The sequence below is a fragment of the Macaca fascicularis genome, chromosome 16 (assembly GCF_037993035.2).
Source record: "Macaca fascicularis isolate 582-1 chromosome 16, T2T-MFA8v1.1".
Classification (NCBI taxonomy): domain Eukaryota; kingdom Metazoa; phylum Chordata; class Mammalia; order Primates; family Cercopithecidae; genus Macaca; species Macaca fascicularis.
Genome location: NC_088390.1, coordinates 80,575,103 through 80,629,514, shown reverse-complemented (window position 1 = coordinate 80,629,514; position 54,412 = coordinate 80,575,103). Strand labels below are relative to the sequence as shown.

The following is a 54,412-nucleotide window of genomic DNA, read 5'->3' as shown; positions in this document are numbered from 1 at the left end:
CGCTCGGTCTCCAGCTGATCCCGACGCTTTGTTTTCCTCTCATCAGTTCTTTTGGGTGTGTGTGTGTGTGTGTGTGTGTGTGTGTGTGTGTGTGTGTGTTTTTAATAACTCAAAAAAAAGAAAAGACTTCGAGGAAGAAAAAAAAAACCCAAAAAATAGTTGAGAATGTCTGAGTTTTTTGTTAACCATTTAAAAATATAAAAACTATTTTATACTCACAGGCCTTCCAGGGCAGCTTGGCCAAGCTGGGCTCACCGGCTCTAGTTATTGGCTCCTGTGTTAAGCAATCAATCCATCATTTATTTATTTATGTATTTGTTTTTTGAAACAGGGTCTCACTGTCACCCAGACTGGAGTGTGGTGGTGCGATCTCGGCTCACTGCAACCTCCACCTCCTAGGCTCAAGTGATTCTCCTGTCTCAGCCTCCCAAGTAGCTGGGATTACAGGCGTGCGCCGCTACCACCCGGCTAATTTTTATATTTTTAGTAGAGATGGGGGTTTCACCATGTTGGCCAGGTTGGTCTCGAACTCCTGACCTCAAACAATCCAACCGTCTCAGCCTCCCAAAGTGCTGGGATTACAGGCATGAGCCACTGCGCCCTGCAGTATTTATTTTAAAAGATGGGGTCTCACTATATCACCCAGGCTGGCCTTGAACTCCTGGGTTCAAGAGATCTTCCCGCCTTTGACCCCCACCTTGGACCCCCAAAGTGCTGAGATTACACGAGCCAGCACGCCTGGTGGCAATCCATTTTTAAATGAATGAAAAGGAGAAGAAAGGAAGGTAAATTTTCCGTATGGGTGTATCCGTCACCAGACACACCAGGCTTCCTGACTGATCTGCAATGTGCGGAGTTAAGAGACTGTGGAAACACCCCAGCTGCTCCTAAATTTAAGACTGTGCCGCTTTGGAGGGGCAGAAAGCTCGCTGGGAGATGAATTAGCTTTGGAGAAGAAACCACTCTGTTGGCTGCTCCCTGTGGGTAAGTTGTGGGCTCCAAATGACAGCCTGGGACACTCGCCTGTTCCTGGCAAAAGCTCCGCCCGCTGTTCTCAGCAAAAGGGGTCTGGTGGAGTTTGCTGCTGTCTCTTTCCAGGAGCAGGTTAAGCTCCAGTCCTTCCTCCTAAGCTGGCTGTTCTGGGTCTGCAGTCAGGTTGCTGTTCAGAGGATGTTTAGAAGGGTAAAGGTGGGCCTGCCTGCAGGCTGGCAGGCAAAACCGGGGCCCAGGACCCACTTCCCCACCCCACTCCTTTACCTTGTGGGAGAGACTAATGTAGCTGAGATGGGAAAGGCAGATGACACGCAGAGTGATCAGACCACACTTGGGCTTGTGCATTCCCAAGGCTTCCTTTCTAGTTCATGCAGGGCCGGCCTACAAGTCAGGTCCCACTCCAGCTCCGAGACAATGGAGGCCCCCAAAACCAATCTCATTTGGGTACTGAGATGCAGTTACCAGCTGAGTGAGGTGGCTCATGCCTGTAATCCCAGCACTTTGGGAGGCCGAGGCAGGCGGATCAGCTGAGGTCGAGTTCGAGATCAGCCTGGCCAATATGGTGAAACCCCGTCTCTACTAAAAATACAACAATGAGCCGGGTGTGGTGGTGCGCACCTGTAATCCCAGCTCCTCAGGAGGCTGAGGCAGGAGAATTGCTTGAACCCCAAAGGTGGAGGTTGCAGTGAGCCGAGATGGCGCCATTGCACTTCAGCCTGGGAGACAAAGCGAGACTCCGTCTCAAAAAAACAACAACAACAACAACAACAACAAGAAAAAACAGTGACCCTTAGGGGGAGTTCTGGAGAAAGATCAGGACAGAAATAAGTCCTGTCCCTGGTCCTGTAAGAGCAGCTGGAAGCCACGCGAGAGCCCCATGACATTCGTTCAAGCTCCTCTTTCAGTCCTGGCACGGAAATTGCGACTGGAATCTGCTTCTAAGCGTCCCACCACATGACCCTGCTGGAGGGGACCGCTCCATCTTTCAATACCCTCGTTATTCCCTGCAGCTGAGGAAGTCGGAGACGGAACGCACATTTTAGTACAAGTGGTTTATTTCTCTTCCAGGTGAGGCCGCACATATATAAGCAAAGGTTCGCCCGCCTGGTTCCTTCAGGAAGTCCCCGAGGAATCTGTTTAGTTTCCATGCATTAAAAACAACCCTCTAGTTGCCAATAATGAAACTTTAAGAAGCAACACTTTGACGTCGCAGAGTTCCTCTCTGCATGTGACGCGGACATACCAAAGTGAGTTTATGGCATACAGTATGCATGGGTTAATGCAGGTGAGACAGGGAGTCCCGGCTGCCCTGTGGCCCCATTCCGTTGTGGAGGCTTCGCTGGGAGCTGAGAACACCCTGCTGTCCGTGTTGTGATGACAGGTGGTTCTTCCAAAACAGAAACACCAAGTCACCCCACGCCCCTGCTTCAGTGTGCGAGGCCGTGGGGCTCTGGTGTTGTGAACTCCAGGTTGGCAGGAGGTTGGAAGCACCAAAGACCCCAACTCTGGTCCCTCAACAGGCAGGATTGGGGGACATTATTCCCTCCTGGCCAATAAGCTCCTGTGGCCTGGCAGGCCAGGGGCCCAGGACACTGGGTGGGGACAGGTGGCGGGGGGAGTGGGGCAGGGCAGGGCAGAGGCCTATCCTCCCATAAAGACACAGTTGTATCACTTTGCTAAAACCTTTTCTGGCAAACTTACTTGGAGACAACAAGGAGGGGACAGCTGCTGTGGGTATTCGGCGAGTGCCCTAGAACAGGGAACTCTGACTTTCCCTCTTGGCTTTTTTCTCCTCTTAAAGATCCTCCCTCCGTGGGTGAGATGAACCCAGATCCCCATCAAACAGCAGCTCGGGCAGCATGTCTCACTGATCCTTATTTAAGAATCGGGTCCTTCCCCTCTCCTCCAGATCTGTAGGACTGGCCAGTGCCAGCAAAATCTGCAAAAGTAGTGACCTAACCAGGGTGAAGAATGAGCCGCAAATCTACGGTAAAAACTGGATGTGCTAGGAGTTTCAATTCTTTGGATAATCAACATGTTTAAAACACTGGAGAAAAGAAAGACTTAAAGTCGTTTCAAAGTGTCCGTTCATACCTGAGACCGCGCCTATCTGCAGCGAACATATCTGCAGCATTGATTCTGGAACAGAGGTGAGGCAATGGAGCTTAGGGAGACAGGCAGAACGTGGCAGGCTTTCGCCTCTGTTCCCACCGGGGTCCACCAGGCTGGGATCCCCGAGCCCCGGAGCCACCAGCCCCCCACTGCAGAGCTCTCCTGACGCCTCCCCTCTGTGGCCCAGGAAGAGCATGTTTGGCCCTGGGAACTCTGATTTGGGCTGTTCTGGTGTCATCAAGGGTGTGACCTTCTTAAAGAGCATCTCCTCATCAGCCCTTCTCATGTTACCTGCAGGGAACGGAGGACAAGGTGACTCCGACAGGGGTCGTCTGGGCTCCTGGCCAGGCTGACAAGAGGCAGAGTCATGGTTGTGGGACCAGAGAGAACACACAGCACCTGACCTGGCCCCCTCCTCACTGCCACTCCCCTCCTGGCGAGGGCGAGGCATAGGGGTGAGCAGGGCCAGGCAGCCGGCTCAGGGATGGTACCTCTGAGGCAGCCAAGCACCTGGGGGCATTTCTGGTGTGGAGAGCAGGGCGGAAAGAGAGAGGCTGGCCCACGTGGTGAGTCTTCTGCCCCCCTGGGGCTTTGGTTGGGAATCCCAGCTGCTCCTCTGCCACAGTAGGAGGCCTCTCGGGCTCCAGATGCCTTTGGTTTCTATTAAAGAAACGCAGCTTGTATTTGTACTAATTAAAAACCAAAATGGAAAAAGGAGGCAGGAACCCCCGAAAGTCTGTTAGGCTGGAAACTGATTCCCGTAGTGCCTCAGGTGCTCATCCGCCACGGACAGGTAGGTGGCTCTCATGCTGGGAGAATACTGCCGAGAGAGAAGAGAGGGGATGGTCAGAGCTGGGTCAGCCAGGCACTACACCAGCAAAGGTGCCGGGGACTTCTCAGAGTGGAACTGGGCCGGGTGTCTTAGGGAATGAGGGAAACCCGGCCGTGCCGGGCCATCATCTGGCTCTCAGCCTCAGATAAAAAATACACACACAGACCAGCTGTCCTCCAATGTCCACTCTGCCCCAGCACCCAACCTGTCCCCTCACACTGAGGGCGCCATCAGGGTCCACCAACTCATGGAGGAGCAGTCAGCAGCCAGCAGGCTGGGGGGCAGAGGCCCAGAGACTCAGAAAAGCAGGTTCAAATCCCAGTTGTGCATCTTACCCCCTGACCTTGGCTTAGGTTCTCCAGCCTTTTCTAACCTCAGTTTCCCTACCTGCAAAATGGACATAAGAGCACCCAGCTCTTACATGGAAAGGGTGAAATTATGAGGCCGGGCGCGGTGGCTCACGCCCGTAATCCCAGCACTTTGGGAGGCCGAGGCAGGCGGATCACGAGGTCAGGAGATCAAGACCATCCTGGCTAACACGGTGAAACCCCGTCTCCACTAAAAATACAAAAAATTAGCTGGGCATGGTGGCGGGCGCCTGTAGTCCCAGCTACTTGCAAGGCTGAGGCAGGAGAATGGCGTGAACCTGGGAGGCGGAGTTTGCAGTGAGCCAAGATTGCGCCACTGCACTCCAGCCTGGGCTATAGAGTGAGACTCTGTCTCAAAAAAAAAAGAAAGGGTGAAATGATATGGAGCAGGGAAGAGCCTTAACACAGCTGCTCTCAAACCGGGCTGCTCGCCAGAAACACCTGGGAAGCCTAAAAACATCCCGATGCCCAGGCCACACCTGCTAGTATATAGATATGTATATTTTTGTTGATGCAAAATGCACATAACGGTGGTGACTCATACCTGTAATCCCAGCACTTTAGAAGACAGAGGCAGGAGGATCGTTTGAGCCCAGGAGTTCGAGACCAGCTTGGGCAACATGGCAAAATCCTGTCTCTATCAAAAATACAAAAAATGAACTGGACACGGTGGCATGCACCTGTAGTCCCAACCACTCAGGAGGCTGAGGCAGGAGGAGAAGGTACTTGAGCCCAGGAGGTGGAGGTTGCAGCAAGCTAAGATCACACCACTGCACTTCATCCCGGGCAATGGAGCGAGACCCTGTCTCTTAAAAAAAAAAACATGCACATAACATAAAACTAAGCATTTTAAAGAGCTATCAGTGTTTTTAGAGCTCTTTAGGCAACTCCAGTGTGCATTCAGGTTGGAGAAGCAGTGACCCAGTACAGAGGAGGTGCTCGACAGACCTTTAGTTACTCGTCCTTGGCAGTGGAGAGGGCCTTTCACTCTATACCCTGTACACAGGCTACCTGGGGATCTTGTCCACAGGACCTGAGATTCTGTACTTCTAACAAGCTTCCAGAAGCTGCCACTCTCCTGATACAGGGAAGTTTCAGGGGTTCAGGCCATTCACATCAGAGAGAATGAAATGCTTCCACTTGGGCTGGGGTCGGGAAGGAGGGAGCATGAGGCTCTTCGACCCAGTGGGTCTCAACCAGGGGTGTTTTTGCCACCCAGGGGCATTAGGCAATGTCTGGAGACATTCTGGTTGTCACAACTGGGGACTGGGATGCCACTGGCATGTAGCAAGTAGAGGCCAGGGATGCTGCTAGACATCCTACAATGCACAGGAACCATCCACCAAGAATGACCCTGCCCATCAATAGCACTGAGGTTGAAGAAGCCCGCCTCAGAGCAGTGGTTCTCCAAGCACGATTTCCAGGGCAGCAGCAACAGCTTTACCTAGGAATATGTCAGACATGCACATCTCTGGCCAGGCGCGGTGGCTCACGCCTATAATCCCAGCACTTTGGGAGGCGGAGGCAGGTGGATCACCTAAGGTCAGGAGTTCGAGACCAGCCATGCCAACATAGTGAAACCCTGTCTCTACTAAAAATACAAAAAAATCAGTGGGGGCCTGTAATCTCAGCTACTCGGGAGGTTGAGGCAGGAGAACCGCTTGATCTTGGGGGGAGGTTGCAGTGAGCTGAGATCATGCCACTGCACTCCAGCCTGGGCAACAAGAGCGAAACTCAGTCTCAAAAAAACAAAAAAAGGCACATCTCCAGGCTCTAACTCAGATTTTCTGAATCAGAAACAGGGTGAGTCCCTCAGGTGATTCTGATGCATATGCAAGTATGAGACCCTCCTTCTTTTTTATTTTCTTTGAGACAGAAACTCACTCTGTCACCCAGGCTGGAGTGCTGTGTTGCACTCTTGGCTCACTACAACCTCTGCCTCCTGGGTTCAAGTGATTCTCCTGCCTCAGCCTCCCGAGTAGGTGGGATTACAGGCACCCATCACCACGCCCAGCTAATTTTTGTATTTTTAGTAGAGATGGGGTTTCACCATGTTGACCAGGCTGGTCTCGAGCTCCTGGCCTCAAGTGATCCACCTGCCTTGACCTCCCAAAGTGCTGAGATTACAGGCATGAGCCACTGTGCTGGCCAAGACCCTCCTTCTTAAAGCAGTATTTCCCAACTTGAATGATAATAAGTTCGCTAAACTTAGAATCTCCCAGGCTCTTTCCCCAAGATATTCTGTTTCTATAAGTGTGAAGAGAAGTCTCAGTGTCAGTATTGTTAACTGCCCTGGGTCATTTTTGTTCACTCAATTTTAATTGCCCTGGGTCATTTTTGTTCATCAAGTCCAGGAAACAGTGCCTAAAAAGATAGGAGACATTATTCCTTGAAGGCAGAGCTGGGCGAAGAAACATTTCCAGCAAGGGACAGGCTGTATATCCTGATCACCAGGCGTGACATCACCCACCCAGTGAGATCCCCGGACTGTCCCAGAGAGGGCGCTCGGCAGAGGGAGGAGTTTATCCACTTCTCGAACTTGCTCAATCCTAAGGAGTGTTTAGAGCAGGCACCCCGGGGAGGGTGGGGTGCAGCCAGCTGTGCTGTCTTTACTGGGGCAGACCCCCACATCCTCCACGCTGTGGGGTTCCTTGGTCTGCAGCATCATTAGATGTCTCTCTAGGTCCCTTACCAGGCATGGAGGTGGAAGGGTCTTCCCAGGGCAGGCTGAGCTAGGTAGGACTGGGCAGTCAACTTGGCCAAAGCAATAAGTGTTTCTGGGCAGGTCTTAAATCTAGGGAGGAAGGGTTTTCTGTCCTTGAGCCTTGCAAATAAGGTCAGTTGCTGATTATCTCTGCTAACGGCAGGACGAGTGGCCTGGATCTTTCAAACAGAAGGTAATCCGAAAATCATTTTTATTTGGCACCACAATGCACAGAGTAATTCTTTTTTCACAGCAGATTCCCCCTAATTACGTTGTGCTTAGATTAATATTAAAGCCAATCTGCATTCCTGGGGCCATAGCAGCTGGTGGTTGGAAAAAGGAACCCGGGAGGCTTCCGATTAGTGAGAGAAGCTAGGCTGGGATTTAAAAGGTGCTGACTTCTAGGCGGGGCATGGTGGCTCATGCCTGTAACCCCAGCACTTTGGGAGGCCGAGGCAGGTGGATCACTTGAGGCCAGGAGTTTGAGACTAGCCTGGTCAGCATGGCAAAATCCCATCTCTACTAAAAATGCAAAGATTAGCCGGGCGTGGTAGCACATGCCTGCAGTCCCAGGTACTTGGGAGGCTGAGGCATGAGAATTGCTTGAACCCAGGAGGTGGAGGATGCAGTGAGCTGAGATTGCGCCACTGTACTCCAGCCTAGGTGACAGAGTGATACTCTGTCTAAAAAAAATAAGAATAAATAATAAATGGTGCTGACTTTGAATACAGGTTCAACCAGCCCACTTCCGAGGACTCCAGGAAGAAGAACAACATGAGGCCGGGGCTTGTGTTGGTAAAGCTGCGGGCACAGCAGGTGAGGTGCTCCAGGCAAAAGCACCGAGGTGGTGGCACAGGAGTGAATGGCAGGGGGATTGGTTTCAGCAGGCTTGCTAGTGGGTCGAGGCCAGGGACGCTGCTAAACATCCCACATGCAGAGGACAGGCCCCAAAACCTATGGACATTTGGGGCTGCACCAGGCTTTGTGGTGGGGGCTCCACCCACTAATGTCAATAGCATCCAGTCTCCCTCCCCAGCCTCCAAGTGTGGTAATGAAAATGCCTCCAGACATTGCCAAATGTCCTCGGGGGGAAAACTGCCCCTGAGTGAGCCCCTGCTCTACACTGTGGCTCAAATGCCAACTATTAAATAGAACTTTCTGGAATTCCCTAGAGCAGCAGCAAAGACAGCTCCTTCTTTCTGGTCCCAAAGTACCTTGTAGCACTTTCTACAGGCAGCCTTCTTGTGTGCCCCTTCTATAGACTGGGACTTCCTGAAGACAGGGACTGGGTCCCACTTGCTCTTTTCTTGGGTCTGATGGTATGATTTTCACCAAGCGCCATGACTAGGAAGCTGACTCCCTGGGTGCCTGTGCGTGCACTTCCTGGGTCCTCAGGGCCCAGGTCTATCACGCTGGTCCCAGGTACTCGGGCTCCAGTGCTTCTGCTTTCCTGTTGGATGTTCCCTTCCAAACTACCTGGGCGGGGGCAGTGAAGTGCCTCGCCCAGCCAAATGAAGGGAGACGCCTGGCTCCAGAACCCTTCTGCCCACCCCGTGGCAGACTTCTGGCCTTTGATTGCCTTTGTCCTTTCTTATAAATGCCACAGCTCTGGCCGGGTGCGGTGGCTCACGCCTGTAATCCCAGCACTTTGGGAGGCCAAGGAGGGTGAATCACCTGAGGTCAGGAGTTCGAGACCAGCCTGGTGAAACCCTGTCTCTGCTAAAAATACAAAAATTAGCCAGGTGTGGTGGTGCATGCTTGTATATCCCAGCTAGTAGGGAGGCTGAGGCAGGAGAATCGCTTGAACCCGGGAGGTGTTGTAGTGAGCTGAGATCACACCACTGCACTCCACCCTGGGCAGAAGAGTGAGACTCCGTCTCATAAAAAGTAAAAGAATAAAATAAAATTAATAAATGCCACAGCTCTGTGGAGGTGGGGTGGAAGAAAATCACAAATAACAGCTCCTTGTCCTACGGCACTCACTGGATGCTTCACACGTACGCTCTGGTAACAATCAATTTCCCCAATGCACACACCACTGAGAAGGAACGTGCTAGTATTCCCATACCCATTCTATAGATGGGGAAACTGAGGCACAGAGCAGCAAAGTGCTTGTCCAAAGTCACAGAGGCCACAAGCGACGAGCTGGGATGTGAACCCAGGCATTTGGCACTGGGGTCTGTGTCCCTGAACCTCGGTGGTCACTTCCCTGTCGGTTTGCAGCTCTTTGTCTCAGCCAGTGTTTCTGAGTCCTCTGGATACTTCTCTGGGATGAGACAGCACGGTCTTTGCTTCTCAACCTCCCACCCTGAGCTACTCCCCTGAGGCTGCATCTCAGGTACCCTGGCTGGAGGTGGTGGGGTGGACAAGAGGCACAGACCCCACTCGGGCACAGTCCTAGGGACACGGGGAGCTGAGACGGATTGAGGAAGGCTGTGTTCGGGTTCAGCCCTCCCAGACCCGCCACCACAGCCCACCCTCCTTCCAGCCCAAGAAAGACCAAAGATTAAGGTAAACAGAAATCTACAAAGAAAAACACTTCCTTAATTTTCTCTGGTGCACAAAGGGAATGAGGCCCCCTCTCTTCTTGCATTATTTCCTTTAGAAAACGTATCATTGTAAATAATTTCTGTCTTTTGAGATGTCTGCAAACCTTCTTAAAGGCTGAATATGGCCCTTGCCAGTGTTACAATCCAGGGATGGGTTCTCACGGTCTGGGAGCCATCTCTTGGAAGTACCAACATCAGGAAGACAGCACCTCATCTCCTTCTCAGTGACAGTTCACTTAGGGACCTGGCTCCAAGTTGTAACTATCTGATTGTTACGGAAATAGGAGTTTTATTTTTCCTCTGGATAAAGGCAATTAGCTGGCCAGTTGCGGTGGCTCATGCCTATAATCCCAGCACTTTGGGACGTCGAGGCAGGCGGATCACCTGAGGTCAGAAGTTCGAGACCAGCCTGGCCAACATGGTGAAACCCCATCTCTACTAAAAATACAAAAATTAGCCAGGTGTTGCGGCACGCACCTGTAATCCCACCTACTTGGGAGGCTGAGGCCGGATAATTGCTTGAAACCTGGGTTGCAGCAAGCCGATATTGTGCTACTGACTGCACTCCAGCCTCGGCAACAGAGTGAGACTCCATCTCAAAATAAATAAATAAAACAAATAAATAAAGGCAATTACTTAACCAGGACGGCCACCCCAATCAGCAAGTGGATTAAGGTGGACTACTGTGACAAACAGTGCCGTCAAGTCCTCTTGCTGGATGACAGGTATGCAGTGGGCTGTGTCTTATTCCTGCCTGGTTAGAGGAAGGAGTGAGATTTCTCGCGTCTTTGCAATCTCCTTAGCGGACTGCCTGGGATACCCGCGACGGTCTGGTTTAGAGTGTATTCAATTACAGAACTGTTTCATTCTTTTCTGCCTTTGTGGACAGGATTCACTGGGTTGGCAGGAGGTTTTGTCTTTACGTATTACCCCGACAAGGAAGGGCCAGAGCTCTAATTACCGTAGGCGGAGGGGAGGCTCTCCCGATGAGCGGCACGTTCTCGTAGCGTGGGTTCCTACCAAAGAGCATGGCTTGGTTCCTGCGGGGATGAGAGGAGAGCTCAGGAGGGGATGGTATGGAAGTGGAGGTATGTGCAGATTTCTACAGGAGGGTCCCATGGGTGAGCACATGGGAGGCAGGGGATGGACCCGAACCACAGCTAGAGTGGAGGAGGTGCGGTGGGCAGATATGGAGAAGAGCACCTTGGGAAGCCTGGGGACAAGTGGCTGATGGGCAACGAAGGCTGAGAGCAGCATGGCCTGGAGAAATGCAGCTTCTCGGGCCTGGGACCTGTCCCATCAGCTTGTGGCAGAGGCTGCTGATATCAGTGGGTTCTTCCCCCAGCACATGTGGGTGTGAGGGGTGACCAGATGCTCCCGGGGGGCCTTCTCTCCAGGCACCCCGTGGCTGTAGTGGACACCACGGGTGGCCTTGGATGCCTTCCTTCCCCCACCTGGTGCTGTAGACCCCACCCAACATGCTGTCCAGGCAGTGCTACCCAGCCTGGGTGTGTGAGCAGGCCGTACATGTACTCGGAGACAGGCGCGTTGGAGATGGTCTGAGCAGGGGGCTGCAGGCTGGTCTGACTGCCCAGGCCACTGCTGTAGCTGCAGAAGCTGTGAAGCTGCCCCCTCGGGGGATTGTGGGCCGCCATGCGCCAGGCTTGGGGGTTAAAGGGGTCATCATCATCAATGTCGTCGTAGTCTCTGTTTCTAGAACAACGGGTAGAAGATGGCCGGCTGTGAAGGGTGAAGGAGGCACCGAGGCAGCCAGGTCCTGTCCTGCTTCCCTGCCTTTCCTGCCAGGACTCTCTGGCCATGTCTCTGGCCTTGAGACTCCTTTAAAACACGGTCCCTGGCCTGCCTCCTGCAGATCACTCTGGCCCATTCCCAGCTTCACGACCAGCTCTTCCAGGCTCCCCACCATGCTGACCGTGCGCACGTGGGTCCTCCCTACCCTGCGTCCTCTTGCCTAACCTGCTCATGAGGTGCCTATACACCTTCTGTCCCTTCCCATCTCCTCAAGAGGGCTGCAGGCTCCCTGAAAACAGTGACCCCATGTATCCTTCTTGGTATTCCCGGGGCACCCCTCCCAGCACCGGGAACTCTCCTCATTCCAGATCGCAAAGTCCTGGTGAGAAGAGAGGAGAAGGGAGGCCAGGCTGTGGCCTGAGGGCTGTCACCACCCTGGGCCCCAGCTCCTGCTCTGGGCCCCACCGAACTCCTTTGGAGGGTCTGTCTGGACTCTTGGGGAAGCTTCTGTAGAAGCCAGCCAGCCTGTTGGGCTGAATGCCCAGGCCCTCTGCTGCCCTCCTCAGTCCTGGGTTATCAGCTAAATCGTAGAGCAGAGGCCCCTGTCTGCTGCTCTCCCAGGAGACCCCCAGGCCGTGGGAGGCTCCCCTCCTTACTAGGCAGCCCACCTGGTGGTGAAGTGCTTCCAGGCCCTTGGCCCCGCACAGATCATGGTGGAGAAGGCAAGGGCGGCCAGGAAGGAGAAGAGGCCAAGGTACAGCAAGCCCTGGAGGCCGTTGTAGCAGGTGCCAGCAAGGGCGTCCAGATAGTCCTGGAGGAAGAGGAGGGACATGCAGCTAGTGAAGGAGCGGGGGCAAAGCCTGGGGGCCAGGCTCTCCTCTGGAAGCCCCTCTCCCCCGAGACTGAACCCGGGGTCTCCTGGCTGCTCCCCATCCTGAGCACCTTGTAGCACCATTAAGGATCCACACTCTGGAGCCTAACACAATGGGGCTTCTTGGGTTCACTCTGCAAACATTTGCTGAGCACCTAATGTGCGCTAGGCACTAAGAAGCTGGCTCTGAACAGGGCAGATGAGGTTGCAGGGTGGGGAACCAGAGACGGGGGCACTGAAGCTGAGGCCAGGATGGCAAGAAGCAGCACACTTTGAGAAGAGGGGGCAAAGGGGACAGGCTTGGCCTGTTCAGGAAAGAGAGAGAACACAGGCCAGCAGGAGATGGGGTTGGAGGGGCCAGGTCATGCTGGGCCTTGCAGCGCAGGAGAGGAGTACGGACTTTTATAAGGGGTCAGAAAGACATCGGAGCGTGTGGGAATGGAAGGGATGTGATCCAATCTAGTTTGCAAAAGGACTGCTCTGGCAGAATGTATGAAAGCTCATGGGTGGTGAGGGGGCAAGAGAAAGTGGGAGGAGGCCACTGTCTGCTGGAGGAGCAGGACTGGGTCATGGTGGAAGCCGTGGAGAGAAAGAGAAATGGATGGACTCAGGGTACAGCTGAGAGGAGAGCTGCCAAGACTTGCTGGGGATTAGTGTAGAACGGGAAGGAGAGAGGAGACAGGGGTGACTGCCATGTTCTTAGCTCTGACGTCAGACGACCAGGATCAAAACCCAAGCCCCTGATGTGTCAAGTCAGGACTCTTCAGTAGGCCACTTTACACACACACACCCCCCACACACACACCACACGCACCCCCCACATACACACACACGCACACATACACACACACATGCACACACACACCACACACACCCCCCACATGCACACACATATGCACACATGCACACACACCACACACATGTGCGCACATGTGTGCACAACACACATGCACACACACCACACGCACCCCCCACACACATGCGCACACACATGCACACACACACCACACACGTGCGCACACACGTGTGAACACACATGCACACACACCACATGCACACACCACACACATGCACACATCACACCCCCCACATTCATACAGGCACATGCACACACACATGCACCACACACACGTGCATACCACACATGTGCACACACACGCACATACCACACACACATTTGTGCACACACACAACCACACAGACACACACCACACACATGCACACAGACATACACATCACACAAGTGCACACACATGCACGTGCACACAGATATAGCTATATCTATGCGTCTATCCATACACACACGCGTGCACACACATACGCACGTACACACACGCACACACGTAGGTATATCTATGCGTCTATCCATACACACGCACACACACACACGCACGTGCGCACACACATAGATATATCGGTGCATCTATCCATACACACACACGCACGTGCACACACACATAGCTATATCTATGCATCTATCCATACACACACACGTACACACAGACACACACGCCCGTGCGCACACACATATCCATGCGTCTATCCATACACACTTGTGCGCAAAAACACACACACGTGCACACACACATAGCTATATCTATGCGTCTATCCATACACACACACACGCATGCCAATTTCCTAGGAAATAACATGTGTCTCACAATATAACTGTGAGAACTGGATGACATACTAGATATAAAATGCACGGAACAGGGCCAAGCATGGAGCTGACAGCTATGATGATGACAAAGACCGTCTGCACTAAATCCACCTGGGATGTGAAAGCTGTCACCATACACTGGCTCACTGCTTGGGGGTGGGAGGCTCTCATGTGCTCGCCATGTGTTCCCTGCATCATTGTGTCTGTCTGATAGTCCAAGTTCCTGGAAGACTCTGGCAGTGGGATTGGGACATCCATTTGCAACCCAGGGAGATGGATGTGTTGACCACATGGCCAGGAGTCTGGACAACGGGGAATAGCCTCCCTTGTATTGGTCAGGGTCCCCCAGTGACCCAGAGCCAACCGGATACAACCCTCCCATCCCTGACCCCTGGTCCCTTGTACTGAGTCTCCCTGTCTCAGCCCTTGGAGAAAGGCCAGGCACCCCCTCCCTTCCCACTGTCTGGCTTCAGCTCCATTCCTGGGCCTGAAGGGGGCCCAGGCCACCACTCTCCTCAGCCTCTACCGGCTTTTCTCTGGAAGGTGTGGCCTGCTGGGTGCCCTCACACTCTCCACGTGCCCCCAGGGCCCCCATGCACCTTGTGGAGCCCTCGGCAGTCCACCATGGCGGTGAGTTGGTGAAGGCTGGACTCCGAGGAGTTCAGCAGGAGCTGGATTGCAAGCAGGTCTTCCTGAAGCAGGAAGAGAGACAGAGACACCGAGGGGCTGTAGAGGAGAGCTGGCGGAGAAAACCACCACGGCAGCTGTGCTCAGGGGCCTCTAGAGCCAAGGGTGGGAGCCGAGTCACGGGGGTGGGAGCGCAGAGAGCCAGCAGCAAGCTGTGCACAGCCTGGCCCTGGGGCTGGGGTAGGGGAAAGGGCTGTCAGGGTTCATCTGGGGCTCCCCTCTTCCTGCACAGCTGCCTTACCTCTGCGGTGGAGAAGAGGGGCACGGCAAACTGCAGCAGCCCCGCGACCTGGATCTGCATGGTGGTGAGCGCGCGCTGGAAGGTGGTCAGGGTCTGGGCCAGGAGAGACACAGCCCCACCGTGAGGCTCCATCTCCCAGGAGCCCCACAGCGGCCGAGGGGCCTATGCTCCTGCCCCTCCCACCTGGCTGCAGCTGCACAGGCCTTCCACTTGCAGGAAGTCTCCCCCTGCTCCTCTGGCTTCTTGAAAGCTACACAGTCTTCTCCCTGCTTGCAGCTCAGATGTGGTCTTTGGACCAGCAGCCCTGGCCTCACCTGGGGGCTTGTGAGACGTGCAGCATCTCGGCCCCACCCCAGGGCGGCTGCACAGCATCTACATGGAACCAGCTCCCCACTGAGCTGCACACACGTTAACCACCCATCTAGAACCCGTGACCAAAAGCAAGCTTCCCCCACCGCCCCCACAGAAGCAGCTAAGGAGAAGACCACGGTGAGGCAAGGAAGGCCCTGCCACCTCCGCCATCCTGGTCAGTGGTGGGGCTTAGGGTCAAGGGGGAGTGGCTGTGGGCAGGGTGCGGGCAGGCCTCGGGGGGCCGTACCTGCTGGAAGGGGCTGCTTCCACTCTGGCTGCAATACAGGTAGTAGCGAGTCACCTCTGCAGGGCAACAGCGTGGCGTTAGGCAGCTCACAAATGACCAGATGAGATCTCTATCATCCTTGGTGGCCAAGCCAGACCTCCCGCCCCGTCCCTGAGCTCCCAAGGGAGGCAGTTTCTAGGAAATGGCCTAGAGCAAGAGCTGGACCTCAAGTTCAGGGTTGAGGAGGGGTTGGATGGCTGCAGGGCTGAAAGAGGTACGTAGGGGCACACAGTCTGGCCACCCATGCATCTACAGCAGCGGCCTGAGAGCGTGTTACCTGTGCTGATCTGGCCCTCCGTGATGTTCAGGATGAAGGTGTCAGGAGCCACACAGAAGTCACTGGTGGCCTGAGTGAGGGAGAGAGGGACGGGGTGGAGGAAAGTCAGATACCAGGACGTCGGGGTCCTGGGAGGAGCCAGGAGCCCATCACCCCAGCCCCTTCAGCTCCCTCCCAGGTGGCAAAGGACAGAGTCTGGAGCCAGCCTCCTGGGTTCAAACCTGGCTCTGCCCCTTCCTAGCACTGTTACCTTGGACAAGTTACTTATTCTTCCTGTGCCCCGGTTGCCTCATCTATGACATGGAGATGATAATGCTATTCACCCACTGCATGTAAAGTGCTCGGAAAAGTGACTGGGGTGGAGAGCATGCTGTTACTCTTATTCCCAAATGCCTCTTCTGGGACAGACCCTTGGGGGCCACCATCCTGGGCCCCAGGGCAGCTGCAGGCTGTGTGTGGGAGTTCATTACACCATGGCCTCATCTGCTCATGTCTGTTTTACATTTTGTCTTGCTGTGATCAAGTCCTACAGGGACGGGTGGACAATCTATGAAGGCTTCCCCGAACTTTTTCTAAAGAAGGAGGTTGGTGCTGAAGCATCTGTGAGCCTGGGGGGGCAGGTCCTCACCTGCCAAGACACAGGGTGGGAAGGGCATGGAGCTGAGAGGCGGCTGCCACTTACGAGCTGGAGGGCCTGGCCCCACAGCATGGCCTGGCTAGGTGATTGCTAAGGCCCATGCAGCAGGGTGGGAGCAGACACAGGCCCCAGGAGAGGCGTCAGCAAGTACATGGCCTCTAAGCCAGGTGTACCCCAGATCTGGCCTGGGGTGCTCTGGGGACTGGAAAAACGGGGGGCCTCTGCCTTCTAGAGTAGCCAGGGAGAGCTCAAGTCCTCTGGCCTGTTCTTAGGGGCATCCCCCTCCTCTGGCGCATGCTCCTTGGGCAGGGGACCCCTCTGAGTGCCCTGCTCTGCCGGTGGCCCTGTCCTCCTTCAGGAACCACTGCCTCAGGGGTCACAATAGAGCATCACTCACTAACTTGTTAAGTTGATAGACATTTATGGAGTACTTCCTCGGTGCCGTGCAGGGTTCTAGCAACTACAGGTTAGTGCATCACAGCACTTATGGTCTAGGAAATGTGTGTCTAGCGAGGGTGGGGAATAACATGCCCCTCTAGATACAGAGCTTCCTGAGAGCCCCATGTGCACACGCACACACACATGCATGCACGCATGCACTTAAGACCCTGGGAGAAATGCTTTATACACAAACCACTAGCATTCATAATACATCAACCTGGCCTATTATTACCTATCAGAGCTGTGGCGCCAGCAGGCCTGGTGGTGTGCCCCCGCCCCCTGGATGGAGTGGCAGAGAGTGCAGCCAGGCCCAAGTGGAGGATGGGGAAGCCTTGGGAAAATAAAGAGCGAGGCCACTATCTCAGTTTGGGTCACCCCTGAGAAGTTTGGGAACCAAGAAAGGAGAGGGACAGAGGCCCCAGTCCAAGGCTCCACAGTGACATGGTCCTCCTGCCTCCCTCCTCCCCCTCCCAGGCCAGGCCTGCTCTTCACACCCCCTGGCCACCCTGGAGCCTCCATCTCCTGGGATAGGTGCATAGGATGGTTTGGGGTGTGGGACTCAGTGAGGAGTCAACTCCCCTATTAATGAAGACAAACACCTGTGTGCATGTGCATGTACGTGTGTGATGCATATGCACTTGTGTGTATACGTGTTGATATGGTTTGGCTGTGTCCCCACCCAAATCTCATCTTGAATCCCCATGTGTTACGGGAGGGACTAGGTGGGAGGTAACTGAGTCATGGGGGCAAGTCTTTCTCACGCTGTTCTCGTGATAATGAGTAAGTCTCACAAGACCTGATTTTTTTTTTTTTTTTTTTTTTTTTGAGACACAGTCGTGCTCTGTTGCCCAGGCTGGAGTGCAGTGGCGTGATCTCAGCTTGCTGCAACCTCCGCCTCCTGGGTTCAAGCAATCCTCCTGCCTCAGTCTCCCGAATAGCTGAGATTACAGGCATGCACCACTATGCCTGGCTAATTTTGTATTTTTACTAGAGATAGGGTTCTGGCATGTTGGTCAGGCTGGTTGTGAACTCCCGACCTCAGGTGATCCACCCGCCTTGGCCTCCCAAAGTGCTGGGATTACAGGTGTGAGCCACCGCACCCGGCAGATCTGATGGTTTTAAAAATGGGAGTTTCCCTGCATAAGGCCTCTTTGCCTGCTGCCATCCATGTAGGACGTGACTTGCTCCTCCTTGCCTTCCACTATGATTATGAGGCTTCCCCAGCCATGTGGAACTGTGAGTCCAATTAAACCTCTTTCTTTTGTAAATTGCCTGGTCTTGGGTATGTCTTTATCAGCAGCGTGAAAATGGACTAATACACGTGTGCATTACTCATGCCATGGTGATGGGGATGGCAGGAGAGGGGACAGGAAGGAGGGCACTGAGCACAGTTGGGGCAGGTGGGAGAGGCTGCCCATTAACCAGCCCAGGCGATGGCTAAGCCTGCAGGCAGCTCCTAAGAATGGAGGTGTGGGTCTGAACGGCCGCCCCGTGACCCTAGCATGATGATGATGAATGCACAGGAAGCCAGTGGTGGCCACTGTTTATTGGACATGTTCTGTGTGCCTCCCAGGATTAACCCACTCATCTTTCCCTAGCAACAGCCCTTTGAGGTAAGTCCTGTTATTCTCCGTGTTCACCTGGGAGGAAACTGAGGCACAGAGAACTTCAGGAACCTTCCTGGGTTTCCACTGCTGGGAAGGGTTGAAGGGGGGGATGTGAGCCCAGACAGAGTGGCTGCAGAGGCCACACTCCCACTCTCTGACTCAGGGGCAGGCCTGGCTGCCCCTTGGCTGGAGGAATTCCCTGGAGCGCTCTGTCCCCGGGCTCGGTGGCCAAAGCACTTGTGACAGCCCTTGCCTCCCTCCCTCACAGCTGAACCCACTTCCTCCCCCTTCCTTCTTCCAGGGCTTCCCAGCCTCTCTGCCTGCTCTAGTCCCTCACCCTAGACACCTCCTGACTCGCAGTGCTGACCACAAGGGGTAGCCCCAGGGCCTGGAGGCTCAGAGTTTGGCTGCTCAAGTCCTGCTGGCCCTCCTCTCCCGCCTCACCCGGAGCAGATCTCCAGGGCAGCCCTCTGTCCTCATGGAGTCCTTTTTAGGGACAGAGAGGGGTGGGGTGGGGGGCGGAGAGGGGAGGGTTTGTCAGTCCTCTGGCCCCATGGCTGTCAAAACAGGCCTCAGAGAGCAGGGTGGCATTGGGAGGCCACACAAAAGCTCTCCACAATAACCCCGGGACAGCCGGCCACCCTCCCCGCCCTCCTGGCTCCTCCTCACCCGGCTTCCTATTAAAATGCAGCAGCATCTCCAGCCCGTCAAAAGCCCATTCAGCTCCACCGCCTGCTCCCCCTCTCACACACAAGGGCCTGACTAGAGGAATTAGGGAAATGGCCTTTCTCCCCAGCTCCCTGCATTCCAGGGTGCCCCGCTGGGAGATTAAATGGCCTCTGGTTTTTGTGAACACTGAAGCCTGGTGAGAGGGAGGAGCCCCCCTGGGAGGGGTGTGGCCACCACAGGGCAGCTCACAGCGGCAAGCTGGAAGCCACTGCTGCCTCCAGAAGGCAGAGGCTGCCCAGAAAGCGGGATGAGGCCCTGGAGGAGCTCGCCGTGCGCTCCCTGTGGCTTCCCTGTGCGTGCCCCTGGCCCCAGAGGAGAGGCTGCAGGCCAGGCAGCAGTGTCCCAGCTCCCGCATGCTTTCAAACGTGACTTGGGCCTTTTCTCTGCCAGTCATTGGTCCGTGGTCACTGCACTGAGGTGGTGGGGAGCAAAGACAGGACATGCCCTCTCTTCTCCCTTCTGCATAAGCCTCTGCCTGAGGTGCTAAGTCAGTGCCAGAGTCCCTGAGGGCACTGTGTCCACACCCAGAGCTAGTGGCCAACCCCCAAGTCACTGGACAAGGTGTGAGTGTATTTAGGGAGCTTCTGGTACAAGCCACTCCCATCTTATCCCTATCAAGCCCCAGGTCACTAGGGCAGAACAGATGCATGTCCCAGGGTTAGTCTGCGGCCTTTGAATCAGGGAGGGGTTCCTTAATGCCCCTGGTAAACTGTGTTCTCTTCTATCACATGCACGTGCATGAACACACACACGCACAAACATACACAAACATACACATACAAACACACACGCAAACACACAAATACACACACGCAAACACAAACGCACACGCGCGCGCGCGCACACACACACACACACACACACTGCACCTCCACTGTATCACAGTTATCTGCCTACAAGTCTTGCTTCCAAAGGCTGGAACTTTGTCAACAGCAACCATCACGTCCTCTTGGCTTCCGCATCCCCAGGCATCTTGTACCATCGAGTGCCACCCAGCAAACAATCAGCTGAGTGAATGAACAGCCTCATGCACACAGCTTAGCGCCAGTGTTAGGTCCATTAAAGATCATGTGGACCTGCATAGGAAACCCCCACCTTTTTCTTTTTTAAACCATTTTGAGGCATCACATCCAGAAACATACAGCACGTGTGCTTCAGACCGCGGGAGTCCTGGGACATTGGAACGGAAGGCAAGTCAGACACCACATTCTACAGTCCCAGGGCCTGGGGAGCTGGCAAAGTAGCGGCTTCTGATACGGGAGGGACTCCCTGGTCTGAGGCTCGGATGCCTACTCATTCTCAGGAGACCCGGTCAGTTCTTCACACCTAGAGAGAAGCCCCTGGTCACCCAGGCACACCTAAGCCTAAGCATGTGTAAGCCTAAGCACGCCTGGGCAGCTGAGGGCTTCTCTCTGGGTCTGAAGCATGAGTGTCTTATCCTGGCTCTGACCCTGGGCAGGCCCCTTCCTTTCTCTGGGCCTGTTTCCCCATCTGTAACGAGAGGGGCCGGTTCAGATGACGCAAGTCCCTTTGGTTCTGAGATTCTAGGTTAGGAGCTGGGACCGGAAGCTGGCCCTGCTTGGAGACACACTGGAGTATCCTGGCAGACCACCTACCACCCACCCCGTCCCCCAACTCACCACTGCCGCAGCGGCATCAGCGGCCAGGGATGCCCAGCTGAGAAGCAGGCTCAGTGCTCCGCAGCACAGCATCCTAGGAGAGAGGCAGGCGACAAGGTTGGTAGGCGGGCTCCCCTTCCTCTCAGCCATCACCCTGCCCACCCTGCCCCCAAAACCCTTGCAGTGGATCCAAAGGCAGCCTCAGTCCCTGCCCTGATGTGGGCCCTGCTCACTACTAGGAAAGAGCCACGGAGCCCAGGTCCTTGGGGCTAAAGAGACCCAGGCGTGAGAGCACAGGCCTCCTTTGCAGCGTTGGCTAAGATGGCCGGAGGCTTTCATGCGTGGGCCCACGTTTCTTAGCCGCTCAACAGTCAGGCCCAGAGAAGGAGGAAAGCCTAGTGCTTGCTCGTTGGGTGACCAGATGGCGAGTTGGTGGCTGCTGTCTGTCTCCTCTGCTGAGTGCTAAGAACGGGGCAGAAGGTGGCCTCAGGCAGCCTGGCTGTTTTCCCCACACTCCGGAGCTGGCCAGGCCCTCGTCTCTCTCTGATGATGGCATCCTGCCCAGCTCTTTGTCCCAGGTCCATGGGTAGGGATACTCACGAGGCCAGGAGACACTTGGAGCGCTTGGCCAGTCCCAGGCAGGCCATGAGGCAGATGACTAGGTCCAGGATAAAGAGCAGGAGGTAGGAGAGCCACCTGGGTAGACGGGCAGGGATGGTCAGGAGCAACAGGGTGGACCTCCTGACCTGCTGGCCACCTGGGAGGCCTGCGCAGCAGCCCCAGGACCCACTAGACCCTTTACTACGACACACTGCCCAGAGCCCCCGAGCACCCAGCATGCGTGGGCTGAAGGCTCGGGAGCTCCACCCCCACTGCTGCCCGGACAAAGCTGTCACTTCCCACTCCCTGCCTTCACCTCCAGGCTGAGTGTCAAAACCAGCACTGTGCACCAGAACTTTCCCCAGTGGAGGAACTGTTCGAAATCCCTGCTGTGCAGCCTCCTTTGCCACAACCCACAGGTGGCTACCGAGAACTTGAAACATGGCTTGTGCAACTGAAGAAATACATTTTAAACTTTACTTAATTTTAATTAATTAAAATAGCCACACACGGCTGGGGCTACCACCCTGGACAGCACAGCTCTGACCTGTCTTTCTGCAGCCTCCCAGCAGGCATCTCCTAGGACCCTGCTTCCCTTTGCTTCTAGAACTCTCAGACAGCATCAGACCAGCCAAGGCCTGATGTTTATAACCACAGATCTAACACAGCCCCTAACGTGCCTCTCTGACAAACACCCAGTCTGGCCCCCCAAGGCCTCCCATCTTGCCCCCTTGCTGGATGGGATCCATCACTTAAGACTTTTAGGTTCAGGCCAGGCGCAGTGGCTCAGCCTGTAACCCCAGCACTTTGGGAGGCCAAGATGGGTGGATCACTTGAGGCCAGGAGTTCAAGACCAGCCTGGCCAACATGGTGAAACCCCATCTCTACAAAATATACAAAAATTAGCCAGGTGTGGTGGTGGGCGCCTGTAGCCCCAGCTACTCGGGAGGCTGCAGCAGGAGAATCACTTGAAACCAGGAGGCAGAGGTTGCAGTGAGCTGAGATCACGCCATTGCACTCCAGCCTGGGCAACAGAGTGAGATTCCATCTCAAAAATAACAACAAAAGATTTTATATTTAGGTTCCTTTTTTTTTTTTTTTTGAGACGGAGTCTCGCTCTGTCACCCAGGCTGGAGTGCAGTGGCCGGATCTCAGCTCACTGCAAGCTCCGCCTCCCAGGTTTACGCCATTCTCCTGCCTCAGCCTCCCAAGTAGCTGGGACTACAGGTGCCTGCCACCTCGCCCGGCTACTTTTTTGTATTTTTTTTTAGTAGAGACGGGGTTTCACCGTGTTAGCCAGGATGGTCTCGATCTCCTGACCTCGTGATCCACCAGTCTCGGCCTCCGAAAGTGCTGGGATTACAGGCTTGAGCCACCGTGCCCGGCCTTTAGGTTCATTTTTAAGCAACATTTGTGCCAGGGACTGAGCTTGGCACCAGGGATACCCAGGTGAGTGGGCTCATTTCTGACTATCAGAGAGCTCAGTGTGGAACCCAGGAGTCTGGGTCAGGGTACTGACAGCCCTGCAGACCTCTAGGCTCCTCCAAGCCCTTCATTCCTCTGGCCTTTTTGCCCCCAAGGCTGGGCTGATGGGGAAAGGCAGTTACACCCCAGCTGGGAGAGCTTGGTAAGCTACTTCACCCCTTGGGACCTTGGTTTCCATATCTGTAAAGGGAGCTGGAACGCCTCATCTCACAGGGCCAGAGTAAGGATTAGGTGCTTGCTAAATATAAAGGTTGACGGGGCAAGGCAGTCCAGGACTTCAAAGGCCCTGCCCTCCTGCTTCTCCAGAGAACAGGCTGAAGAATCAAAGTACCTTAAGCCCAAGGGCACCGAGAAGACCCCAAAGTGCCCTTGTTCCTTTCGCTTCCACACAGGTCCCCAAGGTGGTCCTCACGAGGCCAGTGGTCTCCCCTGGCAGCCATGCCCCTTGCCCTGTGCTGGGCACCAGCAGGAGAGTGGACAGAGGAGGGAGGGTGCAGAGACAGGGCCTTCCCAGTCCCCAAAGAGGGAAGTATTTGGATCATTATTTCTCTTGCTGCGAGAGCCAAGTCAAGTTGCTGACTTCTCCTCTCCAGCAATGGTTTTCTGCTTCACTGACATCATAAAGGGGAAGAAGGAGTTTGGAGCATGGGCAGGGAGTGCCCTGGAGCTAGCGGAAAGTGGCAAAGAGGCTCTAAGGGAGAGAGGGGAGGGAGCAAGCTGGAGGCCCCAGCAGCCAAGGGAGGTTCTTTCTGACCCCCAAATGGAGGCTTACTGCCAAGAGAAGGGGACTAATCAAAGTCCTTGTTTCTGCACAGAGCAGGGGGCAATGCACACTAGGTCTCTGGGAGTTCCAGGAATGGAGCTGGGGGATTTGCAGAGTGGGCAGAGTCTGCTGCCACCAAGAAGCCAGTTTCCTTAGACTCAGCTCAGAGCTGGAAGGAACGTCGCAAACCATCTAGTGTTTGGATCACATTCTTATTTTCACACACGCACACGCGCACACACACACGTATTATAAAGACTGGGTCTCTCTGTGTTGTCCAGGCTGGTCTCAAACTCCTGGACTCAAGAGATCCTCCTGCCTCAGCCTCCCAAAGTGCTGGGATCATAGGTGTGAGCTGGATCCCATTCTACAGATTGGAGAGCCAAGGCCCCAAGGTGGGGAGAGCCTGGCCCAGGAATTCCACGTTGTCTCCATCAAGCTTCCTGCAAGGGACACAGCCAGCCACAGGGCACCTCTCCAAATACCCAGTTCACGTTTCAAACTTAAAGATTTCTTCTCACCTCTTGCCTCCGCTCTGTAGAGCAGAAGGAAATCCAGTTAGGGGTGCTTCTAACCCACCCTCTGTGGCTGTGATTCAGTGTATTTTCCCTGCCTCCACGCCTCCTGTTGTCAGGGGTTCCTGGAAACATCTCCTCTAGGCGGATGTGTTTTCCCAGAGGAGCCGGGCGAGGACTGGGGGATGTATTCCTAACCCAGAACTCGGCTGTCTGCCAGAGCCACTCCCACCCTGGCTCCCTCCTCCCTCAACCGTAGCCTCTCAAAGAGAGGAGCCCCTCGGCTTTTTATCTCCTCCCATACTTCGCCAGGCCTTGTATAAAAATGCTAGGAAATATTTGCTTCGCTGCATGGTCATGCTCAAGGACTACCCCAAAAGCAAAGACGGGGGCCCTTCAGGGGAGGGCTTGTGTTCCAGAGCAGCTCAGGTAAGAGGAGGAGCCACAGATGGAAGCAAAGACATCATTGATGTTTAGGAGCCACAGGTGCCAACCTTGGACTAGACCTCTGCTTTTTTTTTTTTTTTTTTTTTGAGACAGAGTCTCACTCTATTGCCCTGGCTGGAGGGCAATGGCACAATCTTGGCTCACTGCAGCCTCCGCTTCCTGGGTTCAAGCGATTCTCCTGCCTCAGCCTCCCAAGTAGCTGGGACTACAGGCATGTGCCACCACGTCCAGCTAATTTTTGTATTTTTAGTAGAGATGAGGTTTCTCCATGTTGTCCAGGCTGGTCTCGAATTACTGGCCTCAGGTGATCTGCCTGCCTTGGCCTCGCAAAGTGCTGGGATTACAGCATGAGCCACCGTGCTCAGCCAAACCTCTTCTGCCTCAACCTGAATAAGGAGTGGGGAGTGGGGGATGGGCTCACAGGGGGTCCTGTCAATCACCCATGCCAAAATAGCTGATGTGCAGTTGGCACCATCCTTCCACTATTTTAATAAAATCGCCTTAACAATAAGCCCCCTTTGATATGTAAATTCTGACTTAATTCCATCCGTGTCATTATCAAAATGCCCACATGAAGCTCTTAAACATACACAGTCCTCTGCTAGGTGTGCTCAGAGAAGAGTGAGGTCAAAATGGATACCTTTGTACCCCTGCCCCTGCCTGACATAAGATTTCGAAGGCTCAGGCAATGAATGGCCCACGCATCAGGAGACTCATCAGATACCCCTGTTTTGGGGCCACAGGAGCAGGAAGTCACAGACAGTCCTTAGAGCTGGCAGTTTCCTTCTGTCCCCTGGGAGGGGGGCACTCTGCTGGGGAGCAGGACCAAGGTCCCTTCAATCCAGAGAATCCAGGACATGGCGGAGACGCAGGGGCTGGACGGGCTGGGGAGGCAAGGTGTGGGGAGGACCCCCAGAGCTGGGGACTTCATAAGCTCCCTCTGCTGAGGGATCTGCCACCTCCTATTTTTGGGAAGGGGAGAGGCCCCGGGACTCAGTCCAGCAGTGACCTCCTGGCATGGGGCTTTATGACACAAGGGAACACAAATCCAGAAAACAGGAGTAAGTTGTGCAACCCTGAGCTAAAGGCTCTGAATTTCCTCAATGGCTTGAAGAGGAGCCAACACATGGAGGGAGCCGGGAGGGATCCAAAGAACTGACACTCGCTCCTCATGACTCATTCTTCCACTCCCCGCGTGCCTCCTCCAGGCTAGGCCTGGGGCCCTGGGAGCACAAGCCCAGGCCACCATTCAGCCGGGAGCCCTCCAAAGGCTGGGGCTGCTGCCTCCTTCCTGCGCTCTCCCCAGAGCAACCTTCGCTGGACCCTGCACCTGGAGAGAGGCAGCAGGTCCCTGCTCTGCCGACTGTGTCCAGTGCCTCTGCCTGGGCTGGGGTTTGGCGAATGGGGAGGCAGGGGAGATGTAAACAAAGCTCCAGAGGTCAGATGACACGGCCGTGAGTTTGTACACCTAAGTGAGGGTGGTGCCCCTCAGCCCCCATCACTCATAAGTGAGGCTGGTCTGGGCACGGTGGCTCACGCCTGTAATCCCAGCACTTTGGGAGGCCGAGGCGGGCGGATCACTTGAGGCCAGGAGCTCGAGAGACCAGCTCCTGGCCAACATGGTGAAACTCTGTCTCTACTAAAAATACAAAAATTAGTCTGGCATGGTGGCACACACCTGTAGTCCCAGCTACTTGGGAGGGAGGCTGAGGCAAGAGAATCGCTTGAACCCGGGAGGTAGAGGTTGTAGTGAGCTGAGATTGCACCACTTCACTCCAGCCTGGGTGACAGAGCAAGACTCTGTCTAAAAAAAAAAAAAAAGACTTTCCGGTGGCCCTTCTCCAGCTGGAGCTCAGCATGCAGGTTTGGATGGATGAAGCGGATGTAGCCCCTGCTGCCCCTCCCTCTGCCTCCCACCGGCCCCTCACCTGTAGTACTCTATGTAGCCAGTCTGGTCGGATAGCTTGGTCAGCTCCATGGTGACTTCCCTCCACGTGGGCAGTCCTGAGAGCTGAACAACAACGCTGCCCGCCATCTGCTGTATGAACTTCAGGGTCTGCATGTAATCGCCCCGGGCAGCAAAGATCTCACTAAGCCGGGCCAGGTGCTGCTCTAGGTCCACCTTCATCTTCTGGGTAGTTCCGGAAACCTAGGGAGGAGCAGGGGGCAAAAGCCAGGGAGGTAAAGCTTCTGATTCTCATCCCGGAAGAGGTCTTTGCAGGCGGCAGAAGGTGGCCTGGCCAGGTGCGATAATTACGCTCACGCCTGTCATCCCAGCACTTTGGGAGGCTGAGGCAGGTGGATTGCTTGAACCCGGGAGTTTGAGACCAGCCTGGGCAACATAGTGAGACCCTGTTTCTACAAAAAAAACCATAAAAATTAGCCAGGTGTGGTGGCATGTACCTGTAGTCCTAGCTACTTGGGAGGCTGAGGCAGGACGATCGCTCGGACCTGGGAGGCGGAGTCTGCAATGAGCCAAGATTGCACCATTGTACTCCAGCTTGGGCAACAAGAGTGAGACTCTGTCTCCAAAAAAAAAAAGGTGACCTGGCCTGCTCAGGCACGAATGAACACACCATGTTGCCCCAGCCCTGAAGATCTCCAGCCTGTGCCCCTGGAGGAAGGACTGAAGACAGAGGCTGCCACTACCCACCCAGCCCTCATGTTCCTCAAACCAGGGGGCAGTCCCTGAACTGGCCTTAACCAGGATGTGGGCTCCAAGTGACAGAATACTGGTGCCAGAGGAGCACACCACTGTGTGCTGGAGGCTGCGGCCAGGTCTAGCCTCTGGCGCTGGGAGTGCAGGCACATCCCTGCACTCTGGAGTCTCTGTTGCTGTCTACTAAGCAGCCTATCCTGTATGCTCACCACGTGGCCCCTGCTGTAAAGGGCTGGAATAAACGTATGCATTCATTACTATACCTTACTATATTTAGAGAGACACCCACATGGAGAAACCAACAAAATAATCCATTATTCTTTGAAGATTCTCTTAAAACTTTCAACACTTAGGCTTACGAATTCTCTTCTAGAGAAACAGACTCTATGTTGCTACCTTGACCTTGTATCCCCACAACAGGATTGCTAATTGTTCTATCAGAGAAAGGCTTTGTTGTGGCGCTAGCAGCAGCACACCGCGTCCTGAACGCTGAGTGAAGGCAGGACAATGGGACTTTGCAAAAACAAAAACAGCTGCGATCCCCTCTCTGACGAGCCTGGACATGAGGCAGGAGGAGGAAACCCGCGCCTTCTCCCTGTATTCACATCCTCCCCTGGACGTGTGTCCCGCTGGGTGGGCAGACAGGCTCCTGTCCCTTGGCTGAGCCCTAAGGGCCTGGGGTTGAGTGGACCCTAAAGGAAACATCTGCCAATGCAAAGACAGAAATAGAAAGTTGATGGCTGGCCATCCAGTTGAAAACATTATTTATTTATTTTTAAAGGTGCTGCTCCTTGCAGAGCAGGGCTACCCTATAGGCAGTGTTCCAGAGTAGCCTGCCCATCCATTTCTTCCTTTCTTTCTTTCGTTCCTTCCTTCCTTCCTTTGTTTGTCTTTTGAGATGGAGTATCACTCTGTCTCACCCAGGCTGGAGTGCAGTGGTGCGATCTCGGCTCACTGCATCCTCTGCCTCTTGGGTTCAAGCGATTCTCCTGCCTCAGCCTCCCTTCCAAGTAGCTAGGACTACAGGCGCGCACCACCATGTGCGGCTAACTTTTGTATTTTTAGTGGAGACAGAGTTTCACCATGTTGGCCAGGCTGGTCTCTTGAACTCCTGGCCTCAAGTAATCCACCCACCTCAGCCTCCCAAAGTGCTGGGATTACAGGTATGAGCCACCACGCCCGGCCGTGTCCCTCCATTTCTAATGGTCCAAGTGGTCGACCCTTACTGGCTTTTGAAGAGCACAGGCAGGGCTCGTACTGGTTAGCTGGGCTTTCCCACAGCCCAGACCCAGGGTGCCTGCAGAGCCCCGGGGCGCAGCTCGGCAGCCTGAAGCACTTGCTGGCAGCGAGGGGAGAAAGGGCTTTGTTGTTCTGAAACTGTCACACTAAACCAAGAAGCACAACGGGCCGGGACAAGGGCAGTGTGCACTAATCCACATTCGGCAGCCTTCAGCTCCCACAGGTCTGGGAGATAAAAACATAGAAGAAGAGGCAGAAACTTCCCACAGTGAGATCAGCGAGGCTGATGAGATTCCACTCTTGGAGGCAAACGGTGTTCTCTGTGTTACTGGGACTTCACATCAGCTGTGTGGCCTTTTACATCTGCGCTACGCTGGGAGTTCCTGGTTCCAGAAAAGAGAATGGCTCTCTTTGTTTCATTTTGTTTTCTTTTTTCAGTGTCAGCGGCTTGTTCCGTTTTCTGGCTTATGCTTGGTTCTTACGAGCTGGTTAAGGACTAAGAGATACCAGTGTACAGAGACACTCTACCCTGTACAGATTCAACAGCCCGTAGCACAGGGGAAAAAGACCTCATACCACGTAAAAGTACATTCAGTAACTAAATGTCATGCTAGTACACTTGGCTGTTCAATTTAATAAGATAAATGTACAACCACTTTGGAACCACTGATAACAAATGGCACTATTGTCAAAGAATAGTGCCATTCTGAACAAACCCAGTAATAGGTGACATTTCTATATTTCTATATTATATCAAACAAACTTCAGAGCAAAGAGCTGTTAAAAATTATCTATAAACTTTTTCTGTAAGGCCACTTGTTTTCTCCTTCACAGTTCTACATTTTTAACTTCTCCATTTCTTAAACTCCTCCTCGGGGGGACGGGGGAAGAAGGCAATATTTGTATTTGTCATGCCTTCTCTTTTTTCCTGATATTTTCCCACAGGAAACAACACTAAAAAATTGTTTTTTTGAGATGGGGTCTCGCTATGGTGCCCAGGCTGTTCTTGAACTCCTAGGCTCAAAAGATCCTAAAATTTTAAAAAATAAGAATAACAGCAGTGACCGACTTACAACTCCCCACCACTTCTCCATACCATCCCCAATTCCTTAAAGGTTCAGGACATAGCACTCCCCCCAGGCACAGGTGGGATGACCCAGAGATCGAATCAGGCTCTCTCTCATGGGAAGCTCTGGGAACAGGAGGGACAGGCCAGCTTTCCAGGCTGGGCAGAGTTAGGGACAAGCTACAGGTGGCGGAGACCATGGTCTAGAGGAAAGAGCAGTTCTCAAGTGTGGTCCTGGGACCAGGGGCATAAGATGCACCCCCTGAGAACTCCTTCACAAACGCAAAAGCACTCAGCCCTGCCCCAGGCCCACTGAATCAGAACCTCCGGGCATGGGGCCCTGCAATCAGTGTTTACCAACCCTTCCAGGTGATTCTGATGCAAGCTCAAGTATGAAAACCTCTGGGAGGGAGGACTCTCCCGCACTCAGTGAGCTTATCAGGAAAGGTGGATGGGCCAGGTCAGTGGAGGTAAGGGGCTAAGACCAGAAGGCCTGGGTTCTGGCTTCTGCTCTGAAACATACATATTTTCAATCTCGGGCCAGCAATGCAACCTCCCTGTGCCTCAGTTTCTTCACCTGAGGGCTGCCCATCAGCCCGCTGCGGGCTCACATGAGGGAGCCTGGAGGGGCCATGCTGGCTACCAGGTACAGGAAGTTTTGGTATCCTGAAATGACTCCTCTCTACTCCCCCAGACTGGGGTGTGCAACCCTCCCAGGACCGCCTGATCCCTGGACCACCGCCCCTACCCACCAAGGCACAGGTGTCCCTATAGTTGGACACGCATAGGTGTGGGGCTTCCAGTCTAGGAAAGGGGGACTTGGAGCAGGGCCCAACCCACTCTGTGGGTGCATCCCTAGAAGGCCTCTTGTTGGCCACTCACCTGCATGATCTGGGCTCTGGCAAGGCCCAGGTTCAGGTCCTGCCTGACTTGCCCACGAGTCCCCCACCTGCCTCTGCCGCCCACAGCGTCCCAGATTCCAGCCTCCCGTTGACCCCAAGGTGATTACAGTAATTACTCTAATAGCACTCAGAATCACAGTCATACAGTTGAGCGTACTTGATAGTCTACCGGCACTTTCACTGACATTATTTCACTAATGTCATTTACCTGATATCTGGACTTCCCCCTTGGATCTGGGAAGTCTTTTAGATCTGCTGCCTCCCCTGGAGCCCTGAGGACTAGTGTGCTGGGTGTCTACCCTGAGGACCAAACCAGCCTCACAGGTCCTAGCAAGGACCCAGGTGCTGCCTTTCCACCTGGAGGCAGCAGCTATATCTGGGCCCTAGGGGTTCATGCCAGAGGGGGAGGTGGCCACCCGCAGGCTGAAGGCAGCTATGGGCTGGCTGGACCAGTGTGAAGCCCCGGGACTCCTGGCCTCACTTCTCGGTAACAATGGCGAGGATGAGGGGCTGATCTCCAGAGATACAGAACCTGTCCCTTTGGGGACACGGGGGATTTCAGAGAGTGGGGCTTGCTGTGAAATGTCCAAACCTGGCCCCGGAGCACCATCAGGCCGTGGCGTGGAAGGCCCCAGCATGGGGGCTCGTTCCCAGCTCCCCTCCCTGGCGGCTCTCATCCTGCGGGACAGGGACTTCTAGGACTTGACATTTTCCCATAAGGGAGTTCGGGAGTTTCTCTAAACCCGTGAAGGTCATGGCCCTGGGGCCTTCCTGGGCAGGGCAGGGCAGGGCAGGGGATTTTCCGCTCGTGGCTAGGTTGTTCCTCTAGCGATCCTGGTGCTGGTGGGTGAAGAGGAGGCAGGCAGCAGGATGGCAGGGAGGGGCAGAGAGAGCCTAGAGGGCAGTGACCATGGGACCCTTCCCCCGCAGGGCCTGGGGCAAGGGTGGGTGCCCAGAGGGACAGTTCTCCCCAGCCAGGCCAGGTGACACCTCTGCCTCCCAGGCCGGAGCTGGCTGTCACTCAGTTCCTCCATCCCAGCCGCCCCAGCTCACCACGCAAGGCTGTTCCAGACTAGCATCTACACACCGGGAATCAGCCCTCAGCTATGGGGACGGGTTCCAGTGGACACGGGTGGCCGAATGAACTCTGCAAAGGACCAGGGCCCCTGGTCTGGTAGCCACCCTCAGCCCCTTTCTGGAAGCCAGGGCCTCCTCCCACAATTGACTTGGGCACGGAGGAGCAGCACGGCTGTCTCTTTAAGGTGACACCCCCGATCCCCCTTGTTGACTGAGGGATTAAAGCCTTAGAGGAGCTTAAGGGAGCAGGAGGGGGGCAAATGGGGTCCAATCCTCTTCTGGAGGATGCTGGGGCAGTGGCCAAATTCTCCTGTTGGGGCTGGATTTTGTGGCAGAGGCTGCTCTGATAAGCAGCTGAAAAGGCCGGGTGCTTAGAGTGAGAATGACGTGTGTAGGGGCCAAGGTCAAAATGTGGGAAAACTCCAATTCCAGGCAGCTGGGGTAGAAAAGGCAGAGGCAGTTTTCAGGGAACCAAGTCCTCAGATGTCCACCCTCATCGTGCTCCTCCCTGGGCCATGTCTCCGGCAGAGGGGTGGCAGCCCCAGCAAAAGGCTCATGGTATCAAGCAGCCTCTGCCACAAAATCCAGCCCTGGCTTAGCAGAGTAGCCTTCCCCTTCTCCTAAGAGTCTGACACGTCCTCTGGCCAGGCCAGGCCAGCGCATCCTTCACTGTGAGCCCCCACCTGGAGTCACCGCCTGGAAGCCAGAGCCCCAAAGAGCTGGGGCAGGTCTCCAGCACCCACGCCATGGGGCTCTTCAATTGTGTGTGTGTGTGTGTGTGTTTTTTTTTTTTTAATTTTTGAGATGGAGTCTCATTCTGGTGCCTAGGCTGGAGTGTGATGGTGTGATCTTGGCTCACTGCAACCTCCGCCTCCCAGGTTCAAGTGATCCTCCTGCCTCAGCCTCCCGGGTAGCTGGAGCCACACCACCACTGGCTAATTTTTGTATTTTTGGTACAGACAGGGTTTTGCCATGTTGCCCAGGCTGGTCTCAAACTCCTGAGCTCCATATGCCTTGGCCTCCCTCAAAGTGCTGGGATGACAGGAGTGAGCCACCACACTCAGCCCCCAGTTGTTTCTGAAGACAGTTTTTTCCTCTTGGCATCTCCTGGACCCCGCAATACTCAATATGCAGCACTTAAAATGAACACAAAAAATGCAGTGGGGCTGATTTTCTACATTCAAGGTCTCCTCTGACATATCAGAAAGTGCTGAGCTTGCTGGAAAATGGGGTTTGATCCCACAGCTGCCTCGTTTGGTCCTCACCCCCATTCCTGCCACCCCTCCGGGCTTGGGGCGCACAGCTGCCCATTTGCCTCAGCAGAGGCAACTGCAGCGCAGGCAGGGGTCAGCCCTCGGGCACCACACCCCCTCTGTGTGCAGCTGAGCCAGCTGGGATCTGACGGGGGCCCTTACTCTGACCACACTGACCTTGTGGGCTGTGCCTGTACCCGGCCAGCTGCCCGGGAGCCTTACCAGAGCATCGATCCCAGAGAAGGTGTGGTTGGCGTCTTCCAAGGAGTACATCAGCTGGTATACCCCATCATTGGTCTCGCTGTTTCCATAGAAACCAACGCCCACTGCAGCACTACAAGCAAGATCCCAAACAGAGGTTAGAGGTGATACGCAGAGGAGAATGTTTGTTTATATTAAAAAATAAGCTTAGGGCTGCGTGCAGTGGCTCATGCCTGTAATCCCAGCTACTCAGGAGGTTGAGGCATAGAATTGCTTGAACCCAGGAGATGGAGGTTGCAGTGAGCCAAGATTGCGCCACTGCACTCCCTCCTGGGTGACAGAGCTAGACTCTGTCTCCAAACAAAACAAAACAAAACAAACCTTGTTTTTAGAGCAGTTTTAGGTTCACAGCAAAATTAAGTGGAAAGTAGAGAGTTCCCATATATCTGCTGCCCCACACATGCACAGCCTCCTACTCTACTCGAAAATCCTGCGGCAGAGTGGCACATCCGTTACAAGCGATAAGCCCAGATGGACACACCGTCGTCACCCAGAGCCCACAGCTTCCAGTAAGGTTTCTTCTCAGCGTTGCACATTCTATAGGTTTGGACATATGGATAAAGACATGCATTGGCTGGGTGCAGTGACTCGCGCCTGTGATCCCAACACTTGGGGAGGCTGAGGCGGGTGGATCGCTTGAGCTCAGGAGTTGGAGACCAGCCTGTGCAACACAGTGACATCCTACCTCTGCAAAAAATTTAAAAAAATGAAAAAATGATGTGTCCACCTTTACCATATCATACAGGGTAGTTTCACTGCCCTAAAATTCCTCTGTGCTCTGCCCATTAAGTCCTCCCTCCCCTGTAATCCCTTTATTTTTATTTTTTTGAGATGGAGTTTTGCTCTGTTGCCCAGGCTGGAGTGCAATGGCATGATCTCGGCTCACTGCAACCTCCGCCTCCTGGGTTTAAGTGATTCTTCTGCCTCAGCCTCCTGAGTAGCTGGGACTACAGGCACGTGCTACCACGCCCAGCTAATTTTTTGTATTTTTAGTAAAGTTGGGGTTTCACCATGTCGGCCAGGCTGGTCTCAAACTCCTGACTTCAGGTGATCCCCACCCCACCCCACCGCCGCACCCCGTCGGCCTCCCAAAGTGCTGGGATTACAGGCGTGAGCCACTGCACCTGGCCTTAATCCTTAGTTTTCCCTTTTCCAGAGTGCCATAGAGTTGAAATGATACAGTGTGGAACATTTTCAGATTGGCTTCTTTCACTTAGTAATAGGGATTTAAGATTCCTCCGTGACTTCTTCTGGCTTGGTAACTCATTTTTTTCAGTGCTGAATAATATTTCATCATCCAGATGGACCACAATTTATCCATTCACCTATTAAGGACATCTTCGTTGCTTCCAAGTTCTGGCAATTCTGAATACAGCTGCTATAAACATGTATGGAGAGCAGGTTTTTGACTATAGCTGAGGATCTCTTTCCTGGGGGCCGTGTTGAGTAGGCAGATGACAACTCACATTCTGGCAGGTGGGGCTGGGGGTGGGGAGGTGAAGGTTCAGGGTCCCTGGCAAGCTGGCTCTACAGGACATTTTATTCGGGCAATAGGAAAATACCGTCCTCCAGTCCTGTGACTCCAAAAGGTGGGAGACTGTAGCCAGCCCTAGGGATGCTGATGCAGTAGGTCTGAGGAGGGCCCAGGTACCTGCACTTTTACCAGCCCCCAGGGGATTCTGACACAGGTGGGCCTGGGAAGCGCTGAGGTCTACTGAGATCACACACTCAGTGCTGACCTTGGGTCTCTCTTGACACCTCCAGGGATTGTGGACTCCCTCGACATCCTCCACCCTTTCCCCCACAGGCCACCCATGTGACAGTCTGTTCTTCCACTGTGAAGTCTCAGCTTTTTTTTTTTTTTTTTTTTTTTTTTGAGACGGAGTATCGCTCTGTCGCCCAGGCTGGAGTGCAGTGGCCCGATCTCAGCTCACTGCAAGCTCCGCCTCCCGGGTTTACGCCATTCTCCTGCCTCAGTCTCCGGAGCAGCTGGGACTACAGGCGCCCGCCACCTCGCCCGGCTAGTTTTTTGTATTTTTTTTTAGTAGAGACGGGGTTTCACCATGTCAGCCAGGATGGTCTCGATCTCCTGACCTCATGATCCACCCGTCTCGGCCTCCCAAAGTGCTGGGATTACAGGCTTGAGCCACCGCGCCCGGCCTAGTCTCAGCTTATAGAATGTTCCTTCTTCTACTGAGATGACACCTGCCTCCTTAAGCCACTCATCCGCTGGATCTTCGTTTGTCTTCTAGAACAGCCTGGAAGAAGTTTCCAATTCTGCATGGTGCCCCATCAGACAGCTGAACCTGGCTTCTTCATAACCCGCTCACCTCGTGCTCTCCAAGTGGGACAGGTGTCCTGCTTGGGGCTAAGGTCTCCAGACCCTTGCCCATGCCATCACCGTCCTCTAGATGATTGGTTAATGTCACTCTTAAATGTGGCCTGAGTGGGTCACTCAAGTCCAGGTTGTTCATCAGTTCTGAGCGCAGTGGGGCTCATGCCTTAGGTCCTCCACTTCCCGGGGCACTGAGCTAACTTGCGCCCACCCTGGTTCCCCCTCCGCTCCCCGCTCCGCTCCCCCCTCTGCCGATCTTGTGGTCTACAAACAGCCCCTGAATTTCTTCCCAAGAATTGCTGTTAAGCCCAGTCTCTCCTCCTTCCTATAGTGCTGTATTGATTTTTGTTTTGTTTTAACCAAAAGCAGAACTTTATCCCTGTGAAATCTCATCTAGTTGGTTTTAGTCCAACATTCCAGCATGAACAAATCATTTCAAATCTTGACTCTTGTCATCCATCATATTCCATCTGACCCGCACCACTTGAGACCATCTGAAGACTGATTAAGCAGCCTCCTGAGTTTTCATCCAAAATGCTCATTTGGTTTGGGGTGGGGGGATGTGAATGTACACGTCCACACTTATATTTGTTCTTTTGTTCTTTAAACAAGACAGGATCTAGGATGGAACCCCCTGGAGGGCTGTGATAGAAACCTCCTGCCGGGCGCAGTGGCTCAGGTCTGTAATCCCAATCCCAGCACTTTGGGAGGCCGAGGCGGGTGGGTCACCTGAGCTCAGGAGTTGAGACCAGCCTGGCCAATGTGGTGAAACCTCGTCTCTACTAAAAATACAAAAATTAGCTGGGCATGGTGGCACGTGCCTGTAATCGCAGCTACTCGGGAGACTGAGGCAGGAGAATGGCTAGAACCCGGGAGGAGGAGGTTGCAGGGAGCAAAGATTGCACCATTTCACTCTAGCTTGGGCGACAGAGCAAACTCCATCTCAAAAAAAAAAAAAAAGAAAAAAGGAAAAAAAGAAACCTCCCTCCAGGGCGCCCTCGACTCCTAATTCAGTGTTTTTCAGGATGTGGTCCTCGGACCACAGGAACAGAATCACCTGGGGAGCCTGTTAAGTGTGGATAAGCAGCCCGGCCCATTCCATCAGTGTGGTCTGGGAATGTGCCTTTTAAAATGAGGTTCCTGCATCATCCAAGATGGGGGGCGGGAGACATTTAAAAAATGAGGTTCCTGCATGAATCACGTGTCTCTGTCTCTCTCTCTCACACACCCCCTCTGCAGTTTAGAAATCCACTGCATTAAGTCAATATTCATCGGATTCAGCCAGAGTTGTGTAACTAGCTTTGAACCCAGTCAAATGCACCATCATGCAAAATGCAACCTGTTTTTTCCACGGTATCCACACAGAGGTGGGGAGCTTCACCGAGCGCTCAGCTGAGATATTCATACATTACATGAATTGTCTTTCCATGATCCTCCAATTTGTAACTTTATTTAAAAGAAAATGAACCAATTGTATTGTGCTCTGAGAAGCCCTTTTGTCGACTCGTGTTCATCCTTTTCTAGCTCTCTGAGCCAGGATTTAGTGTTTTCCGGGGATTCAATATGAAGCCAGGGCTTTCCCAACCTTCTCATTCTCTCGGGCCCTGTGGGTTTATCAGTGATGGCCCAGGAGGGGCTGTGAAATTACGCCTCATCTTTGGGGATCAGAAATCACCTTGGGGCTCAAGCCTGTAATCCCAGCACTTTGGGAGGTTGAGGCGGGTGGATCACCTGAGATCAGGAGTTCGAGACCAGCCTGGCCAACATGGCGAAACCCTGTCTCTACTAAAAATACAAAAATTAACCGGGCATGGTGGTGAGTGCCTGTAATCCCAGCTACTCAGGAGGCTGAGGCAGGAGAATCTCTTGAACCTGGGAGGCAGAGGTTGCAGTGAGCTGAGATCGCATCACTGCATTCCAGCCTAGGCGACAGAATGAGACTCCACCTCAAAAAAAAAAAAAAAGAAAAAAGAAATCGCCTTGGCTGTTTAATGAGGGTCTCCTGGTCCCTCCTGGGGTCATTGGTCCCACCTGGGCCATGGGAAAAACTGTTCTGCTTGACAAGAATAAGTGAGTTGGTGGTGTTGCCTTCCCCCGGTGTGTTCACACCACTCTTTCCCCAATATAAAATCACTACCCTCCCCCTAAAATAGAGGAGCACTAAGAGGTGTATCCTCGTATCCCTTTTGCTTTTTCAGGAACCCCTTGTTGGTCTTCTGTGGATTCAATCCCCCACTTTCAGGTGGAACCATATCAGCAGAGCTCATCTGTCCTCCCACCTCAGTCCCCCAGCCTTTACCTCCATCCCTTCTCCTGCTGCTGTCCCGACTCTCCTTCCTGCCCCTCCCATAACTCACCAATCTGGCTGTTCCTGTGTCCCAGTGGACACAGCTCCAATGAAGGTGACCAATGACCCCCCTGCCACTATACCTGAGGGCTTTTCCCAACCCCTCTCCCACACGCAGTCGTCAGCCTGGGTCCTCTTCCTGGAACACGCCGCCCCGTGACTCCTGTGCCCTTGTGGCACTCCCGGCCCTTCCTGGTGGGACACTCTTTCCTGGTCTCCTTCACAGGCACCTTTTGCGTCCCAGCCATGAAACACTGTGCTTCCTCCAGGCTTGGCCCCAGCCCCCTTCTCACTCTGTGCTTCCTACAGCAGGCCACCTGTGTGTGCGACTTCCACATTGGCCACCCTCATGATCCTGGCTTTATAACTCCAACTCCGCTTGGATGTTTCAAAGGCACCTTAAACTCAATCTGTGTACAACCCAACTGTGACCGTCTGCTGCTCTTCCGGATCCCCGCCAATGTCCCGTGCCTTGGAGGATGGCACCGCCACCCCATCTTGGGGCTTAAGCCAGAAACCTGCAGATCAACTTCAGCAGCTCCTCCCTGAACCTCCCTGGCCGACTCTTCCTCTGTGCACTCCCCTCTGGTCACTGCCCACGCGTGGGTGTAAGCCCGCCGCTCTCCAACTGGGCCTCCCTGATGGCCTGAGTTTCACTCTTGCCCACGTCTATGCGACCCTCTGCCTGGACCTGTCCCTCCTCTGTCCCCTGCCCTGTTCTCCATCACAGGGGGCTGATCCCTCACACTGAATGTCTCCGGCTCCCCTGGCAGCTGGCTTCTGCTGATGGAGGTGCTGGTAGGAGACTGGAGGTGGTGGTAAGGCAGCCAGGGCCCTGCTCCCCTCGTTCTGCAGCCGCTGATAGGCAGGCTGTGTGGCTCCAACTTCGCTGGTGACATAGCCTCTCCCTCTGTCCCTCTGGCCTGCAGGTGGTGGTGGCTCCTGCTGTTGCTAATCCCAGGGTCGCTCACTGCCCTCATTAGGCCTCTGAGCTCTTCAGTGGCCCAGCGGCCATTTCTTCGCATTCAAGTCCCGCTGTTCCGAATACTCCCTCCAGCCTTGCTTCCATTCAATCCGAGTTATCCGGTGACCCTACCTCTTTGCAGAGCCCTTGCAGTGGCTCCCCTGACTCTTAGAATAAAGACCCCAACCCCTGACAAAGCCTATGAGTTGTTCCATGGTTTGGATCCCATCTTCCCCGTGTCTTCCGACCCCATGACACTCTCCCCATCCCACTGCCACTCACTGCTCACCCCGACCCTTGGCAGTGCCCCCAACCCCCTCATCTGCTCCCTCTGCTCTGGCCACATTGGCTTCCTTTAGCCCCATGCTTGCTCCCGCCTCAGGGCCTTTGCACGTTTCTCTTCCCTCTGCCTGGAGGTGTCTCCGCCTCCCCTGCCCCCACCTTTGCCAAGTTAATGCCTTCTCATCCTATGGGTTTGGGTGCCCTTGTCACCCAGCAACGCCTGGACTCAGGTGGGCCATCCACTTCTATGCCTGCTCCTTTCCTTCAGAGCTCTCTCCTTAGTTTTTTGGTTTTTCTTTACTTTCCTTTTTTCTTTTTCTTTTTTTTTTTTTTGAGACAGAGTCTGTCACCCAGGCTAGAATGCAGTGGTGCAATCTCAGCTCACTGCAACCTCCATCTCCCAGGTTCAAGCAATTCTCCTGCCTTAGCCTCCCAAGTAGCTGGGGTTACAGGCACCCGCCACCACGCCTGGCTAATTTTGTATTTTTAGTAGAGATGGGGTTTCACCATGTTGGTCAGGCTGGTCTCGAACTCCTGACCTCAAGTGATCCACCCACCTTGGCCTCCCAAAGTGCTGGGATTATAGGCATGAGCCACCACGCCCGGCCCTCTCTCCTTAGTTGTAATGATTCAAAGCAAACTGGTGCACAGTTCTCAGCCTCTGCTGACAGATCATGAAAGCAGACTTGGTGCCTGTTTTCTTACTGCTGGTGCCCTCTTGCCTAGTACAAGTAACGCCCAGAATGTTGTGGCACGGATCCTGCCATGCACATTCCTTCCACTTTGAGATTCCCCTACACTGCTGATAATCCTTCCTTATTGGAAGAATGGACTCCTCATGCCATTCTTACCGTTCCAAAGTATTCTTCAAAAACAAGTTTGTCGTGTGTGTAACTGTTGTGTGTAAGAGACAGGGTCTCACGTCACCCAGGCTAGAGTGCGGGAGAGCGATCACGATCCGCCTCCTGGGCTCATCATCCTCCTGCCTCAGTCGGGACTACAAGCACGCATTACCAGGCCTGGCTCATTTTTGTAGAGGTGAGGTCTTACCACATTGCCCAAGGTGATCTCGAACTCCTGAGCTCAGGTGATCCACCCGCCTCAGCCTCCCAAAGTGCTGGGATTACAGGCGTGAGCCACTGCCCGGCCATGCAGGAGGATTTTTAACACCACAGTCACTTCTCAAAGCTCTTCCAGTCTACTGGGAACCACACTCGTCTATGACCTCTCGGCCTGTCCAGAACTCTGTCCTCTGAGTCTCTTATTTCAGCCCCGGCCATGTATTGCAGCAGCCTTGATCCCCTTCCTTGTGCTTAGAGCTTTGTCCGCCCCACAAGGCTGCTTTAGCGTCTCGCCTGCGTTTTGGCTTAGGTGAGCCTCACACTACAGGCAGGACGAGATCAAGAACATCTTCCAACAGAGAAGAAAATCGCAGTGGCAAGGTGAGCTGCCTGGGTATGAAAGCCCAGGCATCCTCACCCCCAGGCTGACCAGGACCTGCCTGGCTGCCAGCCTGCTGCCGGGTAGTGGGAGACTCTACTCTTTGGGGTGACGACACCCAAGAAGCATCTCTGTGTGGACACTAGAGGCTTTTGGAAAAGCCTCTATAGATTTAAAAACAAGAAAAATGCAACAACTCCTGAAAACAGCCAGCATGCCTGTGGACGCTGGCTGGGGTGGAGTGGCTAGGCAGTGTGGTGGGCTGGGTACGGACTCCTGCTATGGGAATTATAAATCCTCACTTTAAGGCCCAGCATGGTGGCTCATGCCTGTAATCCCAGTGCTTTGGGAGGCTGAGTGGGGAGCAGCGTCTGAAGTCAGAAGTTGAAGACCAGCCTGAGCAACATAATCTCAGCCCAGGTGTGGTGGCTCACGCCTGTAATCCCAGCACTTTTGGAGGCTGAGGTAGGTGGATCACTTGAGCTCAGGAGTTTGAGATCAGCCTGGGAAACACGATGAAACCTTGTCTCTACCAAAAACAAACAAACAAACAAAAAACACAAAAAACCCAGGCATGGTGGTGTGCACCTGTAGTCCCAGCTACTTGGGAGGCTGAGGTGGGAGGATTGCTTGAGCCTAGGAGTTTGAGGCTGCAGTGAGCTGTGATCACACCACTGCACTCTGGCCTGGGTAACAGGGTGAGACCCCATCTTATAAATAAATAAATAAATAAAAGAAATTCTCACCTCCTCATCCAAAGCAAAGAAGAACTGGCTAATGACATTAAAGGCTATTGATCTTACAAGAAGATGGAATTGGTTTGTGCTGGAGTCAGACTATCTTCTGATCTCACAGACCCAGGGCAGCAGCTGGCAGGGGACAGGGACACAGACTGGAGATGCCCAGTGTCGGTGCAGAAATGCTGCCTGCAAGGCTGCTGGGCACAGGACAAACTCACATTGGGGCAGGGTTTGGGGGGCCACTTGGGAGACCTTTCTGGAGACCCCATCACCACCCCGGGCATCTGATTCCTGATGCTTGGTAAGAAAAGGGACAACATTCATTTGGGGACAAGCTTTTCCATCAAGGTAGCCAGAGCTCAGTCAGGAGAACATGGCCAGACAGTCTCTGGCCCCTTGCAGAGTGAGTCACATACCCCAGGCCCAGAGCCCAGGGACACTCACCAGCAGACGAGCCCGGCCACCACGGCTGTCCAGGTGATGCAGCAGGAGTGGCGCTGCTTGGTCTGTACCGCATCGTCTTGCTGGCAGCAGCACGCGCAGACCAGGTAAGCCACAAGGAAGATGAGGTTCAGGCCCAGGCAGACTGCAGCCACCAGCCCCAGGAACAGCAGCGACTGGAAGAGAGCAGAGCCCTGTTGTCACTCTTCATCCCTGCAGTGCGGGGCTCTGGAAGTGCCCTGTCCTCGAGCCCCGAGTGCCCCACCGCCTGGGCTGCAGATAGGACCAGAGCTGAGCTGTGTCTCTCATCCATCCTTCCAAGCTCCACCTATGGTTCAAGTTCCTACTCTGTCAACAGAGGGCCCGGCGCTAAGGCACTTGGGTGGGAGTAATGGAGGGCACGAGGCCAAGTGGTGGGCCTGGTGGTCAGTGAGGGAAGGGTGTCAGATCTGGTGTCCAGTTTCTGGTTCAGACCCTGGATGAAGATAAGGACCAGGTCCTGCTGATGAAGAGTCTGAGTCACTCAGGAGATAAGGCAGGAATCCCCGGCGGGCAGGCAGGGCTGTGGGTGGTGAGCTCTATGGCTTAGGGAGACAGGCAAGGAGAGCGATGCCGTCCAGGACCAGAGTACCTAGAGGCCTTGGGCGCTGAGCGCCACTGAGACAGGGCCTGGAAGGACAGGCCTCTTCCATGCAAGGACCCCACTGTCCCAGTCTGGGCATCATCCTTTACCCAGAATGTGAAGAGCTTGTTCTAGGTATTGGGTCCATCCTGAGAATCGAGAAGCCAGCTCCATGCTTGGGGGATGCGTGAGGGGGCGGGACAGTCAGGATAGGCAACTTATGGAATCCCTTCCACTGCACCCCAACAGGGACAGCTGAACCTCCAGGGCCAGCAGCAGCAAAGCCAGAATTCTGAGGGGGTCGGAGGGGCCTGAGGCCTGCCTAGCACCTCGGGGTCCTGCAATGGGAGCCACTGTCTATCAGGAGGCCCGGTGCCACTCTCTGCTCACTCATCTCTTGATTTTGCCAGATGGGCACCAGATGGCACTGAGATTGGCGGTTGCCAGCCAGGGCTGGACCTGGCTCTAAGTCAGGCTCCTGAGCTGACAGCCGTCCCTGCCTCCCATGCACCCCCGATAGGGGTTCCTGGTCCCGAATCCCTAGTGCCCCAGGGGGGCTGCCTAGGAAAGCCTGTTTCAGGGAGCCCTATGCAGGAGGTGGCCATCGGCAGCAAGTGGGACTCCGGGACCCTGCGGTCTAAGGGGGAGATGAGACTAGTGCAGGGGCAGGCACACACGGAGACAGCCCCGACAAACCAGGGCCGGGCTCTGCAGTCCGAGGCTTTGGGGCAGTTTTCCAGGGGGACAGACACCTACTGGAGGCCATGCTGCTAGCCCTGTGAGACGTGGGCAGACCTTCGGGCCTCTGGCACGGGCTGCTCTGCTGGTCACTCTTGGCTGACAGACTTCTCAGCTGAAGTGGTGGGGGCAGCCCAGGAAAAGGCAGGAGAGATGGCTCACTTGGGAGGGGAACAGATGGGTTTGACTTAAAATGTGGCTTTATGCCAGGTGTGGTGGCTCACGCCTATAATCCCAGCACTTTGAGAGGCCAAGGTGAGAGGATTGTTTGAGCCCAGGAGTTCAGGACCAGTCTGGGCAATATAGGGAGACTCTGTCTCTACAAAAAAATAAAAAATAAAAATTAGCTGGGCATGGTGGCATGTGCCTGTAGTCTCAGCTACTCAGGAGGCTGAGGTGGGAAGATCGCTTGAGACTGGGAGGTTGAGGCTGCAGTGAACCATGATTGTGCCACTACACTCCAGCCTGGGTGACAGAGGGAGATCCTGTCCCCCCCCCCCAAAAAAAAAAAGTGGCAGCTGGGAAGCCAAGGCCCAGTAGATCTGGGCACCTCCTTCTCCCAAAGACTTCACAGTGTGACAGGGGGCTGGGGCTGGGGCTCTCCCTGCCTGGACCACTCATGAGCACAGCCTGTCCCTGGGACTGACCCCAGCAAGCCCAGGGGTAGAAAGAGATGGTGGAAAGTCACTGCCCCTCTTCTGGTCCTCAGTCCATGCCCCTTCGCCAGAGGGCCCTACAGCCCAGGCCAAGGCAGAGGAGGCCAAGATAGCTGGGAGTTGAGAGCCTCTTTCCTCAAAGTGAAGTTTACCAGCCCGTGACCTGTGGCCCTGACATCTTCTGGGAGCTTGTCAGAGGTGCAGAATCCCAAGCCCCACCCTGAAACCAGTGAATCAGACCCGCCTCTAGAGATGATCCCAGGCAATATATATTCCATTAAAGTCTGGGCAGCACACAGCAGTTCTCAAACTTTTTCCAATAGCTTAACGTTTTCTTCTAACTGACTTGCTTAGCAGAGCCCTGAAACACAGAGCTCCATCTGAATAAGGAATGGATAGAAATGTCACGTTTTGTCCTGGCCGCCCCTTGGTAGCCCCTGAGGGCCCTCCGCTAAAGCCCAGGGATCCTCTCAACCATTTGTAAACCAGCGAGACCTGGTGGCATGCACTTGTAATCCCAGCTACTGGGAGGCTGGGATGGGAGGATCACTTGAGCCCAGGAGTTTGAGTCTAGCCTGGGCTAGGCAACAACATACCCTTAAAAAAAATAACTCAACCCCCCCCAAAAAAAACCCCAAACCAAGCCAAAAAACAATTTGCAAACCATTGTGCAATATGCATGCCATGACCCAGCAATTCTGCTTTACAGAGAGGAGGGCTGTGTCCCTCTGAAGACACACAAATGTTCACAGCAGCTTCACACAGCAGTCACAGCCAACACTCAAAAGGACAAAAACGTCCAACAAGAGAAAAGATACAGAACATGTGTCATAGTCTCAGAATACTACACAGCCATGAAAAGGAAACTAGCCACACATGACGATATTTCTGGGACGAATATCCCAGAAGTCAGGTTGAGGGAGAAAGCCAGACACAGAACAGCAGAGACCGTATGGATTAATTTATATGAAGTTTGGCCGGGCGTGGTGGCTCACGCCTGTAATCCCAGCACTTTGGGAGGCCGAGGTGGGCGGATCACAAGGTCAGGAGATCGAGACCATGGTGAAACCCCGTCTCTACTAAAAATAGAAAAAATTAGCCGGGCGCAGGGGCGGGCGCCTGTAGTCCCAGCTACTCGGGAGGCTGAGGCAGGAGAATGGCGTGAACCCGGGAGGCGGAGCTTGCAGTGAGCCGAGATTGCGCCACTGCACTCCAGCCTGGGCGACAGAGCGAGACTCCGTCTCAAAAAAAAAAAAAAAAAAAAAAAAAAAAAAATTTATATGAAGTTCAAAGTCAGAGATACTCATCAACAGCCAGAGAAATGTGAATCATCGAATCATCGCTACCTTTGGGAGGGTGCTGCCTTCAAGGGAGCATGAAGGAGGCTTCTGGGGGATCAGAATACGATTTGATTGGGATGGTGTTGCACACACACACACACACACCATGCACGCAGGTGCTCGAGGGTATAAATTCATTGAGCTGCACACTTAAGATTACACCCTTTCCTGTAAGTTATTCCTGTTTTTTTTTCTTTGAGACAGTGTCTCACTCTGTCACCCAGGCTGGAGGGCAGTGGCGCAATCTTGGCTCACTGCAACCTCCGCCTCCGGGGTTTAAGTGATTCCCCTGCCTCAGCCTCCTGAGTAGCTGGGATTACAGGCATGTGCCACCATGCCCAGCTAATTTTTTTGTATTTTTTTTTTTGAGATGGAGTCTTGCTCTGTCACCAGGCTGGAGTGCAGTGGTGCAATGTTGGCTCATTGTAACCTCCGCCTCCCAGGTTCAAGCGATTCTCCTGCCTTAGCCTCCCGAGTAGCCAGGATTACAGGCACACGCCACCATGTCCAGCTAATTTTTGTTTTGTTTTGTTTTGTTTTTTTTGAGACACAGTCTTGCTCTGTTACCAGGCTGGAGTGCAATGGCATGATCTCGGCTGACTGTAACTTCCGCCTCCTGGGTTCAAGCGATTCTACTGCCTCAGCCTCCTGAGTAGCTGGGATTACAGATGTGTGCCACCATGCTCAGCTAATTTTTTTGTACTTTTGGCACAAAAGGACCAGGCTGGTCTTGAACTCCCGACCTCAAGTGATCCATCTGCCTTGGCCTCCCAAAGTGCTGAGATTATGGGTGTGAGTCACCAGGCCCAACCAAGTTATTCCTAATGACAAAAAAATGTAAGGGAGCCCCAGACAAACCTCCTGTGTAGCCTAGAGCCCAGCTACCGTCCAGCCTGCCCCCAGCTACCCTTTACTTCGAGTTTGCCTCCTGAACAGCCCCACTATCATTTTATCACTAGTGGGAGAAGCTCCTGAATCTACCAGTGTCCCTACCCAGCGAGGAAGGCTCATCTGAGAAGGATCAGGCTGTGGGTGATGCAGCCGGCTACCCCGTTTTGCTCTCTCAAGTCTCCTCCAGCCTCTTGATCTCCCCCTTCAGCAGGCGCTGAGCCTCTGTGGTCTGGGGCCTCTCCAAGCTGGGCAGCTGGCCTCAATTAGGTTACTGATAATGCTGTCCAGCTCCAGTGAAAGCGAGGCCTGGGAAACCCAAACTCGGAGGCCTTTTTTTTTTTTTTTTTTTTTTTTTTTTTTTTAAATTTCCGTTAAAAAAAAAAATACAGACAGGCTCTCACTATGTTGGCCAGGTTTGTCTCCAACTCCTGGGCTCATGTGATCCTCCTTCCTTGGCCTCCCAAAATGCTGGGATTACAGGCGTGAGCCACCCTGCCCAGCCTTTGGAAGCCTTTTGTTAGGGAGTTACTTCCCAAAACCCTCCTGGGAACCCCGCCTAGGTGCTGGGAAAAAACAGGTGGTGGGTGGGACAGGGTGAGAGGGTGTGAGGGAAAAGGAGTGGGAAGGGAAGAGGAAAGAAGAGGGAAGGTGGGCAAGGGAGGAGGAAGGAGGAGGGAAAAGAGGAGCAGGGAGGCTCCCCACCCCTCCCCCAGCAGCACCATCTCCCAGGGCCAGCTTGGTGTCACCTGCTGCTCTCTAATGGGCAATTATTTTCTTGCTCCTAATTAACGCCGCATGTCCCCGTGTGCATGGAGGTGGAGGGGAATGGAAGAGGGAGCCAAGAGTTCTGCTTCCAGGTCCCCCTGCTCAGATGGACAGAGTTTTGCCAAGACAATTTCCCACGCCACCCCACGCCTCCCACTGTGCCCTGCAGCCACCTCCTTCTCCCACAGCAACACCAGGCCCCCAGCTCCCACACTGGTGCTCCGGCTCTGCTTCTCCCCTCATTAAAGGGACTTCAATTATTTCTGATTTGTCACTGTGTCATGAAAAACCCAGAGCGGACAGTGCCAAGCTGGGACCCAAGCTGGGGGCCGCAGTGACCACGGCAGCTGGACCCAAGGGGCTTCTGCACTGGGTGGGGGAGGGGACAACAGCCCCAGTCCCCAGAAGACATGGAGAGAGGTGAGCCGGTCTCAGGGAGAGGCTGGGAGAGAGAAACGAGGAGCACCTAGAGGGAGAGGCTCCCCCCCACAGGCCCACTGGGAAAGATTAAGCCCTCTCCCAGCGCGGCATGACTGTCTGATGACCGTGACTCAATTCACACTGGATGCACGGGGCTTCCTCATCCCAACCTCGGCTCTTCTCAGATCTCGGCTGGGATGGGCTTGCTGCCTGGTCCTTCTTCCTCAGACCTGCCCCCAAGTCAGAAGCAGGAAGTCCTGTAGTTCCGGTCTAGTTCCCAACGCTGTACCCTCCACTCTGTACTTTGGCGAATCTATGAACCAGACCAACCAAAGAGAAAACACATGGAAATACATGCTTATATACAAAAAATTAAACAACATCTCCTCTGCCTCCTAACACATGTCCTGAAAGAGCGGCTGGTCAGCTGATCCCGGGCAAGGGAAGCTGGAACAGGAAGCACACGTGTGGCCACCTGCCTGTTGACAGTAGCAATAACTAACATTTGCACAGCCTGTGGGAGCTTACTAAGATGTTTCAAGTACTGAGCTCATCAGCATCTGGTCTCCCCTGAGGGGCTGGCTGGATGGTGATGGTGGCGCTCACGCCCAGGCAAGGACACTGAAGTGCCTTGTTCATTTGCTCAGAGAGACAGTGCTGGATTCAGTACCAGGTGCCCATTCCCTTGTCCCCAACACCGCCCAATGGACACCTGGCCGGCTGCAGTCTTCTCCTTCCCAAGCAGCGATTGTGGCAGTTTCCGGTGTGCCAGGCACTGGCCGCAGGCTTCATAATCCATGAACTCATCAGTCCTTTTACCAACTCTTTGGAGTAGGAATCATCTCCAAATCCAATCCCCCTCATCTGTCAAAGGTGAGAAGACTCGGGCTGCAGGTCTAGGCTGATTTCCTTCCAGACACACAGCCACATCTGGCAGCCCAGAGCCGGGTGCCCGCCAGGGCCAGGGCGCCCTCATCCACAGCCCTGCCTTGGTGCTAACCTCTCATGACTCTGCTGACCGTAGGGTAGCCTCCCCACAAGGCTGGTGACACAGGCCAAGTGGCCTTTGTGAGGACTTGGGCTCAAGTTCACTGCAGGAAAAGGGGTGAGGATCAACTATCAGGAGGACTGGGGGCTTCCACAGCTCCTAAAGACCCCAGAAAGTGAGTGAGAGCCCCTACCTCCTGAGGAAGGTTCTGGAACACTGAATTTGCTCAGGAAATCCCAGCTCACCAGGTGACCTGCTCTTCACCATCTCTGCACTTCCAAGAACCCCCTTGCCTTTGAAATCCCATGCACCACCCACATCCCACGAGGCCAGCACCTGCCTGTTTCCAACCTTGCTTCGTCTCTGATGCACACGCACCAGCCCCCACCACACACACACATTGTACCACCAGCCAGCACTGTGCATTTGAACATGTGGGGCATGAGCTGAAGCCCTTTCTGCAGGCGTTTTGTTCAGTCTCCCCTGATCAGAGTCTGTGGAAGAGATCTCCTTCCTCTCCATCCCCCGACAGGGTACTGTCCTGACACACTGCTGAACCTCACAGCCACTCCATTAAACGATCTGCGTTATCAGCTCCTGTTATGTGGTATGAGCTCTCTGTACTAGGCATGATAAGTGGAATATCTCATCTAATTCTTGCAGATGAAGGGAGCAAGGCTCAGAGAGGTTAAGACACCTACCAGTGGTCACACATGGAAAGAACTGGGAATCCACCCCAGCCAACTGGAGGGCAGAGCCCCCACCTCAAACTGCGTGGTGTCTGCCACAGCTCTGAGCCCAGAGCCCAGCCACGGAGAATCCCCAGGAATTCCTCCTGAAGACCTGCTGCCTTGGTTACCATGGTCACCCCACGCCTGGCACGGCACTTGCCCCAGTCAAGCTTGCTGAGAACTGGGATGACTGACGGTCCACCTGACTCTGTTAGTGACTGGTGCTCAGGAGGAAAGAAGACATCCAGGAGAGACCTGTGGTCACAACAGGGGAACTTACCAAAATAGGAGCCGCCTTAAATAACACCCAGAGCCAGACTTCCGGCCCTGGCCCACCACGCTCATCTCCTACTTAGCGATCTGGGTGGTGGGGAGGGGTGAGCGGGACCAGGAGCCAGTGGGCAGGGCCGGTGTCAGCTGCCCAGGAGCAGTGGCCGATGGGAAGGGACACCCTCTGGAACCATTTGATGCCCAGCACAAAGTGAGCCGGGGCTGGAATCCTGGGAGGAGGGGCAGAGGCTGGAAGTAGGTTCCTCTGGCTCAACTGCCACCTGTCCATGGGACTGAGGGGGCTGTGGGCAGGCCCAGGCTCCACCAGCCACAGCTGCTGGGCAGATAGGAACTGTCTCTGGGGCCAGTAGGTTGAGGGAGTCCCCTTATCATCCCTGCCCCACCAAGGGGTCTTCCTGACCAATGAGAAGTTTAGATTTCCTCCAGTGGAGAGGAGAAAACTATGGCTGGAGACCCTGGGTGTGGGATCTGGGGCACAGGGTGTGGGATGGGGACACACACACACACACACACACACACAGAGTTGTCTCTGAAATCATATCCGCCTCTTTTCATGCATTCTCTGGGAGAGGAAGATTCCCTGGAGCTATCCCCAGGCAGTCACATTCTCAGGGAACATGGACTCCCACAGGCTAAGGTCCGGGGGAGGGAGGGCGGGTGTGCCCACTGATTGCCATCTTGCTCGCGACTGCCCACTGACCCCCAGGAAGGGGTCCTGATGCTCCCCTCCCTCTGGTAGGGCAGGCACCATCTGCCTGGGCCTGATGGCAGCCGGGTCGCCAGGGGTTATTATTAGACTCCCTGTCACTGGCACTTGGGCACCTCACACTGGATCAGGATTCCCTCCAAGAGGCCCTGCTTTGCTCCGACCTGTCCCGTATCTGGAGAACTTGACACAGAGAGAGGCCGCCGGGGGTCAAAGTCCTGAGATGGGCGCCTGGCTCTGAACAAATGGACCCCATCCTGGGCCACTGGCCCCAGAATCTTTGACCTAACACACGGAACTGATACAGGTGGGCCACTGGGGCCAGAGCAGGTGTGACCAGACCTGAGACAGGCTGGGAGATTCTGCAGCTTTGTTTGTCTGGGTAGGGAGGTCTGGGGGAGCCCTGGCCCTGTCTGTGGGGTGCAGAATCCCGCCAAGGGCCAGCAGAGTAGGGAAAGGGCGGGGAAGCCGGGAGTGGCTGCCCTAGGCCAGAAATTCAGGGCTTAGAAGGTGGGGTGGGGTGGGGAGAGGGGTGTGGGGGAACAGGAACGGGCCAGTCTAGGACCAGGGGACACAGAGAGGCTGTCAATGCAAGGGGGTCCTCAGGACGACAGTGTGAGATGGGCCGAGGGAGGCCACCTTCCTTCCCTGGAACAAGCACAAGCAGCTGTGGGTTCTCTGCGCTAGAGGGGAAGTGACCCACGCCGCTTCCCCCAGCCCTGCAGCCTTCCAGCTGGGACTCCCACCCTGCAGGCCAGGACTGGGGAGGAGGGGTGCTGCGGAGACCGACTCGGGAGACTACTCAGTTTCTGCCAAACTTTCCCAGGCCACTTAGCCTCGGAAAGAGAGCGCCCCATCTTGGAATCTCCAGAAGGTCGAAAACGCCGGGGCACCCCCTCAGCATCCCCGCACCTCGAGCGCCAGGATTACCCCGACACGAATGCCCCTATCCCTACCCCGCGCCAACCTGCCCGCTCGGCGTTCAGCCCCTGTCCCTGCAGGCGGTTTCGCGCCCCTCCTTCCCTTCCCCACGCCCGCTTCACTCTGATCTCTTCAGTCTTCTGGGCCCCCAGGTTCCCAGACAGGAGGGGACGCGGGCCACGGGCCTGGGAGGGTGGGGGAGAAGGGGAGAGGGGAGACGGGAAAGGGCTGCGCGGGGAGAGAAGGGGTCTGAGAGGCACGTGGGAAAGTGCAGGCTCTCGAGGGGAGAGGGGGTAGTGCGGGGACTTGGGGCGCGCGTGGCTGGGGTCTGGGGCGGCGCGAACTCACCTCCTGGTAACTCTCGTCGCCAGGGTTGAAGGTGCTGTTCACGGGCTGCAGGCGCAGGCCGAGGTGCGGAACGCTGTGCAGCCACACGACCCACCAGGGAGCGATGTAGTCCACGCGCGCCGCCTGCATGGCTCGGCCCGAGTGCGATCCACACGCTGAGCCGCAGCTGCGCTCAACTCCCGGCCCGGGCCCCGCGCCCGCCCCGCCCCCGGCCCCGCCTCTCCCTGGGCCCGCCCCCGCCCGCCCCGCCCCGCCGCGATTGCAGTCCCAGTTCTGGGCGGGGATCTGTCCTGGACGGATAGAAGGAGGGACGTGAAAAAAGCTCCCAGAAGTCTCTAAATCGGTTTCAGTCTCGAGGTCCCCGAGCTGCTGCTTATTTATGATCAGATCAAGGGTATAAGGTGTCAGTGGGGGCAGCCAGCAGTCACAGGCCAGAGAGGGGCGACTGCCCCGTCCCAAAGGTTTGTCACAGGGTAAGTAACCGACAGACTGGGAACGGAAGGAGGCAATCTTCAGCCACTCGGTCACTCATTCTAAATTCACTCTTAATCATTTTTGGGGCATCTATTGTGCAAGCCCTGTGGACTTAAAAAGAGAAATAAGACGCGGTCCCTGCCCTTGGGAGCTCCCGGCGCATCTGCCCCAACGACTCACTGAAGCTGCTTGCCGCGCGCCTGAGTGAGGACAGGGTGTCCTAAGGACTGAGAAAAATTGCTTGATTCTTCCTGGCAAATGGGACAGGATGAGCTTCCTGGAAGAGGGGGCCTTCGAGCTGTGTAGTGGGGAAGGTAGGAGAGTGATGAGAGCGCCCGGAAGGGACGAGCATTCGGGGAGACCGAAGCGCATGCAACAACACATTTGTTGAGCACCTACTAAGTGCCAGGCACTGTTACATCGGTGATGTAACAACAGCCGACAAAAACCCTCACCCCGAGCGCAGGCACTGCAGAGGGTGATGACAGTACCGGGAAGATGCCGAACGCAGGCCAGGAGGGGCTCTGGGGAAAAGCAAAGGCAGGGGAGGTTGCCCATCGGGGAGCCTTGCGTCCCTGGGCCCTCAGTACTCTGCACACATACAGAGGCCCCCACCCATCCTGTAACCACAAACTGCTTGGCGTGACTGGCCAGCAGAGGGAGGAGCCCAGGCTGAAGGACAAGTAGGGGTCAGGGGTAGGTAGGGTGGAGTGATGGGGTCGAAGCAGATTGGGTGTAGAGACCGCACTGCGCAGCCAGCCTGAGGGGTGCATAGCGACCCCGGCAGAGATGTAGGTGAGAAAGGAGCCCCGGGAGGATGGGGGTGTGGCTCCTAGGGTTCTGGCTGAAGGAACCAGGTGGATGCTGGCAGGCTGAAAAGGCTGGTAAACACACGTGGCTGCTGGGGGGTGGGGCTCCAGTCACCCCGTGCTCAAGGGCCCTGTATCCATTAGAGGGAGTCCTGGCCTCGGGGCCTCTCCTCGTGGCCATGATCCCACAGTTCTGGGGCCCTGCAGGAGCCCAAAGCTGAGGGGCACACGGGAAGTTGGAAAAAGCCGTTCTTCTCTCATTGGGGTGTCTTTCAAATTTTCTTGAGCATGTTCTGTTCTAGAAGCTAGAGGAATGGATGAAACACACATTCCCGCCTGCATGGCGTCTACAACCTAGTAGGTGAGGTGAGGTGGACTTGCATCCTGCAAACAGCGATTACAGCCCTTGCGAAATGCCAGAGTCCCTGCTGTAGGGAGGAGATGGAATGTGGGCATCGGGGTTGTTTCCCAAAGGACAGTGACATGAGCTGAAGGACAATCGGGAGTCAAAGAGGGAGGTGCTAGGGGAGGCCTCTGTGCAGAGGGAACAGGACCCTGTGAGATCAGGGACTAGGACCGGTGGAAGGGGAAGCAAGAAAGTTCCAGAACAGGAGAGGGGAGCCGGAGAACTGCAGAAGCCAGACGATCAGCTTGGAGACTGCGGCAGGGGAGGGAACTTCTTTGGGTGAAAACCTCATTTTAAAAGGTCTTGGTCTCTTGACTCAGTCCCTGCAGTTGCTGGGGAAAGTGGACTCTTCGGGTAGGGCTCTGGTAATGGCCTTTATAGCCCCTGCCCTCAGAGGCCCCCCAAGTGGGAAGGGCCTGCCTCCTAGGCAGTGGGTGGTCACAGAGGACTGACTTTGAACCCAGTACAGGGGAGCCCCAGGAGGCTGGAGGCCTGCCCATGGCACTGGAAGAAAAAAACTGCGAAGGCTCTCCCTCAGGGCTATTCCCACAGCCACCGGAATGCAGCCCGGACTATCCAAACCTGCTCAGCCCACCTGCCCCCAGCCAGACAGCGACCATTCTAGCTGCTTCCCCGGAGGCCTGCTGACCCAGAGAGGTGTCAAAAAGCTGAGGCAGAACAGGGACAGACCTCCCAGAGACTCAGCAGGGAGTTGCAGAAGTCAGCAAACCAGCAGCTGTAGTCCATCCCCGTCCCCCTCATTCACCTGTTACGCACCACTTAGGGGCTTGCTGAAGCCCCAGCAAGGCAGTGACCACCTGGGAGCTTGGAAACACACCTATGCCCCAGACCACTGCAATCACAACCTCCAGTCAGCCCTGGCCACGGGCCCCAGATGACTCTGAGTCACAAGCCAGGGCTGGGAGGCACTGTATGAAAGGCGGCCTTCTCTACACAAGGCTGGACACACCCCTTCATGGCCTGTCTCCTAGGAGCTGGGGCGAATCTCTGGAGGATGTGCTGGGAACAAAGAAAACCCACGTGGTAAACGCTCACTCTTCCTTGGGAATCTGAAATGTTTACAGAATGGGGAAGGCTGAAAGTTGCCCACAGTGCCACACCTGGGGCTGAGGGCCGATGTACCCACCCTCTCCCAGAGGAAACACGACCCCCAACCAGACAAAACCACCTCACCCCCTCACAATCCCTACAGATATTCAAAGACTGGCACTTACACCTCACAACCTGAGTGCGTTTAAATGCCTAACACAACACCAAGTGCACTGTACACCACACTTTAAAAGGCAGACTCAGTTCCAGTGGGGCTGTCTGCTGTGGCACAGCACCACCTGGTGGCCACCCCGACCCGCGCACCTCCCTCCACCGTGTCCCCCCACATCCCAGTACCCTTACAGCAAGCCAATGAAAGAGGTGTTAATGTGGCTGTTTTGCAACTGAGGAAACGGGCAAAAGTGTAGTCATTTCTTCCAGTCAGTCAAGTTAGCGAGTGGCAGATGTGCTACACCATGTTGCACCCATTTTGGGACCTGTTTGAACGGCATGCCCCACCGTCGCTCCCACATCTGCCAGTATGTTTAACCCCACGTGCTGTTTCCGTCACGGCCTCCCCACATCTCCTTATTTTCAAACTTGGGCTGAAAACAGATGGCCTCATTTGCCCACTGAGATCATGTTCAAGATGAGGGATGTGCTGGGCACGGAGGCTCATGCCTGTAATCCCAGCACTCTGGGAGGCTGAGGCGGGCAGTGAAAC

The 54,412-nt window shown here is 54.7% G+C and overlaps 1 protein-coding gene across 5 annotated transcripts; it reads right to left on the bottom strand.

Annotated features, from left to right (window-relative positions):
• Window positions 1–2,030: 2,030 nt before the first annotated feature.
• On the bottom strand, window positions 2,031–51,094 carry TTYH2 (tweety family member 2). 5 transcript variants are annotated; one of them, XM_045376768.2, is made up of 14 exons: window positions 50,950–51,094; window positions 41,536–41,708; window positions 32,945–33,056; window positions 26,455–26,675; window positions 21,317–21,412; window positions 20,738–20,810; window positions 15,684–15,753; window positions 15,368–15,423; window positions 14,770–14,862; window positions 14,441–14,533; window positions 11,979–12,121; window positions 11,086–11,271; window positions 10,520–10,598; window positions 2,031–3,925 (listed from the first exon to the last, which is right to left on the bottom strand). In XM_045376768.2, exons 1-14 carry the CDS (start codon window positions 51,076–51,078, stop codon window positions 3,845–3,847), a joined length of 1,605 nt encoding a protein of 534 aa, XP_045232703.2. In that variant the 5' UTR covers window positions 51,079–51,094; the 3' UTR covers window positions 2,031–3,844. The 5 variants fall into 5 exon arrangements, with proteins under 5 accessions (XP_045232703.2, XP_045232704.2, XP_065388009.1 ...); XM_045376769.2 differs by lacking the exon at window positions 50,950–51,094 and adding an exon at window positions 48,964–49,045; XM_065531937.1 differs by lacking the exon at window positions 2,031–3,925 and adding an exon at window positions 9,541–10,153.
• Between the last annotated feature and the right edge of the window lie 3,318 nt (window positions 51,095–54,412).

Coding starts and splice junctions, on each gene's coding strand:
- TTYH2 (XM_065531937.1), bottom strand. CDS start 51,078: ATGCAGGCGGCGCGCGTGGACTACATCGCTCCCTGGTGGGTCGTGTGG. Junction 26,676..32,944: donor TCTCTGGGATCGATGCTCTG/GTAAGGCTCCCG, acceptor GCTCCTCCCTAG/GTTTCCGGAACTACCCAGAA. Junction 12,122..14,440: donor ACTGCCGAGGGCTCCACAAG/GTGCATGGGGGC, acceptor CTCTTCCTCCAG/GACTATCTGGACGCCCTTGC.